Genomic DNA, 72089 nt, shown 5'->3' on the forward strand with positions numbered 1-72089 from the left:
CACAGGCCTAAACACAGGCTGCTGTAGGATGGAGTCCTTTGCTGCTGGCCTTCCCGCCTCCTACCCCAAAATTGCTAAATAAATACTACATAGGGGCACATTGTAAAGCACATTAACCCTGCGAAGCCTGAAAAGCCCAGGATGATGGAGGATGGAGTCCTTCTCAGGCCTAAACACAGGCTGCTGGCCTGGCTTTCCTGCCCTCACCCCCAAATCACTAAATACTAACTAAATAGGGGCACATTGTAAAGCCCATTAATCCTGGGAAGCAGGAAAAATAAGGACCCCCTCCCCCCCCTTGAGTTTCCTCCCCCAGTGACGTTATCTTCCTGGCGGGGTGGAGAGTGGCCTGGAGGGATCTCAGTCACCTGACCTCACCTGACCTCAGCTCCACAGACAGGAAAGAAAAAGACTGGGGCTACGTGCACTCCGTGACTCAGTCAGGCTTCACGTGCAGTTCGTCACTCAGTCCCTCCCAGAGAAAGAAGGCTGCGTCATCACAGGAAACTGCACATTGATTTTCATAAAATCCCTTTTGCGGTCTCTTTAATTCATTCTGAGTTATGGCATTTCTTTCCTAATTATCTTCATAAAATCCTCCATTTGGCGTACAAAATAAAAGGGTCTGTGTGAGCTCCGTGACGGGTCGACCGGGCCGCCCCGTTCCAAAGAGGATTACGAGGACCGGATGTGTCAGAATTCAATCCCATTTAAAATTAGGGCGGATTTCTCTGACAACCCTAGTTCCTGATAAAACAGAGATGCTACGTGACTCGCTTTTTCAAATAACCAATATGAAGCAACAACTGCAGCCGTCATATGTTCTTTGTACTGCTCTGTAAGCCATTCAGGAATGCCTAGGGATGCATGAAATGGACTCACTGTTTCGTCTGGTGTCATTCGCGGTGGGCGGGAGGCACTCCGTCCCTCCCCCCGGAATCTTCACCGGCCAGCTCGGCTCCACAGCAACTCTGCAGAGCCGCTGGCTGGGGCCACCCGCAGCCAGACATCCGGCCACTAGGCTGCGCAGGGACGCAAATGGCAACCACCATAGCTGCTGCCATTTGCGCCCCTGTCTTTTGCCGTGATAGGCTACGTAAATATATATGTAACCTATACGACAATAGGCAGGGACGCAAATGGCTGTGGCTACAGCGGCCGCTGTTTCCGTTCCTGCCTATTGCCATGATAGTCTACGTATGTATTTATATAGCCTATCACGGCCTCCGCAGGGACGCAAATGGCATCCCTGCATTAGCTATGATAGGTTACATAAATACTTAAGTAGCCTATCATGGCCATTCGAAAGGAGGCGAATGGTGGCCACAGATGCGGCCACCATTCGAGGAGCACCGGAAGGGCCGACAAAGGTAGGCTCTGTTCCAGGCTCATTTTGTGGGGTGGTGGGGCAGGCCACCATTCAACATCACACTAATTCAAGTCTATGCCCCAACCACTGAGGCCGAAGAAGCTGAGGTTGATCAGTTCTATGAAGACCTACAACACCTTCTACAACTAACACCAAAAAAAGATGTCCTCATCATCATAGGGGATTGGAATGCTAAAGCAGGAAGAAATCACCAGGATAACAGGCAAGCATGGACTTGGTGTAAAAAATGTAGCAGGACAAAGGCTAAGAGAGTTTTGCCAAGAGAAAACGCTGATCATAGCAAACACGCTTTTCCAACAGCACCAGAGGCGACTCTACACATAGACTTCACCAGATGGTCAATATCGAAATCAGATTGATTATGTCCTTTGCAGCCAAAGATGGAGAAGCTCCGTACAGTCAGTAAAAACAAGACCTGGAGCTGACTGTGGCTCAGATCATGAGCTACTTATCGCAAAATTTTGGCTGAAATTGAAGTACGTAGGGAAAACCACTAAACCATTCAGGTATGACCTCAATCATATCCCTTATGAATATACAGTGGTGGTGAGGAATAGATTTCAGGGATTAGACCTGATAGACAGAGTGCCTGAGGAACTATGGATGGAGGTCCTTAACATTGTTCAGGAGGCAGCAACTCAATCCATCCCAAAGAAAAAGAAATGCAAGAAAGCCAAGTGGCTGTCTGATGAGGCTTTACAAGTAGCTGAAGAAAGAAGGGAAGCAAAAAGCAAGGAAGAAAGGGGAAGGTATATCCAACTGAATGCAGAGTTCCAGAGAATAGCAAGGAGAGACAAGAAGGCCTTCTTAAATGAACAATGCAAAGAAATTGAGGAAAACAACAGAATGGGAAAGACTAAAGATCTTTTCAAGAAAATCGGAGATCTCAAGGGAACATTTTGTGCAAAGACGGGCATGATAAAGGACAAAGAAGGCAGGGACCTAACAGAAGCAGATGAGATGAAGAAGAGGTGGAAAGAATACACAGAAGAACTAAACAGGAAAGATCTGAATGTCCCTGATAGCCATGCTAGTGCGGTCACTGAACTTGAGCTGGACATCCTCGAGAGTGAAGTCAAATGGGCCTTAGGAAGCATTACTAACAACAGAGCTAGCGGAGATGACAGTATTCCAGCCGAGCTATTTAAAATCCTAAAAGATGATGCTGTTAAAGTGCTGCACTCAATATGTCAACACATTTGGAACACTCAGCAGTGGCCACAAGATTGGAAAAGGTCAGTTTACATTCCAATTCCAAAGAAGGGCAACGCCAAAGAGTGTTCAAACTACCACGCAATTGCGCTCATTTCACATGCCAGCAAGGTGATGTTCAAAATCCTACAAGCTAAGCTTCAGCAGTATGTGAACAAAGAACTACCGGAAGAACAAGCTGGGTTTCGAAGAGGCAGAGGAACAAGAGATCAAATCGCCAACATTTGCTGGATTATGGAGAAAGCAAGAGAATTCCAGAAAAACCCCTATTTCTGTTTCATTGACTACGCTAAAGCCTTTGATTGTGTGGATCACAACAAACTGTGGCAAATTCAGAAAGAGATGGGGGTACCAGACCACCTGACCTGTCTCCTGAGAAACTGGTACGAGGGTCAAGAAGCAACAGTAAGAACCAGACATGGAACAACCGATTGGTTCCAAATTGGGAAAGGAGTACGACAAGGCTGTATATTGTAGGGATGGCGGAGAATTTCTCCCCGAAACTTCGGAGGGCCGAGCGCCAACGTGTTCGGCCCCCCGAACAAGTTTCGGGGAGAAATCCTCTGCACCCCCCCGCCCCCCCCAGGACGGGACTTACCTTCCCTGAATGTCCCTCCCGGCGGCGGGTCCGGCTGGCGGTTCGTCGGGTGTTCGAGCGGGGCGGGAGCAGCAGCCGGTCTTTCGACCGGCTGCCGCCCCCGCCATTGCAATGAAAGAAAAAAAAAAAAAAGTCCCCTGATAGGCTACGTGACGATTCACGTAGCCTATCACGGCTAGATTTGCAAAGTCAGCCGTGATAGGCTACGTGAATCGTCACGTAGCCTATCCCGGGTGACTTTAAAAAAAAAAAAAAAGTGTGTACGGATAATGGCGGCCCCCATAGGGAGCCGCCAGTCCCATTCCTTATTTGGTGGCTGTCGTCTACGTCAATGTTTACGTAGACTACGGCGAAAATAAGGGCAACGCTATTTGCGTTGCCCTTATTTTCGCCGTAGTCTACGTAAACATTTACGTAGACTACAGCAACTAAATAAGGAACGCGAATGGCGGCTCCCTATGGGGGCCGCCATTCGCGTACGCGCTTTTTTTTTTTTTTTTAAAGTCACCCGGGATAGGCTACGTGACGATTCACGTAGCCTATCACAGCTGACTTTGCAGATCTAGCCATGATAGGCTACGTGAATCGTCACGTAGCCTATCAGGGGACTCTTTTTTTTTTTTTTAACTTTCGTGTTCGCGGCCGGGCGAGGCGGGAAGCCTCCTCCCCGGCCTGAATTTCAGCTGGGCGAGGTGGGAAGCCTCCCCCCCGGCCTGAATTTCGGCCGGGCGAGAAGGGAAGCCTCCCCCCCCGGACTGAACTTCGCGGGGGGAGCAACGAAGCGCTCCCCCCCACCGCGAACAAGCTGCGAGAAAAGGTAAGTGACTTTCATCCACCCCTAGTATATTGTGGCCGTGCTTATTTAACTTATATGCAGAGTACATCATGAGAAACGCTGGGTTGGATGAATCACAGGTCAGAATTAAGATTGCCAGGAGAATTATCAACAACCTCAGATACGCAGACGATACCACCCTAATGGCAGAAAGTGAAGAGGATCTAAAGAGCCGCTTGTTGAGAGTGAAAGAGGAGAGTGCAAAAGCTGGTTTGAAACTCAACATTCAAAAAACGAAGATCATGACATCTGGCCCCATCACCTCCTAGCATATAGAAGGGGAAGAAATGGAAGCAGTGACAGATTTTACTTTCTTGGACTCCAAGACCACCACAGACAGTGACTGTAGCCATGAAATTAAAAGACGCTTGCTCCTTGGGAGGAAAGCTATGGCAAACCTAGACAGCCTAGTAAGAAGCAGAGATATCACCTTGCCAACAAAGATTCGTATAATCAAAGCTATGGTTTTCCCAGTAGCAACATATGGCTGTGAGAGCTGGAGTATAAGGAAGGCTGAGTGTCAAAGAACTGATGCTTTCGAACTGTGGTGCTGGAGAAGACTCTTACGAGTCCCCTGGACTGCAAGGAGGTCCAATAAGTCCATCCTAAAGGAAATCAACCCTGAGTGCTCATTGGAAGGACAGATACTGAAGCTGAAGCTCAAATATTTTGCCACCTAATCCAAAGAGAAAAGTCACTGGAAAAGACCCTGATGATGAGAAAGATTGAAGGCAAAAGGAAAAGGGGACGGCAGAGGATGAGATGGCTAGATAGCATCACCGATGCAACAATTATGAATTTGAGCACACTCCGGGAGAGAGTGGTGGATAGGAAGACCTGTCATGCTATGGTCCATGGCGTCACAAAGAGTCGGACACGACTTAACGACTGAGCAACAACAACAACAAAGGAGCTGGAGTATAAGGAAGGCTGAGTGTCAAAGAACTGATGCTTTCGAACTGTGGTGCTGGAGAAGACTCTTACGAGTCCCCTGGACTGCAAGGAGGTCCAATAAGTCCATCCTAAAGGAAATCAACCCTGAGTGCTCATTGGAAGGACAGATACTGAAGCTGAAGCTCAAATATTTTGCCACCTAATCCAAAGAGAAAAGTCACTGGAAAAGACCCTGATGATGAGAAAGATTGAAGGCAAAAGGAAAAGGGGACGGCAGAGGATGAGATGGCTAGATAGCATCACCGATGCAACAAATATGAATTTGAGCACACTCCGGGAGAGAGTGGTGGATAGGAAGACCTGTCATGCTATGGTCCATGGCGTCACAAAGAGTCGGACACGACTTAACGACTGAGCAACAACAACAACAAAGGAGCTGGAGTATAAGGAAGGCTGAGTGTCAAAGAACTGATGCTTTCGAACTGTGGTGCTGGAGAAGACTCTTACGAGTCCCCTGGACTGCAAGGAGGTCCAATAAGTCCATCCTAAAGGAAATCAACCCTGAGTGCTCATTGGAAGGACAGATACTGAAGCTGAAGCTCAAATATTTTGCCACCTAATCCAAAGAGAAAAGTCACTGGAAAAGACCCTGATGATGAGAAAGATTGAAGGCAAAAGGAAAAGGGGACGGCAGAGGATGAGATGGCTAGATAGCATCACCGATGCAACAAATATGAATTTGAGCACACTCCGGGAGAGAGTGGTGGATAGGAAGACCTGTCATGCTATGGTCCATGGCGTCACAAAGAGTCGGACACGACTTAACGACTGAGCAACAACAACAACAAAGGAGTGGGTGGCTTCATTCCACCATGGATTCCAGGGGGCCGAATGCACTGGAATTTGGCCTCCCTGGAATCCATGGCGAAAATCTCCAACATCCCTAGGAATGCCTGATAGATCTCTGAAGGTGATCTGAAATTTGGTCAACTGAAAAAAAAATCAAAAATATTGATACATCACTCCTGGATGTTCTTTGCCCTGCTCTGAGATCATCTACACAAACCTGTTTGTGTCATGCTCAACCCCCAAGGATCAAAGAACACCACAGACTGTCACATTGACTGCTTGACTTCACTTAGAATCATCACTTCTTTTTCCCCTTTTGAAAAAGAATCCATCCAGAGATAATTGTAATACATGAATGCATTTCTCCAAAAGGAATACTTCTTTGATGTGATTCTGCTCCTGAAAAAGGCAGAGATGCTCCATTTCTTTCTCTTTAAGACAACAAATAACAAGCAACACCTGCGGCCTTCATCCATTCATTGCATTGTGTGGGAGGCCATTGAGGAATTCCATGTAGATCTCCGATCATGATATGAAAAATTCTCAACTAAAAGTAATGTTTAATAAAATCATTCCATGGCCCATTTGGTCCCCCCTCTGAGGTCATCCAGACGCACACTTGTTTTTGTTATGCACATTGCCAAAGCATTAAATAACACCACAGACTGACACATTGACCCCGTGCCCTCACTGAGAAGAAACATTTCACCATTTTTCCTACTTAGAAAATAAGATACAATAAAACCATCAAATGAGTCCATCAATCAACTAAAAAAAAAGCTCACTTGCCTGTACCCCTGAAGGATGCACAAATAAATAGGCCTTTAACAGGCATCTAGGGATGGATGGACTCATCTTCATCCAGGGTGGGGGGAGCTTGATGAGCTGCTGCCCCCAGCTTGTGCGGCCCAAATCTCCCGGTGAGCCTCCCTGCTCGCCCCACCTGCTGAGTTGTGCGAGCCGCCCCTCCTCTCTGCACCAAGGACTCTGGCAGCCGCCAGCCATCAGCCTCAGTGTGGCCAGCCCCCAGCTCTCTCCCCCTGGCCTCCTCAGGAGGAGGTCAGGGCAGAGTGCTGGGTTGCTGCAGAGGCCCTTACTCCCCACATCAGCCACACATCAGCTGTCAAGGGCTTCCTTAACAGCCGATGGAGGCAGGATGGATATTGGAATGGCCGCCCCCAGTGCTCGTGCCCTGGCCTGCTCAAGAGGAGACCAGGGGGAGAGTGCTGGTGAGCTGCGGTGCTCCCAGCCACTCGCCAAGCTTGGGTGTGCTTGGTGGCCAGACCTGTCAGCACTCCAGGACTAGGTGAGTGAGGTCCGGAAGGGTGGACAGGGGGGGTCGGTCGGTCCACCCCCTTTTCAGACACACAAGATATACCTACAGGCATTGAAATGACTGCAGAGTGGGGAATATCCAAAATGCAATTTGCCATTCTTGGACAAGATGTTGGAACATGTTGAGCCCTCACAGCAGCTCTAAGTGCTTTTGGATGACGTGGATTATTTAGATCTGTTACAATTATGGGATAGAAACAGCCCTTGTCACCCTGGTTGATGACTGACTCTGGGGAATTGATGAAAGGAATGCAACCCTGTTGATTCCTCTGGACCTCCCAGTGGCTTCTGACCATGGCATCCTTGTATCCATCTGGGTTGGGCTTGGGAGGCATGGTGTTAAAGTAATTCTGGTCCTTCCTGGAGAAGCGGTCTCAGAATGTGGTGCTGGGGGATTTCTCCTCCACCCCATGGGTATTAGACTGTAGGGTGTCACAAGCTTCCATATTGCTCCCCATATTTTTGATACATCTACATGAAACCGCTGATGGAAGTTATCTGGAGGTTTGGGCGGAAGTGGCATCAGTATGTGGATGATACTCACCTCTACCCCTCATTTCAGTCGACACACTCCACAGGGAGCTTGTGGAATGCTGTGGAGGACTAGAAGATATTTTGGGGTGGAGGAGGGTGAACAAGCCGTGACTGAGCTGCCAGCTGTGGACCTATTTGGAGAAGATGGACCTTGCTCAGGGTTTTCATGCACTCCTGACATCTGGGCTGGTTTCCTCTCACATAGTGTATGTGGAGCAGGAAACCTCAGCTGGTGGCAAAGCCAGGTGCCTGAGCGTTGGTGAGGCTGGGGCAGTCAGATGATAAAATACCAATATCGCACCAGCTGAAGTGGTGACCAGTGAATTTCTGAGCCCAATTTAAGGTGCTGGTTTTGACCTTTAAAGACTGGTTTGCAACCAAACGACTGGTAGGGATGCCTTCACCCATACCAGCTTCTTATATTTGAAGATCAGCAATAGTGGCCTTTCTCACTTGTCCACCTTTGATGACTCAGTAGAAGGAAGTTTCATGTGTTGATATTGGACAATACAAAAGTACTCTGTGTTGTGTGTCTCTTACAATGGTGTTTCTATGGCCAAGGCCTGTCCAAGCCCAATCATCCACTTACTGATCCTCTCACCAGAATTTGTGCAGCTTCAGTGACTGGGCATAAACATGTTTTCCTCCATCCATGCATCTATGCTCGCAGCCAAAAACATAAACATCAGCATGAAGGGCAGCATAAAGTAGTAATGGGATACCAACAAATGGGAATGTATCTCTGTATGCAGAGGTGGTATATGATGTGATGGTGCTTTGGGGATCCATAAAGATCCCAAGGATCCATGCCTCGGATCCATGTCTTTGTGCCATGACACAAAGTACCGGAGATGGTGGTTCCATTTATAGTTCAGTCCATGGGGACGGGTGGAATCTGAGATTAGATGGTGGTTTGTAGGGGAGGGATCTCATGAGGATAAACCCAGGCCGGCTCAAGGTTTGAGGGGTTCCCGGTGTCATGCGCTGGGCTCCCTCCTGTGTCAGTGGGCCCTGGCCGCCTTACCTGGCTGTGGTGACCTCACTCTGAGCACCATGTGGTGGATGGGTCTAGCTGCCGGTTTTAATTACACACAATGCCCCACAGCAGGGGTGTTGAACTTAAGGCCACCAGGCCAAATCCAGCTGACTTGGGGTTCCAATCTGACCCGATGTTGTTCCCCGGACAGCCATGTTCCCTTTTCCAAATAGCTGATCATTTGGAGTTTTTCCAGCTTTTGCGTATTTCCCCCTCTTTCTAAAAGGTTGAAATGCTTCTCCTTTGGCTTAGTTAGTGGCAGTCAGAGATTTAGGCTGGTGGCCACGAGCTGCATTATAGTGAATAATAATATAACATAATATAATAATAATATAATATAATATAATGTCAGGTTTATTCTACTTCTTTCCCAAACAAGATTACGGACAATTTTGATGAGCTCACTGGTAATGCCCATCGGGCCACCTTCACTAACTGGGTGCCTTCCAGGTGTGCATGACTGCAGCTCCCATAATTCTCTGCCAGTGTGGTCACTGAGGATGGTGGGAGTTGTAGTCCAACACAGCTGTAGTTCCCAGGTTGGGCAAGGCTGTCAATAGGGATGGCGGAGACTTTCTCCATGAATCTCGGGGAGGCCGAATGGCAATGCATTCGGCCCCCCGAAATTGTTGGTGAAATTCTCCACCCCCCGCCCCCCCCGGGATGGGACTTACCTCCCTCTAATGTCCCTCTGGGCGGCGGGTCCTGGCGGCGGTTCGGCGGAGGTTCGTCGGGGGCGGCGGCCGGTCTTCCGACTGGTTGCCGCCACCGCCATTACAAAATAAAGTAAAAAACAAAACAAAAAACACCCGTGATAAGCTATGTAACGATTTACGTAGCCTATCAGGGCTAGATTTCCAGTCAGCTGTGATAGGCTACGTAAATCTTTACGTAGCCTATCACGGGTGACTTTGAGAAAAAAACAAAAAAAAGCACGGCGTACGCAAATGGTGGTGCCCATGGGTGCTGCCATTTGCGTTCCTTATTTGGTCCCGGGTAGCCTATGTAAAGATTTACATAGACTATGGCGAAAATAAGGGCAACGCTCTTATAGCGTTGCCCTTATTTTCGCCGTAGTCTACCTAATCTTTACGTAGACTACAGCGACCAAATAAGGAACGTGAATGGCGGCTCCCTATGGGGGCCACCATTAGCCGTACGTGCTTTTTTTTTTTTAACATCATCTGTGATGGGCTACGTGACGATTTACGTAGCCTATCATGGCTGACTTTGCAAATCTAGCCTTGATAGGCTACGTTAATCATCACGTAGCCTATCACGGGGGCGTTTTTTTTTTTTTCAGTTTTATTAGAATGGTGGCGGCGGCAGCCGGTCGAAAGATCGGCTGCCGCCCCCGCCCTTGACGAAGACCCGACGAACCGCCGCCGGGACCCGCCGCCGGGAGGGACATTTGGGAAAGGTAAGTCCCGTCACGGAGGGGTGCGGGGGGTGCGGAGAATTTCTCCCCGAAACTTGTTCGGGGGGCCGAACACGTTGGCGCTCGGCCCCCCGAAGTTTCGGGGAGAAATTCTCCACCAACCCTAGTCACTGTTCAGCCTACAACCTGCTCTCTTGACCCTTACCCATCCTGGCTTATCTGAGCTAGCCAGGAGTAGATCCATGGAGACATGAATATGTCTTTGCTTGATGGAATGGTACCCACCAACTTGAAGGAGGGGGTGTAGTGGCCACTCCTGAAAAAGTCCTCCCTGGGGGTTTATGCAAACCTCTGCCCACTCATGAATACTCCTTCTCAGGGTAAGGTTCTTGAGAAGGCAGCGGTTGGGCAACTGAAGATGTTCTTGGAAGATACTGATTATCTTGACCCATTTCAGACTGGGTTACTTATTTTTCTCATTTATATACCATGAAATATAATAATAACCCAAATAATATTTATCCCGCAATATTCCATGGTTTTTGAAACAATCTTTATGATATTTTTCTGTCTGCTCTGCCACTGAGGAGCAAAAAGTAAGAAATAAAAATAAAATCATACGAAGAGGAGAGGGGCTTTTCTAGTTCTGGTGCCAAGACTATGCAGCTGCATCTCTGAAAAGTTAACATTTAAGAGCAATCACATTCAGACTGACTGCACAAATACGTTTTGAAGATGTAACAAAGAAATCTGCTTTATATGTAATAGAAGGACTACAATCTGACAGTCTCCAGTTTTATGGTTGCAGTTCTATTGGTGCTGTTTGTAATTTTTGTTGTTCTAGGACTGTATGTTCATTTACTTTGATACTGTACCTTAGATCTTTCAGTTCTGAAAAGTGTCTTGTGCACATGTACAGAAAAGGTGGCTATAAATGTTGAAACAAACAGACCAAAGAGACCTCCCTGCCATGCTGCTGTGCATAAGTAGTGTTTCTGTAAGATAAAGACCTGAGGTCACTTGGGGTCACTAAGTAATGCTAGAAAGCTTGTTGGGTCCTTCCCAGACTTTATGATTGATTTCCATAGGCACAAATAACTCTCAGACCTTTCCTTGGTGCTCTTTTTTATTGCTAGACTGTGCCTCGTTCCAGGTGTGTCAAGAGCTGTCACCCTGGATATGCCAAGGAGGTCCAGGACGGAGAGCCAACTTGCTGCTATGCCTGTGCTCCATGTTCAGAAGGGACAATCTCCACTCAGAATGGTAGGTGACCTCACCAGAATGGGCATTCCCTTGAGGAACAGGGCAAATATTTGCATCTGCCCAATGCTCTCCCCTACTCTGTTCGGATTCCCTCTTCTGTTCCTTTCAAACACTCTAGCAAAACTTTCCATGGATGTGTCAGATAAGGAGGCTGTATGAAGGATCCCTTTTGCATGGATGTAACTTAGTGGGAGCTCCCTGGAATTAGCCCCTTGCTACAACTTAGCCTCATATAGCTCACAGGAACGTGGTAAAGACAAAGATACGATAATCACATAGAGACTCCCCTGAACAATGTTCAGCTTAACATGCTTTATAATCCGTATCTGCACAACATAGGAAGCTGTTTTTATATCCAGTCAACCCCCAAATCCATCAAGCCCAGCACTGGCTATTTTACTCTGACCAGCAGGAGCAGCTCCATATGGTCTCCCAGATGCAGCTTTCCCGCTCTGACTGCCTGAGATCCTTCTTTGCTGATGAGGCCTCAGGTTGATCAGAAAGTAGGTCCTCTACCAGGGAATGTTTCTCTCTCCCCTCCCCTGCTACACAATGTTCTTTGATCACCTCTCCCACATCCCCATTTTTCTTCCAAATGGAAGAGAACTCTGAGTGGTCTCCCAGCAGGGGCACAGTCACCCCACCCTCTTCCATAGTCTCCATAATCACAGGAGAAAACGTGTAAGTGCAGCCAGCTTTTCACTGTGCGTCTTCTTTCCCCCAGTCACAGCACTGAGGACTGGTAAGCATATAGACATACAAACTCCAGCTAAGGAACTCCGCCTCCCTCCCTCCCTCCCTGGCTTTCAACTAGGAACACATTCAGCTCTCCCCTTTAGATGTCCTGGCCTTTCAGGGTGCAAGACTTCATGGTTGTCCTTCAGTGGATGTTGCTGGTTGCAGGAAAGTAGCTCTGCAGACCAGGCAGGGGGTGTGTGGCGCACCAGGCCAACCTTTCCTACCGGCATCATCTTATCCCTGCTGCCCAATGAGGAGATTCCATAAGCAAACACCTCCAGGAGAATTCTGGAATGAAAAACGAGACCCCTGGTTAGTCCCTGGTTCTCTGGTGGTCCCTGTGCAATGAAACAGGGTGGGAGATGGCTGCAGTGTACGTGGCATAAGACTTGTTGTAAGGCTGATGGAACACTCGTTAAAATGCATAATTACACCTACAAAATGGCAGTGAGGCAGCAAAGAAAGTCTCTTTGCTGCCACCATTGCATCCTCAAGTATCCATCCAGCACAGCATTTCTGGGTAATTGTTTAATCTTCCCCAGTATTTCCCATGCTAAAGCCCTGGGAGGCCTGCTGTGTTAATTTTGTCGTGTACTTTGGGAATCATTCTCTATGCTCACTTGAATGTTACTTGTAGTACAGTATGTGATGAGGTGTCCAATATGTCTTTTGGTTCAACTGTGTGGGATCACTTTCCGTTTTTGAAAACTGAGGATGCAGAGAAGATGCTTGTCACTGTTCAGCCTACAACCTGCTCTCTCGACCCTTACCCATCCTGGGTTATCTGAGCTAGCCAGGAGTAGATCCATGGAGACATGAATATGTCTTTGCTTGAAGGAATGGTACCCACCAACTTGAAGGAGGGGGTGTAGTGGCCACTCCTGAAAAAGTCCTCCCTGGAGGTTTATGCAAACTTCTGCCCACTCACAAATACTCCTTTTCTGGGTAAGGTTCTTGAGAAGGCAGCGGTTGGGCAACTGCAGATGCTCTTGGAAGATACTGATTATCTCAACCCATTTCAGTCTGGGTTACTTATTTTTCTTATTTATATACCATGAAATATAATAATAACACAAGTAATATTTATCCCGCAATATTCCATGGTTTTTGAAACAATCTTTATGATATTTTTCTGTCTGCTCTGCCACCAAGGAGCAAAAAGTAAGAAATAAAAATAAAATCATACAAAGAGGAGAGGGGCTTTTTCTAGTTCTGGTGCCAAGACTATGCAGCTGCATCTCTGAAAAGTTAACATTTAAGAGCAATCACATTCAGACTGTCTGCACAAATACTGTTTGAAGATGTAACAAAGAAATCTGCTTTATATGCAATATAAGGACTACAGTCTGACAGTCTCCAGTTTTATGGTTGCAGTTCTATTGGTGCTGTTTGTAATTTTTGTTGTTCTAGGACTGTATGCTCGTTTCCTTTGATATTGTAGCTTAGATCTTTCAGTTCTGAAAAGTGTCTTGTGCACATGTACAGAAAAGGTGGCTATAAATGTTGAAACAAACAGACCAAAGAGACCTCCCTGCCATGCTGCTGTGCATAAGTAGTGTTTCTGTAAGATAAAGACCTGAGGTCACTTGGGGTCACTAGGGCTAGAAAGCTTGTTGAGTCCTTCCCAGACTTTATGATTGATTTCCATAGGCACAAATAACTCTCAGACCTTTCCTTGGTGCTCTTTTTTATTGCTAGACTGTGCCTCGTTCCAGGTGTGTCAAGAGCTGTCACCCTGGATATGCCAAGGAGGTCCAGGACGGAGAGCCAACTTGCTGCTATGCCTGTGCTCCATGTTCAGAAGGGACGATCTCCACTCAGAATGGTAATTGACCTCAGAGGAATGGGCGTTCTCCTGAGAAACAGGGCAAGTATTTGCATCTGCCCAATGCTCTCCCCTATTCTGTTTTGATTACCTCTTCTGTTCCTTTCAAACACTCTAGCAAAACTTTCCATGGATGTGTCAGATAAGGAGGCTGTATGAAGGATTCCTTTTGCATGGATGTAACTTAGTGGGAGCTCCCTGGAATTAGCCACTTGCTACAACTTAGCCCCATGTAGCTCACAGGAACGTGGTGAAGACAAAACACGATAATCACATAGAGACTCCCCTGAACAATGTTTGGCTTAACATGCTTCATAATCCATATCTGCACAACACAGGAAGCTGTCTTTCTATCCAGTCAACCCCCAAATCCATCAAGCCCAGCACTGGCTATTTTACTCAGACCGGCAGGAGCAGCTCCATAAGGTCTCCCAGAGCAGCTTTCCTGCTCTGATTGCCTGAGATCCTTCTTTGCTGATGAGGCCTCAGGTTGAACCTCCTGATCAGAAAGCAGGTCCTCTACCAGGGAACATTTCTTTCTCCCTCCCCTGATACATAATGTTCTTTGATCACCTGTCCCACGTCCCCATGTTTCTTCCAAATGGAAGAGGACTCTGAGTGGTGTCCCAGCAGGGGCACAGTCACCCCACCCTCTTCCACAGTCTCCCTAATCACAGGAGCAAACATGTAAGTGCAGCCAGCTTTTCATTGTACGTCTTCTTTCCCCCAGTCACAGCACTGATAAGCATATAGACTTACAACTCCGGGCAAGGAACTCCGCCTCCCTCCCTCCCTCCCTGGATTTTGACTAGGAACACATACAGCTCTCCCCGTTAGATGTCCTGGCCTTCCAGGGGGCAAGACTTCATGGTTGTCCTTCAATGGATGTTGCTGGTTGCAGGGAAGTAGCTCTGCAGACCAGGCAGAGGGTGTGTGGCACACCAGGCCAATCTTTCCTACTGGCATCATCTTATCCCTGCTGCCCAATGAGGAAATTCTAAAATCAATCACCTCCAAGAGAATTCGTGAATGAAAAACGAGCCCCCAATGTGTAAAGCAAGCAAGGTTTGCCTTCTGACCCGGGAGTTGTAAAAGTGTCTCATTGCTGAGACAGTACCAGGCCATTAGAGATAAGTAATTTGCACCCTTTAGTGATTCGGGGTGTGGTGAGGAGCAGCAGCAGGCAGAGGCCACTCTCCCCCGTCTGGCCCCTGGGTGGCGACCGCCAAGCCCGAAGGCAGGCAGGCTCAGTCTGCACAGAAGTGGCAGAGCAGCGGGATGTGGGACCACTCTGAGGTGGGGCAGGTCCCAGCACTGCTGCAGCCACCACCGCAGGGAGACTGGGCACCCAGGTAGACAGTGCTGGACCATCTGCACCAGGCGGAGATGCAGATGGTGCACTTCACCTTGGACACTTGGTCCAGAGAGGATGAACCGCATGCTTACTTGTCCCTGACAGCTCACTGTTGGGCAGCCCCAGGGAAGGTAGCGGCCAGCACTTCTGGGACTGGGAGGGAGGGTATTGCTGGGCTCTCCTTCATGCACAGGTCATAGACCAGTCCCACATGGCAGCAGAGATCACAGACGTCATGAACCGCATGGTGGAGGGGTGGCTGGCCAGGTACCTGCTGACTCGCAGTTACATGGTCACGGATGGGGGAGCCAATGTGGTGAAGGCTGTGTGTGATGGTGGATGGTTTGAGGGCATCTGCCGCATTGCTCACATCTTCGACCTGATAGTGAGGGATGCTCTTGGTATGGGCAGCACCAAGGTGTATCCCAATCCCACCGCCCTGCCTCAGGTCCATAATCTCTTGGGGAATTGCGGGAAGGGGGCTGGGCACTTCCAACACAGCGCCAAGGGCAGTAGGCTGCGGTGGGAGAAGGAGGAAGACTTGGGGCTCCCACAGCACAGGCTGGTGCAGGACGTGGCAACAACCTGGACGTCCACATACCTCACGCTCAAAAACAAACTGAAAACCTTACAAAAGCTTTAAAAAAGAACAAAATAAAAGAGAAATACAACAACATGTTCAAAATCCTCAATTTCTAACATTACAATATTCAAAAAAAGGGGGGGAGGTTACACATAGACTTCAGTAAAAGCTGTCCAAATATCCGGATATAAGCCCATTTGCAAGCTACGCCTATATACCACTCTTTCCCGTGTTGCTACTGTTGTTAAATCTCCAGTCCATTGCACTATAGGGGTTGAGCTTTTATCCTTCCAGTCTCATAGTATCAGTCTTTTAGCAACCAAAAGGGCACGAAAATGCATTTACGCTGACTATGTGTTACATTCCAAGAAGCAGGTAAGTAGTTTAAAGGAACATTTGCACCAGTAAATATTAAAGAGCTTTCCAATACAAAATTTATCCATACAATAACTTCCTCCCATTGGGCGATTCCCAAAAGGAGAAAGGAGGTGGCCATTGGGCATTTCCAAAACATATGAATAAAAGAAACATTGACTGCATTACCCTCCAACAATTAGCCGAATTAGACAAGCCTTTATTAAAAAGATGTTGTGGCATCCAATAGACCAGAAACAAGAGCTTTTGCTGAATAGGGCATAACTGAAGATCCACTGAAATGTCTGATGCCAAAACCGCAGTCCATTGATTAAGCAAAATAGGACATTCCAATTCCCTGTTCCATTCCTGCTATAAACCACTTGTGTCATATTGATTCATTGATAAGAAATGTTTATAAACATGAATCGTCGATACATCTGTTCAGCTTCAATAAGTATTTCCAGTGGCGAAGGAGACTCTGAGGCAGTAATAGCAGCAGGACCAAATCTAGATACCAACGTATGTTTCAGTTGCAAGTACTGCCATTCCACTGAAGCCGGCAAATCAAATTGATCCTGGAAAGTTGAAAATACCAAAAACTCATAATCAACCCCCACTAATTGATCTTAAGTAAAGATCAACTTATCTGTATTAGACATATAAAGATTTAAAGTAGAAAAGCTACAGTATCTTTGGGATTCTTAGACAAGAAAGATAAATTGTAGTGAAGATAGCTTGGATGTATTTTATCGCATCCAAAAAGTATATAAAAGAGACTCAGAACATGCAACAGTGGGTAGTATCCTTAGGATCAGCTTCCGTTGATGTGCTGCCTATAGAATCACCTTGGCATGCTTGATCTGATTATCACAGAGAAAGGGGAAATGTACTTGGCTCTGCTTTAGGGATGGGGGAGAATTTCTCCCCGAAACTTCGGGGGGCCGAGTGCCAACGTATTTGGCCCCCCGAAGTAGTTTTGGGGAGAAATTCTCTGCCTCCCGCCCCCCCCCCCGGATGGGACTTACCTTTCCCGAATGTCCCTCCCGGCGGAGGGTCCCAGCGGCGGTTCGGCAGGTCTTCATCAGGGCCGGGGGCGGCAGCCGGTCTTTTGACCGCCTGCCGCTGCCGCCATACCAATAAAAGTAAAAAAAAAAAAAAAAGCCCCCGTGATCGGCTACGTGATGATTAACGTAGCCTATCACGGCTAGATTTGCAAAGTCAGCGATGATAGGCTATGTAAATCGTCACGTAGCCTATCACGGATGACGTTAAAAAAAAAAAGCGCGTACGGCTAATGGCGGCCCCCATAGGGAGCCGCCATTCGCATTCCTTATTTGGACACTGTAGTCTACGTAAAGATTATGTAGACTACAGCGACCAAATAAGGAACGCGAATGGCGGCTCCCTATGGGGGCCGCCATTTGCGTACGTGCTTTTCTTTTCTTTTAAAGTCACCCGTGATAGGCTACATGACGATTAACGTAGCCTATCATGGCTGACTTTGCAAATTTAGCCGTGATAGGCTACGTTAATCGTCACGTAGCCTATCACGAGGGCGTTTTTTTTTTAACTTTTTATTTCGCGGCCGGGCGAGGCGAGGCGCCTCCTCCCTGGCCTGAATTTTGGCCGGGCGAGGCAGGAAGCCTCCCCCCCGGCCTGAATTTCGGCCGGGCGAGGCGGGAAACCTCTCCCCCCGGCCTGAACTTCGGGGGGAGCAGCGAAGCGCCTCCCCCCCACCGCGAAGCAAGTTGCAAGACCAGGTAAGTGGCTTTCGTGCACCCCTACTCTGCTTACACAGAAGCCTTGCTTAGAAAGATGATGGAGGTTTCATGTGTTTGAATTTATGCATACATGAGTGCTTGAATTTAGTACTGTTATGCTGATACTTTTGTGGTAAAGAAACAAGACAAATCTTGTCTGAGAGAGTGTTGCTTGAGAAATAGAATTCTGTATTACCCATATGGAGAGTGTTGAGATGGTAGCTGGTTTTAGGAGAAATCTGACTATTGGAGAGAATCTCTGAACCAGGGCAATTGCCACAGGTGGGACTCTTCGTGTGCCCCAGAGAGAGATGCTAAGCCCAGGCTGTGATATGCTGAGGTGTTCCTGTACCTGCCAATTGGGAATGTCCAGGTCTCCCAGCAAAGGAGGGCCTGGGTAGTGCTTGCAGGTGAGGCACTCCTGCAGCATCTGCCTTGGCAGTCCTGGTCTGCCCTCTTGCGAGCCACTTTGACCAGCCCACCATCCCTTTCTTTGCTCTCCCCACCATCCTCCCGTTCCTGCTCTATCCCAGTGCCTGATAGTAGCAGCTTGAGGAGTCCCAGCTGTTGCCACTGAGGCGTCACTTTTCTGCCACAGCTGTGGCGTGCTTCCCTCATCAGCTTGGGCCCTCCACAGGCAGTGCTCCATGTTAACTGGATACTCAGACCCAGCTCCCTCCTGCCCCCCTGCCTGGGTGTTTTTAGGAACAGAAGGAGCAGGACTTGACCCAGTGAGTCCTGATGGGCTGTTACAAGAATACAGACAGTTCTGGATGTATGACCAGTGTTAATGATGTTGCAGTCACCCTCTTTCTTTTCAGATGCAGACCACTGCAGCAAATGTCCAGAAAAGCGGCATCCAAACAAGGCCTGTGATGAATGTATCCCCAAGGAGATGACCTTCCTCTCCTATGGAGAACCGTTGGGGATTATCCTGGCTTCATTTGCAGTATTCTTTTCTTTAATCACAGCCTTTGTGTCAGGAACCTTCATTAAATACCTAGACACACCAATAGTCAAAGCCAACAGCCGTGACCACTCCTACGATCTCCTCCTCTCCCTCCTGCTTTCCTCTTGGTCCTCCATTCTGTTCATTGGCCGCCCAAGGAAAGTGACTTGCCTTCTCCGACAAACAGCCTTCAGCATCATCTTCTCAGTGGCCGTCGCATCTGTGTTGGCCAAAACAATCACTGTGGTGCTGGTATTCCTGGCCACAAAGCCAGGGAACAAGGTGAAGAAACGGCTGGGGAAGAGTCTGGCCAACTCCATTGTAATTTCTTGTTCCAGTGTTGAAGTTGTCTTCTGCTCCATCTGGCTGGGGATCTCTCCACCCTTCCCAGAGTCTGACATGCACTCCCAGCTGGACAGATCATCCTGCAATGCAACGAAGGATTTGTCGCCATGTTTTATACTGACCTAGGCTACATGGGCTTCCTGGCTGCCATCTGTTTCACGGTGGCTTTCCTAGCCAGGAAGCTGCCTGGGGCCTTCAATGAGGCCAAGTTAATTACTTTCAGCATCTTAGTCTTTTGCAGTGTCTGGGTGTCCTTTGTGCCCTCCTACCTGAGCACCAAGGGGAAATCCATGGTAGCCATGCAGGACTTCTCTATTTTGACCTCCAATGTTGGGTTCATAGAATCATAGAATCATAGAATAGTAGGGCTGGAAGGGGCCTACAAGGCCATCGAGTCCAACCCCCTGCTCAATGCAGGAATCCAAGTCAGAGCATCCCTGACAAATGGCTGTCCAGCCTCGTCTTGAAGGCCTCCAGTGTGGGAGAGCCCACCACCTCCCCAGGTAATTGGTTCCATTGTCGTATTGCTCTTGCAGTCAGGACGTTTTTCCTGATGTTGAGCCAGAATCTGGCTTCCTGTAACTTGAGCCCATGATTCCGTGTCCTGCACTCTGGGATGATCAAGAAGAGATCCTGGCCTTCTTCTCTGTGACAACCTTTCAAGTACTTGAAGAGTGCTATCATATCTCCCCTCAGTCTTCTCTTCTCAAGGCTAAACATGCCCAGTTCCTTCAGTCTCTCTTCATAGGGCTTTGTTTCCAGTCCCCCGATCATCTTTGTTGCCCTTCTCTGAACCCTCTCCAGTTTGTCTGCATCCTTCTTAAAGTGTGGTGCCCAGAACTGAACACAGTACTCCAGATGAGGCCTAACCACTGCTGAGTAGAGGGGAACTAGTACTTCCCGGGATTTGGAAGCGATGCTTCTATGAATGCAGCCCAAAAGAGCATTTGCCTTTTTTGCAGCCACAGCACATTGTTGGCTCATATTCAGCTTGTGATCTACAACAGTTCCAAGATCCTTCTCGCTTGTAGTGTGGTTGAGCCACGTATCCCCCATCTTGTAACTGTGCATTTGGTTTCTTTTTCCTAGGTGCAGAACTTGGCATTTATCCCTATTAAATGTCATTCTGTTGTTTTCTGCCCAGTACTCCAGTCCATCCAGATCACTTTGAATTTTGTTTCTGTCTTCCAAAGTATTAGCTATCCCTCCCAATTTTGTGTCATCTGCAAATCTGATCAGCATTCCCTGCACCTCCTCCTCCAAGTCATTAATAAAAACATTGAAGAGCACTGGGCCCAGGACTGAGCCCTGCGGTACCCCACTCGTTACCTCTCCCCAGTTTGAGAAGGTCCCATTGAGAAGCACTCTTTGAGTCCAATTCTGTAGCCAACTGTGGATCCACCGGATCGTTGTTTCATCTAGCCCACTTTGAGCTAGTTTGCTCATCAGGAGATCATGGGGCACTTTGTCGAAAGCTTTGCTGAAGTCCAGGTATATGATGTCTACAGCATTCCCACGGTCTACAAGGGAGGTGACTTGATCAAAAAATGAGATCAGATTTGTCTGGCAGGACTTGTTTTTGACAAATCCATGTTGGCTTCGAGTAATCACGGCATTGTTTTCAAGGTGCTTCCAGATGGATTGCTTTATGATCTGCTCCAGAATTTTCCCAGGGACTGATGTCAGACTGACTGGTCTGTAGTTCCCAGGTTCCTCCTTTTTACCCTTTTTGAAGATAGGGACAACGTTAGCCCTCCTCCAGTCATCTGGCACTTCCCCCGTCCTCCATGATTTCTCAAAGAGAATAGACTGAGAGTTCTGAGAGTTCTTCTGCCAGTTCCTTTATTACTCTAGGATGCAGTTCACCTGGCCCTGGAGATTTGAACTCATTCAAAGTAATGAGGTGTTCCTTGACCATATGCCTATCAATCTCAAGCTGTGATCCTGCCCCTTCAGCCTGTACTTCACCTTTGCCAGGGGGGTCATAGACCCTCTTTTGGGAGAAGACTGAGCCAAAGTAGGAATTGAGCACCTCTGCCTTTTCTTTGTCATCTGTTATCATTTTGCCATCCTTATTTAATAGCTGAACCACCATTTCTTTCCTCTGCCTTTTACTATGCATGTAGCTGAAGAAAGCCTTTTTGTTGTTTTTAACATCCCTGTTGTTTTTAACATCCCTAAAATGTTGCTGTGCTGCATCTTTCTTCCCAAGTGCTACATTATTGTACTGAGGCCTGATCTGAATAAAAAGGAGCATCTCATGATGAGAACTAAAGATGGGATGTTATCATAGCTAGAAATGAAAAAAAATCTATCCCCATTTCAGTCTGGATTAGAATCACATGTTCTGATAGAGGCAAAAGTACTATGGAACAGATCCAGGGCCTGTTACTTTGCCGTGGGTTGCAGTTAGATCCAGGAATATAGGGAGGCCTTCAATGAAAGGACGGGGAGCCCTGGGAATTTTTTTTGAAACCCTCTCTTCATGGCGTCACATCACTCTAGCAATGTTTCTCATACATTTCTTAGACAAGGACTGATATTGTGACCGGTCCAGTGGGTACCCTTAGAATTTTCCATGAAAGCTATAGATTAGGCCATGGGTGGTTTACATCTCCCATCATCCCGCACCAGTGGCGATGCCAGTCAATGCATTTAAGGGCAGGGAATTGGTGGTCTAGTGTCTCCTGTGTTGCAGCATCACCAACACCGCAGAGGGCCAGAGAGCATCACTCCAGCCTCCAGCCCAGCAGGGGTCAGGTGGCACATGGAGGCCACAGGGTCTCTCTGCTGCCTCATCATGCCTGGCTCATGAGGCTGAGCAGTTTTGTCGTTTCTGATCCTTCTGCATGATCACTTGAGGGATCAGCCCTTCTTTTCAGACCCTGACTTAATACAGTTCCCGCACCTTTTTGTGATGATCGGATGCATTACTCAAATGCAGTTCTTCATTTGGAGACAGGGAGGAAGGTGGGCAAAGATCCTCTTCGGGCATTGATCCAGCTGAACTGTCCATCCCTTCCTCCACAGGACTCCCTTGCCATCAAGTGCCCTGTGAGACTTATGAGTTCTTTTTCATATAGTTTTATAATTGTTTCTATGAATGTATTGTTGTCTTACTTGTAGACCACTTTGCTCGGTGTTTACACTGGAAGGTGTTATATAGATAATTGTTAAGCATAAATACATATCTCCAAAAGGAACAACCCTTTGGTTCAATTTTGTTCCTGATAAAAACAGTGATGTTACATTTCTTGCTCTTTCAGACAGCAAATACCAAGCAACAACTGCAGCCTTCATATGTTCTTTGTACTGTGCTGTAGGCCATTCAGGAATGCCTGATAGATCTCTGAAGGTGATTTGAAAAAGGGTCCACTGAAAAAAATCCAGCAAAGGTGATTGTTATTTTTGTTACCTTGTTGTGGAGCTGGAGCTGGAGCTGGAGCACCTCAATGACGCCATGAACTAACTCGTGAAGGGACACCCCCTGGGAAGGTAATGGCAACCCACCCCAGTATTCTTGCCATGGAAACTAAATGGATCCATATAACCAGAGATATGTTGGTATACCTTTGGAAGATGGGACTCCCAGGTTGGAAGATGGTCAAATGCTACTGGGAAGGAACAGAGGATAAGTTCAACTAGCCCCAGATGTGATGACGCAGCTAGCTCAAAGCTGAAAGGATGCCTAGCGGCCGATGGTGCTGGTGGTGAATGACGAATCCGATGTTCTAAAGATCAATACACCATAGGAACCTGGAATGTAAAAACTAGTAGCCAGGGCAAATTGGATGTGGTTACTGGGAGATGTCAAGATTAAATATAGACATTTTGGGTGTCAGTGAACTGAAATGGACTGGCAGGGGCCACTTCACATCAGATGACCACCAGATCTACTACTGTGGACAAGAGGACCACAGAAGAAATGGAGTAGCCTTCATAATTAGTAATAAAGTGGCTAAAGCAGTGCTTGAATACAATCCAAAAAATGATATTATGATCTCAATTTGAATTCAGGGTAAGCCATTTAACATCACAGTGATCCAAATATACGCCCCAACCACAGATGCTGAAGAAGCAGAAGTAGATAGGTTCTATGAGGATCTGCAGCACCTACTGGATAGTATGCCCAAAAGAGATGTTATTTTCATTACAGGAGACTGGAATGCTAAAGTGGGTAGTCAAACGACACCCGGAATTATAGGCAAGCATGGTCTGGAAGAACAAAATGAAGCTGGACATAGGCTGATAGAATTTTGTCAAGGCATAACAAACACTCTCTTCCAACAACCTAAAAGACAACTTTATACATGGACTTCACCAGATGGTCGACACTGAAATCAGATTGACTACATCCTTTGTAGCCAAAGGTGGCGGACATCTATGCAGACGGTAGAAACAAGACCTGGAGCTGACTGTAGTTCAGATCACGAACTTCTTATTGCACAATTTAGAATCAGACTCAAGAGAATAGGGAAGACCCACAGATCAGTTAGATATGAACTCACTAATATTCCTCATGAATATGCAGGGGAGGTGAAGAATAGATTTAAGGGACTCGATTTCGTAGATAGGGTCCCAGAAGAACTGTGGACAGAAGTTCTCAACATTGTTCAGGAGGCAGCAACAAAAAACGTCCCAAAGAAAAAGAAAACGAAGAAGGCAAGATGGCTGTCTGCTGAGACACTGGAAGCAGCCCAAGAAAGAAGGAAAGCAAAAGGCAACAGTGATCGGGGGAGATATGCCCAATTAAATGCAAAATTGCAGAGGTTAGCCAGAAGAGATAAGGAATTATTTGTAAACAAGCAATGCACGGAAGTGGAAGAAGATAATAGACTAGGAAGGACAAGAGACCTCTTCCAGAAAATTAGAAACATCGGAGGTAAATTCCAGGCAAAAATGGGTATGATCAAAAACAAAGATGGCAAGGACCTAACAGAAGCAGAAGAGATCAAGAAAAGGTGGCAAGAATATACGGAAGATCTGTATAGGAAGGATAATAATATCGGGGATAGATTTGACAATGTGGTCAGTGATTTAGAGCCAGACCTCCTGAAGAGTGAGGTTGAATGGGCCTTAAGAAGCATTGCTAATAACAAGGCAACAGGAGATGATGGTATCCCAGCTGAACTTTTTAAAATCTTGCAAGATGATGCTGTCAAGGTGATGCATGCCATGTGCCAGCGAATTTGGGAAATGCAAGAATGGCCAACAGATTGGAAAAAAATGACTTTATATCCCCATACCAAAAAAGGGAAACACTAAAGAATGTTCAAACTATTGAACAGTGGCACTTCTTTCACATGCCAGTAAGGTAATGCTCAAGATCTTGTAAGGTAGACTCCAGCAATTCATGGAACGAGAATTGCCAGATGTACAAGCTGGGTTTAGAAAAGGCAGAGGAACTAGAGACCAAATTGCCAATATCCGCTGGAGAATGGAGAAAGCCAGGGAGTTTCAGAAAAACATCTATTTCTGTTTTATTGACTATTCTAAAGCCCTTGACTATGTGGATCATAGCAAATTGTGGCAAGTTCTTGGTGGGATGGGGATACCAAGTCATCTTGTCTGCTTCCTCAGGAATCTGTATAATGACCAAGTAGCAATGGTAAGAACGGACCACGGATCAACGGACTGGTTTAAGATTGGGAAAGGAGTACGGCAGGGTTGTATACTCTCACCCTACCTATTCAACCTGTACGCAGAACACATCATGCGACGTGCTGGGCTTGATGAATCCACGGCTGTAGTTAAAATTGCTGGAAGAAACATTAACCATCTCAGATATGCAGATGATACCACTTTGATGGCTGAAAGTGAGGAGGAGCTGAGGAACCTTATGATGAAGGTGAAAGAAGAAAGTGCAAAAGCTGGGTTGCAGTTCAACCTCAAAAAAACCAAGATTATGTTAACCAGCTTGATTGATAACTGGCAAACAGAGGGAGAAAACCTAGAGGCAGTGACAGACTTCATCTTTCTAGGCGCAAGGATTACTGCAATCACCAACTGCAGCCAGGAAATCAGAAGACGTTGACTTCTTGGGAGGACAGCAATGACAAATCTTGATAAAATAGTGAAGAGCAGAGACATCACAATGACAACAAAGGTCCACATAGTTAAAGCAATGGTCTTCCCCATAGTAACTATGGCTGTGAGAGCTGGACCATAAGGAAGCCTGAGTGAAGGAAGATAGATGCTTTTGAACTGTGGTGTTAGAGGAAAATTCTGAGAGTGCCTTGGGCTGCAAGAAGATCAAACCAGTCCATACTCCAGGAAATCATAACAGCAAATACCAAGCAACATCTTCATCCTTCATCCAATCATTACATTGTGTGGGAGGCCATTGGGGAACATCATGTAGATTCCTCATGATGGTATGAAATCTTGTCAACTAAAAGTAATTTAAAATAAAAACGTTTCATGGCCCATTTGATTCCCCCCTCTGAGATCATCCAGATGCACAATTGTTTCTGTTATGCACAATGCCAAAGTATTAAAGAACACCACAGACTGACACGTTGACCCCGTGCCCTCACTGAGAAGAAACATTTCCCCATTTTTCCTATTTAAAAAATAAGATAAAATGAAACCATCAAATGAGTCAATCAATCAATCAATCAATCAATCAAACAACTAAAAATAAGATAAAATGAAACCATCAAATGAGTCAATCAATCAATCAAACAACTAAAAAAATAGCTCACTTGCCTATACCCCCGAAGCATGCACAAATAAATAGGCCTTTATCAGGCATGTAGATATGGATGGAGTCATGTTCATCCAGGATGGGGGGAGCTTGTCGAGCTGCCCCCCAGCTTGCTTGGCCCAGATATTCTGGTGAACAGCCCCTCCTCTCTGCACCAAGGACTCCAGCAGTCAAGCCCTGGTGCTTCATGTGCACAAGGTCTGGAGTGCGAGTCCTCAGCTCAGCCAGTCCCCAGAGCTCTCACCTCAGCCTTCTTGGGACGAGGCCAGGGCGCAGTGCTGAGTTGCTGCAGAGGCCCTTGCTCCCCACATCAGCTTTCAAGGGCTTCCCTAACAGCTGATGGGGGCAGGATGGACATTGGAATGGGTAGCCCGCAGTGCTCTTGCCCCGGCCTGCTCAAGAAGAGGCCAGGGGGAGAGCGCTGGTGTGCTGTGGTGCTGCCAGCTGCTCACCAAGCTCCAGCGTACACAGCGGCCAGGCCTGTCAGCACCCCAGGGCTCAGCAAGGGGGGTCCAGAAGGCTGGACAGGGGGGAGTCCATCAGACTCCTCCCCTTTTTGGCTCCCAGGATATCCCAACAGGGATCTAAAGGACAGCAGAATGTGGAACATCCAGTTTGAAATCTGTCATTCTTGGACAAGGTGTGGAAGCAGGTTGTGTTCTCACAGCAGCTCTCAGTACGTTTGGATAATGTGGATTATTTAGATCTCTTACATTTACGGGATAGAAACAGCCTTTGTCACCCTGGTTGATGACTGCCTCTGGGGAATTGATGAAGGGAATGCAACCCTGTTGATTCTTCTGGACCGCTCAGTGGCTTCCAACCATGGCATCCTTGTATCCATCTGGGTTGGGCTTAGGAGGCATGGTTTTAAAATAGTTCTGGTCCTTCCTGGAGAAGCAGTCTCAGAATGTGGTGCTAGGAAATTTCTGCTCCACCCTATGGAGCAGAAGCCTAGACTGTAGAGTGTCACAAGCCTTCATATTGTCCCCCGTATTTTTTGATACATCTACATGAAATTGCTGATGGAAGTTACCTGGAGGTGGGGGCAACGTGTCATCAGTATGTGGATGAGACTCATCTCTACCTCTTGTTTCAATCTACACATTCCACAGGGAGCCTGTGGACTGCTGTGGAACACTAGAGGATATTTTGGTGTAGAGGAGGGAGAACACGCTGAGACTGGTATGCCAGCTGTGGCCCTATTTGGAGAAGATGGACCTCACTCAGGGTTTTCATGTGTGACTGACATCTGGGCTGGATTCCTCTCACACACTGTAAGTGGAGCAGGAAACCTCAGCTGGTGGAAAAGCCAGCTGCCTGAGTGTTGGTGAGGCTGAGGCAGTCAGATGATAAAATACCAGTATCACACCAGCTAAACTGGTTACCAGTGAATTTCTGAGCCCAATTTAAAGTGCTGGTTTTTGTCTTTAAAGAATTAGCTGGTTTGCAGCCAAATGACTTGTAAGATTGCCTTCACCCATATCAGCCTCTTTGATTTAGGGAATTTGGCAGAAGGGGACCAAATGAGTCCTTCATACACTGGTTTCATCAATAACTGGGAAATTTATTAAACACACTCATGAATTTCAAATCTACACATTAATGGGGGAAATTAACTTGGCTGAGGATTTAGACATCAAAACAAGCAGACCATACATAAAACATGCCAAAGTCTCAACGGGTGAAGAGAAAATTGGACTGTGAGGATTTGGGGGAAATTAGCTGAATTCTCTTGGTGGATGAACATGAAGGCCCCCCGAAATCGGCGGTGAAATTCTCCGCCCCCCCAGGATGGGACTTACCTTTGACGAATATCCCTCCCAGCGGCGGGTCCTGGTGGCGGTTCGGCGGGTCTTCGTCAGGGGCGGGGGCGGCAGCTGGTCTTTCGACCAGCTGCCGCCACCGCCATTACAAGGAAAGTAAAAAAAAACGCCCCCATGATAGGCTACGTAATGATTAACGTAGCCTATCACGGCTAGATCTCCAAAGTCAGCCATGATAGGCTACGTTAATCGTTACGTAGCCTATCATGGGTGACTTTGAAAAAAAAAAAGTGCGTACGCAAATGGTGGCCCCCATAGGGAGCCGCCATTTGCGTCCTTTATTTGGTCCCTGTAGTCTTGCCCTTATTTTCGCCGTAGTCTACGTAAATCTTTATGTAGACTACAGGGACCAAATAAGGAACGCAAATGGCGGCACCCTATGGGGGCCGCCATTTACATACGCGCTTTTTTTTTTTTTTCAAAGTCACCCGTGATAGGCTACGTGATGATTAACATAGCCTATCATGGCTGACTTTGGAAATCTAGCCATGATAGGCTACGTAAATCGTTATGTGGCCTATCACGGGTGTTTTGTTTTGTTTTTTACTTTTTTTTTGCGGCCGGGTAGACGGGGCGCTTCTACCCGGCCTGAATTTCGCTGGCGAGGGATGGGGCGCCTCCCCCCCAGCCTGAATTTCGGCTGGGCGAGGCGGGGCACCTCCCCCCCCTCGCATGAACTTCGGGGGGAAAACCGAAGCGCCTCCCCCCCAACGCGAAGCAAGCTTCAAGAACAGGTAAGGGACTTTCGTCCATCCCTACTTCCTGGCCACAAAGCCAGGGAACAAAGTTAAGAAATGGCTGGGGAAGGGTCTGGCCAACTCCATTGTAATTTCTTGTTCCAGTGTCCAAGTTGTCCTCTGCTCCATCTGGCGGGGGATCTTTCCACCCTTCCCAGAATACGACATGCACTCCCAGCCTGGACAGATCATCCTGAAATGCAATGAAGGATCTGTCGCCATGTTTTATATTGCCCTAGGCTACATGGGCTTCCTGGCTGCCATCTGTTTCATGGTGGCTTTCCTAGCCAGGAAGCTGCCTGGGGCCTTCAATGAGGCCAAGTTAATCACTTCCAGCATGCTCGTCTTTTGCAGTGTCTGGGTGTCCTTTGTGCCCTCCTACCTGAGCACGAAGGGGAAGTCCATGGTAGCCGTGCAGGTCTTCTCTATTTTGGCCTCCAATGTTGGGTTGCTGTGCTGCATCTTTCTTCCCAAGTGTTACGTTATTGTACTGAGGCCTGGTCTGAACAAAAAGGAGCATCGCATAATGAAAACTAAAGATGGAATCTTATCATAACTAGAAATGCCCTTCTTTTCAGAGCTACTAGACCTTGACCTAATATAATTCCTGCTCCTTTGGGTGATGAACGGATGCATTACTCAAAGGCAGTTCTTCATTTGGAGACAGGGAGGAAGGCAGGCAAAGATCCCCTCCTTCCCTTGATCCAGCTGAACTGTCAGTCCCTTCCCCCACAGGGCTCCTAGGCCATCAAGTTGTCCCTTGAGACTTATACGTTATTTTTCATATACTTTTATAATGGTTTCTATGAATGTATTGTTGTCTTACTTGTAGACCACTTTACTAGGGGTTTACACTGCAAGGTGGTATATCGATAATTGTTAAGCATAAATATATATCTCCAAAAGAAACAACCCTTTGGTTCAATTCTGTTCCTGATAAAAACAGAGATGTTACATTTCTTGCTCTTTCAGACAGCAAATACCAAGCAACAACTGCAGCCTTCATATGTACTTTGTACTGTGCTGTAGGCCTTTCAGGAATGCCTTAAAGATCTCTGGAGATGATTTGAAATTTGGTCAACTGAAAAAATCAAAAACATTGATACGTCACTCCTGGATGTTCTTTGCCCTGCTCTGAGATCATCCACACACACCTGTTGGTGTCATGCTCAACCTCCACGCATCAAAGAACACCACAGACTCACACATTGACTGCCTGCCTTCACTTAGAAGAGTCATCATCTTTTTTCCCCCTTTTGAAGAAAAAAATCCATCCAGAGATAATTGTAATACAGAATTGCATTTCTCCAAAACGAGTGCTCCTTTGATGTAATTCTGCTCCTGATGAAAAAAGAGATGTTACATTTCTGGCTCTTTCAGACAGCAAATACCAAGCAACATCTTCAGCCTTCATACATTCATTCCCTTGTGTGGGCAGCCATTGAGGAACATCATGTAGATTCCTCATGATGGTATGAAAACTTGTCAGCTAGAAATAACTGAAAATAAAAACATGTCATGTCCCATTTGATTCCCCCCTCTAAGATCATCCAGATGCACACTTGTTTTTGTTATGCACAGTGCCAAAGTATGAAAGAACACCATGGACTGACACGTTGACCCCATGCGCTCAATGAGAAGAAGCATTTCCCCATTTTCCCTATTTAAAAAATAAGATAAAATAAAACCATCAAATGAGTCAATCAATCAATCCATCAATCCATCAGTCAAACCATCAAATAACTAAAAAAAAAAAAATAGCTCACTTGCCTATGCCCCCGAAGCAGGCACAAATAAATAGGCCTTCAACAGGCATATAGGGATGGATGGACTCATCTCCGTCCAGGGCGGGGGGAGCTTGATGAGCTGCCCCCCCCAGAACTTCTCGGAGAGCCTTCCAGCTTGCCCCACCTGCCAAGCTGTGCGAGCTGCCCCTCCTTTCTGCCCCAAGGACTCTGGGAGTCAAGCCCTTGTGCTTCCCATGCACAAGGTCTTGAGGAGGAGTCCTCAGCACAGTCAGCCCCCAGTGCTCTCACCTCAGCCTCCTCAGGACGAGGCCAAGGTGAAGTGCTGGGTTGCCGCAGAAGCCCTTGCTCCCCACATCAGCTGTCAAGGGCTTCCCTCACAGCTGATGGAGGCAGGACGGATATCGGCATGGCCACCCCCAGTGCTCTCACAAGAGTGCTGGGGTGCTGCTAAAGCCCTTCTTCCTCGTGCCGGTTCTCATGAAGGCCAGGGGGAGAGCACTGCAGTGCTTGCAGCCATTCGACGACCTACAGCGTATTGACTGCCAGGCCCTCAGCACCCCAGGAATTGGCAAGTGGGGTCCGGAAGACTGGTTGGGGGGGAGTCCATCAGATTCCCCACCTTTTGGGCTCCCAGGATATCCCACAGGGATCTAAAGGACAGCAGAGTGGGGAACATCCTGTATGAAATCTGCCATTCTTGGACAAGGTGCTGGAGCACCTCAAGGTGCCCTTGAAGCAGCTCTCAGTACTTTTGGATGATGCGGATTATTTAGTTTTGTCAGGTTATCCTGGTCCCGGAATGGCCATAGCTGGTGAACCATGAGTTGGGTGAATGATGTAGAGGATAAAGAAATGTTTCATTATAGCTAGGGGTGCAATCCATCCATGCAGGTGCTGCTGTATGTCCAGGAGTAGCATGCTTCGGAAATTGCAGAGCTGTGCAGGGAACGAGTCTGGGATGAGCAGTGATGTCACCTGATGCATCATTTAAGTTCTCCCAAACTCTTCACGAACTCAACAAGATTATGGACCCCTTGGATGAGCTCACTAGTGGTGCTGCTGGGGGGGGGGGAATTAGATTGGCAGCCCCCCTCTTTGTGGCTGGTAGTCAAGACTAACCTATCTAGCAACAGAGGTGCAATTGGTGGGTTTATTTGGTGTTGCTGCCTCTCATTAGAAAGGAAACTTAGTAGACAAAGGAAAGCAGAATGAGCACTCACCAGTCCCACTTTCATGCAAAGAGCGAAGAATAAATAGAGACTATAGTCACCTTTATTTAAGAAAGAAAAAAAAGCTTTACTCAGGAGTATACTTGCATAATATGCAGGTACAGCTTACAATTTCAAATAAGAGCTTGTTTGGTCTATTTCTACAACACTGGAAGGAGAGAGAGCGTAAGCATACCATGTGCTCCTAGCAATGGAGGAAGGAAGAGAGAGAGAGAGAGAGAGAGAGAGAGAGAGAGAGGAAGAAGGAATGGGTGGAGCCGGAAGCTACTGCTGCAGAGTTGCTGAGGCTAGCTATGCCCCCAAATCCCTATGCATTAGCTAGCTAAATGCCAAACTGCCCCCCTTCCTGTAGCTTGCAGATGAAGTTGCGTTATTCCCAACAGCAGTTGGGAGGGTCAGGAAAAGGATCAGAGCTGGCACTCTTCCCAGCTATGATGCTAACATTATTTACTCGTTCCCAGTTTCTCATCTGTATGAAACTTTGAAACAGAGCTCAATAAGTAACTGAACAAGGACCTAACATTTACATGGCCCCGCACCTGACACTAAGCAATAGAATGCACCAATATCATAAATCTCCTCCTGGATGTGTTGCTAGCCCAATACTTATTGTGTAGGGAAGATCCCCAGTTCCTTATTCTTTTCTAACTGTTTGGGGTATAATTGGTTTGGGTGTGCCACCCTTCAGAGTGTCCTGGATTGAGAGAAAAGCTTGGGCCAGACTCAATCCAATGCCATCACATAGAAGACACTCTCCTTGGTCTGTGGGTGTATCATATGAGGGGTCTCAAAGCTTATTGTGGTGTTGATACCTCCATTTTCTTATCGGTCATTCTCATCACACACATCAATCTCTGTTGCACAAACGTGATGGTTTTGATTGGAAGGCATTGTTTACCTTGAAGGGGACAGTCTCCCCATCATGGAAATGTATCATATTGTTGTTGTTGTTCAGTCGTTCAGTCGTGTCCGACTCTTCATGACCCCATGGACCATAACACGCCAGGCCTTCTGTCCTGCGCTCTCTCCCGGAGCGTGCTCAAGTTCATATTCATTGCATCGGTGATGCTATCTAGCCATCTCATCCTCTGCCGTCCCCTTCTCCTTTTGCCTTCAGTCCTTCCCAGCATCCGGGCCTTTTCCAGTGACTTTTCTCTTCGCATTAGGTGGCCAAAATATTTGAGCTTCAGCTTCAGTATCTGTCCTTCCAATGAGCACTCAGGGTTGATTTCCTTTAGGATGGACTGATTTGACCTCCTTGCAGTCCACGGGACTCCTAAGAGTCTTCTCTAGGGATGGCGGAGAATTTCTCCACGAATCTCCAGGAAGCCAAATGCCAACGCATTCGGCCCCCCAAAAATGGTGATGAAAGGGGCTCCGCAGGCCCCCCGCCCCCCCCCGGGATGGGACTTACCTCGTGCGAATGCCCCTCTCGGCGGCGGGTCCTGGCGGCGTTTCGGCGGCGGCAGCGGCAGATGGTCTTCTGACCGGCTGCCGCTGCTGCTGCCATTGCAAAATAAAAAAGGAAAGTAAAACAACAACAACACACACCCGTGATATGCTACGTAATGATTTACGTAGCCTATCACGGCTAGATTTCCAAAGTCAGCCGTGATAGGCTACATAAATCATTACGTAGCCTATCACAGGTGACTTTGGAAAAAAAAAAAGCATGTACGCAAATGGGGCGCCACCATTTGCGTTCCTTAGTTTGACACGTCTAGTCTATGTAAAGATGTACATAGACTACGGCGAAAATAAGGGCAATGCAAATAGCGTTCGCCTGAACTTTGGGGGGAGAACCAAAGCACCTCCCCTCCACCGCGAGGGAAGCTGCGGGACCAGGTAAGTCCCTTTCGTCCGTCTCTAGTCTTCTCCAGCACCACAGTTTGAAAGCATCGAAAGCATTAGACGGACCTTTCTCGGCAAGGTGATGTCTCTGCTTTTTACTATGCTGTCTAGGTTTGCCATAGCCTTCCTCCCATGGAGCAAGCATCTTTTAATTCCATGGCTATAGTCACAGTCTGCGGTGATCTTGGAGCCCAAGAAAATAAAATCTGTCACAGCTTCCATTTCTTCCCCTTCCATATGCCAGAAAGTGATGGGGTCAGATGCCATGATCTTCGTTTTTTTAATGTTGAGTTTCAAACCAGCTTTTGCACTCTCCTCTTTCACCCTCAACAAGAGGCTCTTTAGATCCTCTTCACTTTCTGCCATTAGGGTGGTATCGTCTGCGTATCTGAGGTTGTTGATAATTCTCCCGGCAATCTTAATTCCGACCTGTGATTCATCCAACCCCATGTTTCTCATGATGTACTCTGCATATAAGTTAAATAAGCAGGGCCACAGTATGCAGCCTTATTGTACTCCTTTCCCAATTCGGAACCAATCCGTAGTTCCATGTCCAGTTCTTACTGTTGCTTCTTGACCCTCGTACAAGTTTCTCAGGAGACAGGTAAGGTGTTCTGGTACTCCCATGTCTTTCAGAATTTGCCACAGTTTGTTGTGATCCACACAATCAAAGGGTTTAGTGTAGTCAATGAAGCAGAAATAGACTTTTTTCTGGCATTCTCTTTCTTTCTCCATGATCCAGCGAATGTTGGCGATTTGATCTCTAGTTCCTCTGCCTCTTCGAAAACCAGCTTGTACTTCCAGTAGTTCTCAGTTCACACACTGCTGAAGCCTAGATTGTAGGATTTTGAGCATCACCTTGCTGGCATGTGAAATGAGCGCAATTGTACGGTAGTTTGAACACTCTTTGGCATTGCCCTTCTTTGGAATTGGAATGTAAACTGACCTTTTCCAGTCTTGTGGCCACTGTTCAGTGTTCCAAATTTGTTGGCATATTGCGTGCAGCACTTTAACAGCATCATCTTTTAGGATTTTAAATAGCTCAGCTGGAATACTGTCATCTCTGCTAGCTTTGTTGTTAGTAATGCTTCCGAAGGCCCACTTGACACATTTGCCCTTTCTCAGTGATAATCAAATCAAGCTTGCCAAGTTGATTCTGCAGGCAACACATCAAAGGAAGCTGTTCCTAAGGCATAGTGCCCACTGGTGCATGTTCTGAGTCTCTTTTATATACTTTCTGGATGCTATAAAATACCTCAAAACTATGCTTACTACTAATTACCTTTCTTATCTAAGAATCCCAAAGATACAGTAGCATTTCTACTTTAAATCTTTATGCCTCTAAATAAGATGATTGAATTTTGAAACTTTTTATTGAGATTAATATGCTGACAACATACTTACACAAACATTTTAGCTTTCTTTGACATGTTACAGGTATCTTTTTTGTCTTGTGAGCTTGTTATCTTACACGTATCATATCTTCTTGCCTGGAGCCTCTCTTTAAATGGATGGCATTAGGTTGTCAGCTAGGGGTGTAGGAAACACTGCTTACCTGGCTCCACCGGGTTCTGCCTGTGGGGGGAGGCGATCCGTTCCTCTCCCCAGAATCCTTGATAGGGGGGAGGCGATCCGTTCCTCTCCCCAGAATCCTTGATAGGGGGGAGGCGATCCATTCCTCCCCCCCAGAATCCTGCCTGGCTGGCTCCTTTCCGCAGCCAGGCTGCGGAGCCGCCAGCCAGGCCAACCCACAGCAGGGCCTCTAGCTGCTGCAGGGCTGCTGCAGACGCAAATGGTGTCCTGTGTAGGGGATGCCATTTGCGCGACCAAATAAGGAACGGGAATGGCGGCTCCCTATGGGGGCCGCCATTATCCGTACACAGTTTTGTTTTGTTTTTTAAAGTCACCCGTGATAGGCTATGTGACGATTCACGTAGCCTATCACAGCTGACTTTGCAAATCTAGCCGTGATAGGCTACGTGAATTGTCACGTAGCCTATCAGGGGACTTTTTTTTTTTCTTCTTTGATTGCAATGGCGGGGGCGGCAGCCGGTCGAAAGACCGGCTGCCGCTCCCGCCCCGCTCGAACACCCGACGAACCGCCGGCCGGACCCGCCGCCGGGAGGGACATTCAGGGAAGGTAAGTCCCGTCCCGGGGGGGTGCGGGGGGCGGGGGGTGCGGAGGATTTCTCACCAAAACTTGTTCGGGTGGCCGAACACGTTGGCGCTCGGCCCCCCGAAGTTTCGGGGATAAATTCTTCGCCATCCCTAGGCTAAAGCGGGAACGCAAATGGCATAGGGGATGCCATTTGCATCCCTGTTTTAGCCGTGATAGGCTACGTAAATATATACGTAGCTTATCACTGGCCGGCGTAGGGACGCAAATAGCCGCCACTACGATGGTCACCATTTGCAGCCGCAGCAACCCAGCAGCGGCTGAAGCTGCCGCCGCCGCCGCCACAGCCAGGTAGGCTCCGTTTAGTAGGGCTTTCGCAGGGTGGTGGGGCAGGGTGCTCCATTCTGCCACGGATTCCCGGGGGCTGAATTCTCCCTTTGAGCTCTAATCCTCAATGAACAGGGGCCAAACAACATCCCTTCTGCACTCCGAGATGATGTCAGTCACTGTTTTTTTACAGCACAACTGAGATACCTCTGTAATCTCCTCTTTCTACTTCAGCCTTTTGGAGAGGACCAGAGTCATTAATTTGCACACTAAAGCAGCCTTCTCCAATCTGGTGCCCTCCAGATATATTTTGGACAACAGCTTCCATAATACCTACTTTACCAGAATATTTTGTGATGCACCCATGATTTTTTTTTCCCCCAAGGAGGAAGTGGAGACCTAATGGAGACCACTGCCGACATCCACTCAATAAATATATTTGCAACACACCCAGTTCTTGCATCTTGACAAAATCTGGTATTCCCCAATGGAAAACTGGCCTATTCCTGATTGATTCTGGCTCCGTTTATCAGTGGCATTGTGTAGTCATGACTGGGGAAGGCAATGGCAAACTACCCCACTACAGTCTGCCATGAAAATGCCAGCACAAGCGGTGTCCTTCTAGGGGTCAGTAATGACCTGGTGCTTGCACAGGAGGAACCTTTCTTTTCCTCATATTTTATGCCAAAACATTTCACATTTGAAGCCAATTGCAGCTGTCTAGCTGTGGGAGGATGGAGCAGGGGAGGAGGCTGCTCTATGAAACATTGGATCTGTCATACAGGTATTTCTGCCCTCCCTGCCCTGGAACGCCCCCAGGTAAGCCCCTTTTCAGCCACTCTGTGATCCTTTTTCAAGCATGGAGGACGGGGCTGCTCTGCACTGCCTCCAAGGCTGAGTGGAAGTGGGGCAGTCATTTCTCTGGGAACTGACCTTGGAGTGCAGGCTCCATGCTCAGTCCAGAAAACCAGATATCCTATAGCCACTGTCTCGCAGCCATAGGATTGCTCCCTAAATGTATACATTGGATGCGTTATCATTCATCATTGGGTTGTTGTTTTGGAGTTTTGACAAAATTGGAATCAAAGGGAATTGGGACACACAGTAAGAGTTTCCATTTTTTTGGATTAACTGTGTGTAAAGTGATTTTGGATTAACTGTGCGTAAAGATGAAGACATTCCTAGGCACATCTAGACCTTCAGATGAAGTGGGAAGCTCTTTTGACGTTTGGTATATAGTTGTTCTTGTCTATGTTTATGGTTTGCTTCTGCTATTCCTGTTTATTAATGTCAATACATACCGTTGTTTGGTAATAACTCGTGTGTGTGTGTGTGTGTGTGTGTGTGTGTGAGTGAATGTGAGTGTGTGTATTTGGAGCAGCTACCCAGACATCCAGCTAATTGTCCCAAGTTTTATGGGGTGGGGACTTGAGCCAGAAGTGTATCAGGGAAGGACCGTAACCCAGCACTGTCTTCTGACCCAAGGGTGACATCAGCCAGGAGGAAGAACGGACTGACAGAGCCAGAAAGGGCTTCCCTGCCTGAAAGACCCCTGCATAGATTTGCCCCCCACAAAAGGGGGAAGTCTGTGGAATGTAGGGGTGGACGAAAGTCACTTACCTTTTCTCGCAGCTTGTTCGCGGTGGGAGGGAGCGCTTCGCTGCACCCCCCGCAAAGTTCAGGCCGGGGGGGGGAGGCTTCCCGCCTCGCCCGGCCGAAATTCAGGCTGGGGAGGAGGCGCCTCGCCTCGCCCGACCGCGAACGCGGAAGTAAAAAAAAAAAAAAAAGCCCCCTGATAGGCTACGTGACGATTTACGTAGCCTATCACGGCTAGATCTGCAAAGTCAGCCGTGATAGGCTACGTGAATCGACACGTAGCCTATCACGGGTGACTTTAAAAAAAAAAAAAAAGCGCGTACGTGAATGGCGGCCCCCATAGGGAGCCACCATTCGCGTTCCTTATTTAGTTGCTGTAGTCTCCATAAATGTTTACGTAGACTACGGCGAAAATAAGGGCAACGCAAATAGCGTTGCCCTTATTTTCGCCGTAGTCTACGTAAACATTTACGTAGACTACAGCGACCAAATAAGGAACAGGAATGGCAGCTCCCTATGGGGGCCGCCATTATCCGTACACAGGGTTTGTTTTTTTTTTTTAAGTCACCCGTGATAGGCTACGTGACGATTCACGTAGCCTATCACGGCTGACTTTGCAAATCTAGCCGTGATAGGCTACGTGAATTGTCACGTAGCCTATCAGGGGACGTTTTGTTTTGTTTTTTCTTTTATTGCAATGGCGGGGGCGGCAGCCGGTCGAAAGACCGGCTGCCGCTCCCGCCCCGCTCGAACACCCGCCGAACCGCCGGCCGGACCCGCCGCCGGGAGGGACATTCAGGGAAGGTAAGTCCCGTCCCGGGGGGGGGGTGCGGGGGGCGGGGGGGAGAGGAGGATTTCTCCCCGAAACTTGTTCGGGGGGCCGAACACGTTGGCGCTCGGCCCCCCGAAGTTTCGGGGAGAAATTCTCCACCATCCCTAGTGGAATGCGACCAACAGAGAAAAAAGGTTGATGCAAAGAGTCCAACTCCAGTCAAGAAGTAGGGATGTACGAAAGTTCCGCCACAGATCTCAGGGAGGCTGAATGCCAGCGCATTCGGCCCCCAAAATCGGTGGCAGAATGGCCCTCCCCCCACCCCCCCAGGACAAGACTTACCTTGGGCGGATCTTCCTGGCGGCAGTGGCTCCGGCGGCAGCTCCGGCGGCGGCTCGGTGGCGGCGGCTGCGACAGCCGGGCTTCCGACTGGCTGCTGCTGCCGCCATTTCCAGCTTAAAAAAAAACAACAACCTGATAGGCTACGTAAAGATTTACGTAGCCTATCATGGCTAGATTTTTTAAAAAAAACACCGTCATAGACTATGTAAATGTTTACGTAGCCTATCACGGCTGACTTAAAAACAAAAACACGCACGTACGCAAATGGCGGCGGCCATGGCCGCCGCCATTTGCATTCCTTATTTTGGCACGTCTTAGTCTACGTAAACATTTACATAGACTAAGATGGCAAAAATAAGGGGAACGCAAATAGCGTAGAATTGAACTTATCCTCTGTTCCTCCCCAGGAGCATTTTGACCATCTTCCGACCTGGGAGTCCCATCTTCCGATGGTATACCGACATATCTCTGGTTGTAATGATCCATTTAGTCTTCACGGCAAGAATACTTGGGTGGGTTGCCATTACCTTCCCCAGGGATCGTATTTAGTCTGACCTCTCTGCCATGACATGACCTTCCCATCTCAGGTGTCCCTTCACTGTTTAGTTCATGGCATCATTGAAGTGCTCAAGCTCCAGCACCACGACAAGGTAACGATCTCCTTTGCTGGAGAATACATTCATAGAAACCATTATAAAACTATATGAAAAAGAACTCATAAGTCTCACAGGGCGCTTGAGGGCAGAGGAGCCCTGTGGGGGAAGGGACGGACAGTTCAGCTGGATCAAGGGCCAGAGGGGACCTTTGCCCGCCTTCCTCCCTGTCTCCAAATGAAGAACTGCCTTTGAGTAATGCATCCGATCATCACCCAGTGGTGCGGGAACTATATTAATTCAGGGTCTGAGAAGAATGGCAGATCCCTCAGGTGATCATGCAGAAGGATCAGAAATGACAAAATTGCGCAGCATCGTGAGCCAGGCAAGAGGCAGCAGAGAGACCCTGATGCCTCCATGTGCCACCTGACCCCTGCTGGGCTGGAGGTCAGAGTGATGCTCTCTGGTCCTCTGCAGTGTTGGTGATGCCGCAACATAGGTGAGACTAGACCACCAGTTCCCTCCCCTTAAAGGCATTGAACAGCATAGCCACTGGTGGGGAATGATGGAAGTTGTAAACCACCCATGTCCTAATCTATAGTTTTTTTGGAAAATGTAAAGGGTACCTACCAGTGCTGCCTGTATTGTGTCTGCAGAGCGCTGTTCCAGGAGGCTGTTCAAAGTGGTCCCGAACCTGGTCGGTCCAGTTGTTCCAGAACCAATGGAGCATTCTAAGGCCTCCTGTGAAGAGTTTGCAAAGCACTTTGCGGATAAAATAAGCTGGATCAGGAGTAGGGATGGCAGAGAATTCCGCAACGGATCTCGGTGAGGCCAAATGCCACTGCATTTGGCCCCCTGAAATCTGTGGCGGAACGGCCTGCCACCCCCCGCACACCCGTGGATCCCCCCTGGGACGAGACTTACCTGGGGCGGATCTTCCAGGTGGCGGCGGCTCTGGAGGCAGCTCCGGCGGCGGCGGCTGGTCTTCCGACCGGCTGCTGCCACCTACATTTCCAGTCTTGGTAAAAAAAAAAAAAAGACGTGATAGGCTACGTAAATCTTTACGTAGCCTATCATGGCTGGGTGGGTTTTTCTTTTTTAAAAAAACACCCCGCGTATGCAAATGGCGGCAGCTACGGCCGCCGCCATTTGTGTTCCCATTTCTTTTCGCTGTCGTAGTCTACATAGACATTTACGTAGATTAATACGGCCAAAGAGAAGGAACGCAAATGGCAGCGGCCGTAGCCGCCACCATTTGCGTACGCAGATTGTTTTTTTTTGTATGTTTGTTTACCCAGAGCCCTCTGCGGCCGGAAATCCGGCTGCAGACGGCTCTGGCCTGGCTGGGCCTGGCCGGCTGCTCCGCGGAGCTGCCGCGGAGCACAGCCAGCCATTCGAGGATTCCGGGGGGAGGAATAGAGCGCCTCCCCCCCCGTCGAGGATTCCAGGGGGACGGACGGAATGCCTCCCCCCACCATAAACATAATCCGCGAACAGGTAAGTCACTTTCATACATCCCTAATCAGGAGTGCTATTCCATGCGCTGTGGATACAGTTAGTGAACAAGGGGCAGCCAGTGTCAGACCAGTTGTGTGGGATCAGTTCCAGCTTCTTCCTTCTGAGGAAGAGGATAAGGGCTTTCATCTGTAAGGCCGACCACCTGCTTACTCGATCCTTGCCCATCGTGGCTCATTATGAGCTACAGGGAGAGACTCAGAGGGGGATCAAGGTGGTGGTGAATGCCTCCCTGGAGGAGGCAGTGATGCCATCAACCCTCAAAGAGGCAGTGATAAGACCAGTGTTAAAGAAACCCCCTTGGATCCCCAAGACTTGAACCATTTTTGACCGGTCTCGAATCTGCCATTTGGGGGCAAGGTGATTGAGCGGGTGTGGCGTTGCAGTTGCAGGCACACTTGGAAGAAGCCGATTATCTGGATCCATTTCAATCGGGCTTCAGACCTGGGCATGGGACAGAAATGGCTTTGGTCACCTTGGTAGATGATATGGGGAGGGCTCTGGATAGGGGCAAATGCTCCTTCCTTGTTCTCCTCGATCTCTCAGCAGCTTTTGATACTGTTGACGATATCCTCCTGGACCACCTGGAAGGGTTGGGCATCAGAGACACGTAAATCTTTACGTAGGCTAAAACGGCGACTCAAAAAGGGATGCAAATAGTGCCCACTACACTATTTGCGTTCCCCTTTATTTTCACCATCATAGTCTACATAAATATTTACGTAGACTAAGATGGCGAAAAATAAGGAACGCAAATGGCAGCGGCCGTAGCTGCCGCCATATGCGTACGTGGTTGTTGTTTTTTTTAAAACCCACCCAGTCATGATAGGCTACATAAAGATTTACATAGCCTATCATGTCTTGTGTTTTTTTTTTTAAAAAAAACCTAGCCATGATAGGCTATGTAAATCTTTACGTAGCCTATCACGTCTTTTTTTTTTTTTTTTTTAACAAGACTGGAAACGGCGGTGGCGGCAGCCGGTCAGAAGACCAGCCGCCATAGCTGCCACCGCAGCCGCCACTGTCCGGAAGATCCACCCCAGGTAAGTCTTGTCCCGGGGGGGATCCGTGGAGTGGCGGGGGGCTGGCAGGCCATTCTGCCATGGAGTCCAGGGGGGTGAATGCACTGGCATTTGGCCTCACCGAGATCCGTGGCGGAATTCTCTGCCTTCCCTACAAGGAAGGAGCATTCATCCCTATCCAGAGCCCTCCTCATATCATCCACCAAGGCGACCCAGGCCATTTCTGTTCCATGCCCAAGCCTGAAGCCCGACTGCAATGGGGCTAGATAATTGGCTTCTTCCAAGTGTGCCTTTAACTTTATCGCCACCACCCGCTCAATTAGCTTGCTCAAAAAGGGCAGATACGAGACTGGGCAAGTGTTGTTCACAATTTGGGGATCCAAGGAGGGCTTCTTTAAGAATGGTCTTATCACTGCCTCCTTGAGGGCTGAGGGCATCACTCCCTCCGCAAGGGAGGCATTCACCACTGCCCTGATCCCCTCACCATATTAGAATAGAGCTTCAAACGGGTTTGTGGGGCTGGCTAATTAGCTGAAATGGAGGGAGGTTGTGTCTACTGAGATTCTTCAGTGCTCCTGTTTAGGGTTGGCTGGATCCTGCAGGGAAGAATTGCAGTGTCTGAGACTGTGACATATGGAGGAGTACCCTATAGAAGTCACTGTGTGGATCCAAACTTTTCCTAGAACTCCCCAAAACACAAGCTTCCACCATTGGCTGATTTAGAAAAGAAAGCAGTGGGACTCTACTCTTTATATCCTTAGCCCATGGGGTGAGATACGCCAATCTTCAGATCCACCCAGACCAAGACATAGGTATTTAAAATAATAAACATGTATTAATTCATTCATTCATTCATTCATTCATTCATTCATTCATTGAACAGGTCAACATTCAGAATGACTCTGCAAGTAGGACCGGAATCACTGAAAGAGCCTGCCGTCAATGCCTAACTCACAGAGCCAGTCCAGAACATTGCCATGGTCAATGGTATCGAATGCCGCTAAGATTTTTTTATTGTAACCCCCTTGGGGAGGGGATAAAAACATCACAAAATAAATGGAACCCTTTCCCACCTTCTTTGAGTTAGCACCCGGAATCCACCCCAGACCAAGTCTGCCCTATGCAAGGCACAGCTGCAGCAAGGAGAGGCCCATTTCTAGAGGAAACCTTTCCAGTTCCAGATGGCTCAAGGAAGTGAGCCAAGACACAAACTGCCAGGGAAGAAAGACCAATGAACCCATGGGCCCAGCTGCCCATGCGTTTAGAAGGGCTTGGAAAGACCTGTGTTGGGACAAGGGATGTCAGAGAATTCCACCGTGGACTCAAATGAGGCTGGATTCCAGAGAATCTGACTGCCGGATTCCGCAGCAGAATGGCATCACTTACCTCCAGCTCCGGAGGATTTCCTGAGGAGTGGCTCTCCAGAAGACGAAATGCTAATGGTGGCTGCCGTTATCGCTGGGACAAATACAGACAAATACCTGCCAATTGCGTCTCCTGCCTCTGCATTTCTCAATCGGAGGGAGAAGAGGGTAAAATGCCTCCCTGCAGCGAAGGAGACACATCTGATCCCCCACCCCACCAATTCAGAAGCAACGTCCTCTGTTGTTTCAGAGCACCCTATTAAGTTCACTGGGGCTCACCCGAGGATTGCAGACTTACAGGGTGATCTTATGTCTACTCAGAAGTAAGTCCCATTGAGTTCAATATGGCTAACTCCCAAGTAAGAACGTGCCCAGGATTGGGGCCACTAGAAAACAGTACAGCAGAAGCTAAGCTACCAGGAGAAGGGGGCGCAAGGGAGCATGTGTAAAAAGAGTCAGTTGTGATCCTGCATTTAAAAAGGAAGCAGAAAACCCCATTTTAAATGCAGGAGTTTAGGCTGGTGGAAGATCCATATTTTTTTTACTTCAGTCAGTGGAGATAGATGTGCTCTGTGATTGGATACTGGTTTTGTGGGTCTCCCCTTTAAAAATCATGTGAAATTGTGAGGATCCCCTTTTTGATTTTATGTACCCTTGTTTTACCCAGCACCTCCCAACACATGGGCTCCCTGGGTGGATGGGGGAGTCTTCTTTTTCAGCCAAGGAGGAGAAAGCCTTCAAAGTGTTGATTTCACTGGCTATTTAAGGCACAATCCTATGCATGTTTAGACAGAAAAAAAGTCCTATAAGTCCCAGCATTCCCCAGCCAGTATGATATTTTTTTAAGCAGTTGCTTTAGGCACTAGTGCTTGGGTGGGAAAGCAGTGCCTGTCAGCTCCAAATCAGAAGCCAATTTGCTTTCAATGGGATTTCCCTCCCTCCTTGAACAGAGGCAGACACAGGCCAATCTTGGGAGTTTGGAAATGGCAAACCAGAAAATCTGGACTGGATTCAACACACTTTCTCAAGTGCAGTGATCATCTCAATCACTGCAGATGATGGAATGAAAGATCCCTAACAAGCTATGAAAAAGAAACAGAATGGATTTCATAACATTCATACATCACTAAGTGGAGGTGGAATTCTTCCACCTCTCTAACTCTGATAAGATGCCATCTTTAGTTTTCAGGAGGAGATGCTCCGTTCTATTCAGATCTGGCCTCAATACAATAATGTAGCACTTGGGAAGAAAGATGCAGCACAGCAACCCAGCACTTGAGGCCAAGATAGAGAAGACCTGCACAGCTACCATATATTTCCCCTTCGTGCTCAGGTAGGTGGGCACAAAGGAGACCCAAACACTGCAAAAGATGAGCATACTGAAGGTGATCAACTTCGCTTCATTGAAGGCCCCAGGCAGATTTTTAGCTAGGAAAGCCACCATCAAGCAGGAGGAAGCCAGGAAGCCCATGTAGCCAAGAGCAGTATAAAACATGGCGACAGACCCTTGATTGCATTCCAGGGTAATCTGCCCAGGCTGGGAGTGCATGTCAGAGTCAGGGAAGGGTGGAGAGATGCCCAGCCAGATGGAGCAGATGACAACTTGGACACTGGAACAAGAAATTACAATGGAGTTGGCCAGACTCTTCCCCAGCCATCTCTTCACCTTGTTCCCTGGCGTTGTGGACAGAAAGGCCAGCACTACGGTGATCGTTTTGGCTAACACAGAAGAGATGCAAACTGAGAAGATGATGCTGAAGGCTGTTTGTCGGAGAGGGCAGGTCACTTTCCTTGGGCGGCCAATGAACAGGATGGAGGACCAAAAGGAAAGCAGGAGGGAGACAAGGAGAATGTAGGAGAGGTTCCAGTTGTTGGCTTTGACTATTGTTGTTTCTAAGTATTTAATGAAGATTCCTAACACAGAGGCTATGATTAAAGACAAGAATAGTGCTAAGGAAACCAGGATGATCCCCAAAGGTTCTCCATTGGAGAGGAAAGTTATATCCTTGGGGACACATTGATCATGGGCCTTGTTTGGATATTGATCTTCTGGACACTTGGAGCAATGGTATGCATCTGAGAAGAAGGAATGACATCAGCGTCATTAATATCAGTCATACATCCAAAACCTGCTGTGTTCTATTCCATTAGGAAGAGAGATAGGAGAATGGAAGAGGTCAGGAAACAACAATGTGTAATAGAGGGTGGAGAGAGAGAGAGAGAGAGAGAGAGAGAGAAAAAAACTTCCCTGGTAGAGGACCTGCTTTCTGATCAGTAGGTTCCACCCATGGCCTCATCCCCAAAGAAGGATCTCAAGTCATTGGGGCAGAAAACTTGGATCTGAGAGACATAACTGAGCTGATGCCAGCCTGTGTAAAATAGTCAATACTGAGCTTGAGGGATTTTTGAGTTGACTTGGAATAAAAGTAGCATCCTGTGTTGTTCAAATATGAATTAGCAAGTGTGATAAGCCAAACATTGTTCAGGAGAGTCTCTGTGTTATCCTAATTTTATCTTCACCATATCCCTGTGGGGTATGTTAGGCTAAGTGATAGCAAATTGCTAATTCCAATGAACTCAAGTTTCCTATACAAGGGAGGAATCCTTCATAATGCCTTCTTATCTTACACATTCATGGGAGGTTTTGTTAAATGGTTTTAAATGAATAGAAGAGCAAATTAACAAAGAGTAGGGGAAAGTATTAGGCCGATGTAAACATTTGCCCAAGAGAAGGCCCACACCTCTGAGCTCCCCCACCTTCTTGAATGGAGATTGTCCCTTCCGCACACGGAGCACAAGCATAGCAGCAAGGTGGCTTTCCTTCCTGAATCTCTTTGGCATATCCGGGGCGGCAGCTCTTGACACACCTGGAACGAGGCATGGTCTAGCAAAAAAGAGAAGCAGCACAAAGTAAAAAAGATGCATTTGTCTCTCTGGAAATGAATCATAGAGTTTTGAAAGGACCCAACAGACTCTGTACTCCTAGTAAATCGAAGTGACCTCAGGCCTTTGTTCAATGTCTTCCTAGGGTGTGTGTGTGTGTGTGTGGGGGGGGGGGGTTGTAGTATTTTTGCACAAAACCATGGCAGGGAAAACTGTTTTGTTTGTTTGTTTGTTTGATTGTTTGTTTCAACCGTCATATCCCACCTTTTCTATACATGTGCTGAAGACACTGTACAGAAAGATGCAAGCTATAATATCAAAGTAAACTAAAATACAGTCGGATAACTGTATTGAATAACAGAAATTACAAACAGCAGCAATAAAACAGCAAAGATGAAACTAGTTCCTGTGCCATCGCAATCCTTATATTACATATAAAACTGCTTTGTTTGCTACTGCTTCAAAACATATTTTTTGCAGTCACTCTGAAAGCTATTGAAGTTAACTGTGCAGGTGATATATTAACTTAAATCATTGTTTCTGTTGTTATTGCATCATGTCTTCAGCTCTGGTGTTTGTAATGGCTTCTAGTCATATGCAATAAAATGTTTGTATGAGAGTGAGTGAACAGCCATGAAACAAAGCAATGAAGAGCAGCAGTAAAACATGTCAATACATCCGGACTTTGATTATTCACAATAGGAAGGGCAGAAAGATTATCTGTAGAAATGTTTACGTTCCTCCAGCAGAGCTGTCATTATCGAATAGTCTAGACAGTCTACCGGAAACTATCTTATTATGCTACCCTGGCACTGATTTTCTAATACGTGGAGATTTTAATCCTCATATAGGTGTAGTATTCAAATCTGAAGGCAGTCAGATTTCCACGTACATGGAGGATATTTTTCCACTGAGCTGTTGCTCTTTGGGTGAGACCTGAAACTCTAGTGGTCAGGAACTACTGAAGATTTTCTATAATCATCCGTTAATGGGTGTACGTGGAAGTTAACTTGATAAATCTGATGGATACTTTACATTTTTGAGCTCTAGAGGTGGGAGTGTGGTAAACTAATGCCTACTAAATTATTGCCCCACTTTCATTAGCATTCTATTTGGTAAACAGGAACAGACTATGGCATAAATTGCAAGGCCACCAATATTGACAGGAGACTTCTCATTTAAATTCAACAGTTTTATACCCATACATGTATGCGGGTACGCACAGACTCTCTGGGTACTTTATCTGAAAAGATCACAACTCTCAGAGGGGTGAGACAGTGGTGCTTGTTAGCACCTTTTTTATTCAGTTTCTACAATAATAAGACTGTGGATGAACTCTCGTCCACCTCCTCCCCCCCCCCATCTGTAGGACTATGTAAGAACTCTATCCTAGGGATGTACGAAAGCGACTTACCTTTCCGTGGATTATGTTGATGGTGGGGAGGTGCTATTTGCATAGCGGGCGCTATTTGCGTCCTTTTTTGATTCACCGTTTTAGCCTACGTAAATCTTTATGTAGCCTATCACGTGTTTTTGGGTTTTTTTACACAAGACTGCAAATGGCGGCTGCAACCAGTTGGAAGACCAGCCGCCGCAGCCTCCGCTGTCGCTGAAGCCGCCGCTGGAGCCGCTGCTGCCCAGTAGATCTGCCCCAGGTAAGTCTCGTCCTGGGGGGAATCCGTGGGGGGGGGCGGGGGGGCAGGCCGTTCTGCTATGGAGTTTGGAGGGCGAATGCAATGGCATTCAGCCTCACTGAGATCCGTGGCGGAATTCTCTGACATCCCTACTCTATCGTTTTATATGCAGATGATATGGTCTTGTTATACTTACACAGATAGGGATTTGTATCTTATTGAAAAAGCTGGGAACTTATTGTAGAACTGAATGTCTTAAAATTAATTATGATAAAATTACTATTACGGCGTTTGCCAAAAGACCCCAAAGACATAAATTGTCCCTCAATAATCCCTGTATTGCACAATGCTCATCGTTCAAGTATGTGGGTATACATTTCTCCCAGGATCAGTCCTGGAAGGCACACAAACAGACTATTGTCTTGGCTGCTTCTAGATTGGCAAAAGCTTGCTATACCTTCTGTAACCTGACGGGAGGCCAACTAGGGATGTTGGAGAATTTTGCAATGGGTTCCAGGGAGGCCGGATGCCAGCACATTCAGCTCCCCAGAATCCATGGCGGAATGAAGCCACCCATCCCACCACCCCACGAAATGGGTGCGGAATGGTGCCTACTTTTGTCAGCCGTTCCAGTGCTCCTCGAATGGTGGCCGCAGTGGCGGATGCCATTTGCCTTGTTTCAAATGGCTGTGATAGGCTATGTAAATATATACGTAGCCTATCATGGCAATAGGTAGGAACGCAAATAGCGGCCGCCATAGCTGCTGCCATTTGCGTCCCTGTCTTTTGCCGTGATACGCTATGTAAGTATTTACATAGCGTATCACTGCTCAATGAAGGGTCACAAATGGCAGCTGCTACACCGACCGCTTTTTGCGTCCACAGACCTGCCACTGCGAATGCACCCGGCCGGCGGCTCTGTATAGTCACCATGGAGTGGAGCCAGCCAGGAATAATTTTGGGGGGAGGTACGGAGCACCCTCCCCCCACCACGGATGTCACCCTTCGAAAAGGTAAGTGACTTTCATACATTCCTAAGGCCAACTGATATATCCATAATTGAAAATGTTCAAGCAGATTTTAGAGAGATCTTCGCACAAATTGTGCATGGCACAGAAATTTGGGGGTGGGCAAAACAGGCTATCTGGATATTTTGTTGTTTATTCATTCAGTTGCTTCCAACTCTTTGTGACTGCATGGACCAGCCCACGCCAGAGCTTCCTGTTGGCGATTGCCACCCCCCGCTCCCCCAAGGTTGAGTCCATCACCTCCAGAATATCATCCATCCATCTCGCCCTTGGTCGGCCCCTCTTCCTTTCTAGGGATGTACGAAAGTTCTGCCACGGATCTCGGGGAGGCCGAATGCCAGCGCATTCGGCCCCCCGAAATCGGTGGCGGAAAGACCCCTTGTCCCCCGGCCCCCCCGGGATGGGACTTACCTGGGGCGGATCTTCCTGGCAGCAGTGGCTCCAGCGGCGGCTCCGGCAGTGGTGCGGCGGCTGCAGCTGCAGCGGCCAGTCTTCCGACCGGCTGCCACTGCCACCATTTCCAAGTTTAAAAAACAAAAAACAAAATGTGATAGGCTACGTAAAGATTTACGTATCCTATCATGGCTAAATTTTAAAAAAACCCGTGATAGGCTACGTAAATGTTTACGTAGCTTATCACGGCTGATTAAAACAAAAACAAAAAAAAGCACGTACACAAATGGCAGCGCCCATGGGCACCGCCATTTGCGTTCCTTATTTTGGCACGTCTCAGTCTAGGTAAACATTTACGTAGACTATGGCAAAAATAAGGGGAATGCAAATAGCGTAGCATCTACGCTATTTGCGTTCCCCTTATTTTCGCCGTAGTCTACGTAAATGTTTATGTAGACTAAGACGTGCCAAAATAAGTAACGCCATTTGCGTATTCGCATTTTTTTGTTTTTGTTTTAATCAGCCATGATAGGCTACATAAACATTTACGTAGCCTATCACAGCTGACTGCAGGGACACAAACGGCAGGGCCCCATGGGCGCCGCCATTTACGTACGCGCTTTTTTTTTTTTTCCAAAGTCACCCGTGATAGGCTACATGACGATTTACATAGCCTATCATGGCTGACTTTGGAAATCTAGCCATGATAGGCTACGTAAATCGTTACGTAGCCTATCACGGGTGTGTGTTGTTTTTTTACTTTACTTTTTTTTTCGTGGCCGGGTAGATGGGGCGCTCCTCCCCGGCCTGAATTTCAGTGGCGAGGGATGGGGCGCCTCCCCCCCGGCCTGACTTTCAGCCGGGCGAAGCGGGGCACCTCCCCCCCCCTCGCCTGAACTTCGGGGGGAGAACCGAAGCGCCTCCCCCCACCGCAAAGCAAGCTGCGGGACAAGGTAAGTCCCTTTCGTCCATCCTTACTTTCAGCTAAATAGGTCTAAGGTTGAAATGAGTGATGACCTATCCTCGAAAAATGCTAACAAAGCTGCTGGAACCATTCAGTAAACAGGATTGAGCAGGTGCTACAAATCTTTACAAAGGTGAGTGATCTCTCTCTAATTATCTTAAATCCTTGATTCACCCAGAGCTAGGGAAGTTATTTATGGAATTGGGCTTCCAGACTATGCCTTCAACATATCTGGATGGGAGGTTTACAAATGTTCCTACAACCCAACACCTTTGTATCTGTAAGATTCCACAAATAGAGGATATCATGAGAGAGAGAGAGAGAGAGAGAACTTTATGCCAGTCCTAGCAAAAGATTCCTCACACCTTTGCTGGGAGGAATGTTTGACAGAATTTGGCTGAGCAGGTGTAAAAACTACTGGTACATATGGATCCTTTGGAACTAATAGAGTTGGCTTGTTCGCAGTGGCTGTTAAAAAGATGAGAGCAAGGGTCCAAAAAGCTGTTGCTGTAGACTGTGCACATGATGAACTGACTTGAGTGGCTTGTTCAGTCTTGTTCTTTCTCTGTGATTGTCTCTCCTTTTTTGCGCTTGTGGCAAAATTGTAAGAACCTATGGTCATATACAATAAAATCAGCTGACTGACTGACATATACAATACAATGTTTGGGTGAGAGTGAATGAGTAGCCGTAAAACAAAGCAATGAGTAGAAGCAGTAGATCATGTCACCTGAAAGACCTAAATAATAATAATAATAATAATAATTATTATTATTATTATTATTATTATTATTATTACTGCAACTACTACTACTACTAGTAGTAGTACTACTACAGTTTTAAGTGCAGGTTTAAAATGGGGGTGGGGGATTAGCCTTTTTAGAGAGGCAACGGCATAACCTTGGCACCATAACTAGAAACACCCTTCTCTGTGTGATTCTTTTGCTCCTCAGTAGCAGAGCAGATAGAAAAGAATGTCAAAGAGGGAGAAACTGTAAGGAGGACTGTTTTGGGTGTGTGTTGTGTGATACGCAAGTGAGCTATGCATTACAAAGCTGGTAAAACAATCAAAACCTCATGTAGAGCAGCCCCAGGTGAAACAAAATAAGGAAGAAGAAATGGTTAGGAAAACATGGGGTTGTTTTTAAATAGAAGATGCCATCATCTGGACGGACCCATCCCCCCTTTTCTTTGGGTCAGGCAGGGCAATTGCACAATAAAAGCTTCATCTGGAAGCCCCTTTGAAATCTAGATGTATTGATTTTATTTGTTTAAGGAGCAATCCTATGGCCGCTAATCAGTGGCTAGACAGCCACAGGATATCTGGAATTTGTGGAACCGGCCTTCCGCCCCTTTTGCACTGCCTTACATGGAACAGCCCCATGCTCACAAGAGGAGCATGGAGCGGCCAGAACAAGGCATTCCGGGGAGGGGGAGGGGGAGATGCTGGAACGACACATCCTATGTGTCATCCAGCAGCCTTCTCCCCTGCTCTGCCTTCCCATGGCTAGACAGAAATAGGCTGTCTAGCCACAAATGCAGGACAGGAGACGTGCAGAGGGTATGATCCCCTCGGTGCTTCTCCTGGCCAGCATTGGATAGGCGGTCACCTCCGAGTTCAGAGTTGGCCACCTATCTCCATAGCATTGCACCCTTAATATATTTTGTATCCCCCATTCAAGACAGGAGACTTTCAAAGGCAACTCACAACAATACAAAAGAGTAAAATGAACAAATGAGAAAGCCGCCTTCAATGGCCAGACTCACAAAGCAGTATGGAGTACATATAATTTCACAGGTTCAGGGTAGGAAAACATCCCACTGTGCATCAGATCTGTGTAAATAAGAATGGATGGTTTTCATTTGTGTTTTATATTGTTATCATGCCTTTTTGTCCCAAAATAATTCCCTGACATGGCTCACACAGGTTTAAACCCATATACAAAATCACAGAATACATCAAATTAAACAAATAAATTAAGCAAAAATAAACAAGTCAACACTGAGTTATCACAACATAAAAAATCCCATTGAAATGACCAGAAGGACACTTGGACTTCTTTCTTGATGCTCATGGTGGACCGAACTATCCAAGGACAATGCCTCAGAACAAAATACCTTCCTGCAGATTGTTACCAGCCAGACCCCAGATGGTTGTGCCACTTGGAGGAGGCCTCATCGTTTGTTCTAAGAGAACACATACATGAGTCATACGGAAGATGTCCCTTGTACAACACTCACCCTAGATTGTGCAGTGCTACAATTGTTTCATCACCTTGATCTGCATCATGAAGTTGAGTGGGAGCCAATGAAGCACTTCTAAAATAGATGTGATGCTGCCTTTAGGACCTGACCCAGTGCCCACCTCAATGTCTTCGAAGGAAGCCCCATCTGGCCCCTCCAAGCTTCCAGTCTGATCTCTGGAGTCCTCCAGTTTAGAGTAACTTGAGACCTCCTGTGCTATTGCACTGCAGAGCATGGTGGCAAGGAGAAAGTATGAGAGTCTGAGTGTGGATGGAGACCTGGATGGGTTTGCTCCTAATGCTGCTCCATCTGAACAGGATTATGGCATTCTGGAGATGTGTGTGTAAAGCTACACACATTATCTGCTATATAAATGGCATTGGAGGGACAGACAGGCAAGAGATAGGAAAGAATGAGACATGGAGGTCCAAGTGGCAAAGTCTGAGGAGGACCAAGACTAGCTTTGGGAGATACCAAGCTGTCTCAAGGATGGATGGATGGATGGATGGATGGATGGATTCATTCATTCATTCATTCATTCATTTATTTGATAGATTGAGAACCCACTACTTTCTGGAACTCTCCATGCAAGTAAGAGCATACCAACTGTAAAACAATGCACACAGTTCCCAGCTCATGGCGACGATCCAGAAGACTATTGTGGTCAAGGGTATCAAAAGCCACTGAGAGTTCAAGCAAGTTCAACAGGGCTGTACTAACTCTGCCACATTCCCACAAGAGGTCAGCCACCAGGCCCATCCGGTGGATGAAAGGGAACTGACTTCTATCATTAAGAACATGACTAGCAACACCATAACTGATCTAGTGAGGGAAGGAAGAAACTGGTACTTTGCACTCATTTGTTTTCAGGATGAGATCATATTTTTATTAACCTGAAATCATTCATCTCTAACAAAAATGGGGGTGGAGTTCTAAAATATCCAAAGGATCCTTTGTGGCTCTTCCATTCTTTGTGTGATTTGCTCAAATGGTACAGTGGGGTCCTTGACAGCGGGAGGACAGGAGACACAAGCAAACATACCCCATAAAAAAAGCCCACCCCAAAGGCAATGCTTTTCTTTTCCCCATAGAAGTGAATGGAAAACTTCCAGTTCTTGCAAGTACCGTAGAGCAGTGCACTTGAGGACACCACTAGAAAAAGGTTAATCCTGCTCCCTGCCATGAGTCCGATCATCAGAAGGGGAAGATGTAAGCCCCCCTCCCATGTTTTTTCCAGATACTGTTTCTGAGGCACACTGGAGCCTTTTTCAGGAATCGCAGAGAAGAAGGGGCAACATGAGCAGAATTGATAGCAGGTCCATGCCTCTAGCTCAGGGGTGGGCAGCTTCATAGGTCTGGTGGGTACAATGCCATCCCCCGAATGGTGGAGTGGCTGTACCCCACCGATACCACGACATATGGCCAAAGGACCCAAATCCCAGAGTGATGGGAACACGTCATGCAGTGAGAGAGCATGTTACTTCCCAGTAGAACGCCAGGGGAGACGTATATGGCCTGCAGGCTGCTTTTTGCCCACCCCAGCTTAGGAACACCTGTGTCCTCATGTGGCTTGTACGATTTCCCTCTGTTCAAGTGCTGGCTTTGCTTCACCTGCTTTCAATCACAGCCAACAGGAGAGAAGCAGGAATGGACAGGGTTGGGGGCTGGGCCCCTCTGAGCCCATGAGGTCTTGGCAAGCACCCCCCCCAATGCTGATACCTGATTATCGTCCTCCTTCAGCCGCACATTCTGCTGCCTAGGCTCCCATTCAACAGTGTCACCACAGTCACTACTCACCTCCAATATACACTCCAGAGGACCTGATTCCCCACTGAGCAGAGATGCTCTGGAATGGAGTCCAAGCTGAGCCAGAGGCCAGCTCCCATTGAAATGCAGCTGGCCTCCCCTCCCCTCCCCTCCCCATGCATACCTGTGGGATCTTGTAGATGCCTGACATGACTGAAATCAGCATGGAGAGGTCAGATTCAACCCCTTCAACAAGGACCAGCGGGTTATTCCTTCTCCCACAGTTGTAATTTGGAAGATTGCTTTTCCCACCTGTAAGCAGGTGTAGCATGGCATAGGAAGTGGTTCTTCCATAATAATGGCTCTCATAGATGTTGTAGCCCAAGGTGATGTTGGGTAAGAGCCTGGGATTCTGATTGATCTCCTGGTTGGCAAACAAGAAAGACAAACTATGCCAGTAGCTCAGACGTACACGGCTGGAAAACAATAAATAAAAATTAACAGATATGTGTCACACCGTCATCCTTCATGCAAAGAAAACAAAATGTCACTTCCTTTCTTTTTTTAAATCTATAGCCCTTTCCATGCTATATAAATATCAGTGTAAGAATTTTCTAGAGCCTTGCAATTCACATTTGGGTACAATATGGGGTATGGGGAGTTTAAAGTTTAAGGGGTAAGAGATGGTTCTTATAGGGGGGTAAATGCTGATGTGTAATGGGGCAAGTAGGGGAGCAAAATCTACTGTAGCAGAACTAAGTCACAAACAACATGATTCAGATATAGGGGAGAGAACGTGGGGAAAAGTTTGGACTTTCTGGGTATAGAATGACCTATAATGTAACAAGGACCAATAGGTATAAAGATTTTAGAATATGTAGTAAGAAGGAAGTCCCCAAGTTTGGAAGATTATTAAAGTCCATGCATAATGGGACAGGGGGTCTTTCTCCAGGTTTCAGGGCCTCTAAGGAAGTCCTGTATTGTAATGAACATTCCAATTCTTTGCCAGAAATAGGAGGATCCGCTTGTTGGTAAAGTACAGGTGTAAGTGGTGGGCATAGAGATGCAGGATGTGTGAGTATGGCCCTGCTTTGCTGAAGGGTTGCACATGTATTAAACTTTATCTTTATTTTTCTTTAATAAATGCATTTTTATGTCTTTGTTTTAGTCCTTATTTGTACAGTTTAAATAAATCTGAGTAAATGTGAACACCCTATCCCAGTCCCCAAAGGAGCATCACCTACAACATCAGGACCAAGCTGAGGCTGTTTCAAGTGTGCCTAGATATCCCATACCAGGAACTAGAGCTGCGCACTGCTTTGGCCCAAGGCCAGAAGCCCAAGTTGAAGCAGGCTGCATCAGGTCACCATGTGCCCCTTCTGAGGTGAAGCGGAGGGGGCATGAAGTGACCCGGAGTAAGTCCGGGGCTCACTGAAGCACTCAGTGCGCTTTGGAGCTTCAGCCACCAGCCCAGCCCCCCCGGCCAAGCCCCCCCCCCCAGACTTCTGTCTAGCTGCTGGAAGTCAGAGAGGGAGGGGGGGTGGAGGCAGAGGCCAGGTGATGCATAGGAAGCATCGTGAAGGCACCTCTGCCCTCCCTGCCAACTGCTCTTCCGAGCGCGACGCGTGGGTACAATCTCCACCGCCTATGAGGTGCGGGGGGAGGTGGTTCTCTGGGAACTGGCCTCAGAGCATGGGCTCCGAAGTCAGTTCCCAGAAACTGACCTATCCTACGCCTGTCAAGCTGCTGTCTAGACTGAGATTGGGCCCTCAGATTCCTGAAATTGGGTGTCTAAGGCAAACTGCAGCAATTGTTACTGAAAGCAGCCTGATGGTGGTGGTGTGGTTTACATTTCACAACCCTCCTTTAGAAACCTTATCATCCCCTTTCCCCAGGAGGGGCAAAGATAAAGAAGAAGAGTAGTTTGTGATGCCACTTACTTCCCAGACTCTACACAGGTTTCTACTTAAGCCAGGCATTGTATTTTTACATATGTTTTACATTTTTAATGTTATATTTTAAGCCGGACTTAACAATGCAATCCCCTATGCATATTTCTGTGGGAGAAGTGTGGATTCCTGAACAGTACTATGAAAAATGGTAGATTTTCTGATCTGCACTTGATGAAAGAGGGTTCTTTAATCTTAGTATAGTAAAAATTACAAATTTCAGCATCACGTTCAGGACTGTATTCTACTGCTTAGAAGGTTAGGAAACAGATGTTTTAGGTAGCACACAAGGTGAGTTTATCGCATTGTTTGTCACGGACTTTAGTGTTCAGCCATAGTTTAAGGTATGTAGTAAGCTATTTTAATACAAAAACCTAAAACCTTTAAAGAACAAACCCAAAAATGCCTGTGTGTGTGTGTGTGTATGCATGTATTTATTGATACTTAATGCCTAAAAATATTATGTCCTTCATAAGGAAAATAATATTATTAACTTGAGGACAGCCAAGGTAACAATGTATATTAGATATGGGATCTTTTTTTTTTTTCTTTTGGTTGAAACTATGCAAGGTAACCCTTATTATCCAATCATGAGCAGTCATACTTGACTAAATGTTGCCTTCATGTTAACGGAGCTCCCAATCCTCCTTAGGATTAGGACAGAAGAGGGAAAAGCAGGGAGAGTGATTTACCAGGGATGGTCCCCCAAAAATGGGGATAATTGGATTGCAGGTGGGGAGCAAAGAAATGGTCATGACTTACCAATCACGCCTGTTTAACGGGGACTCTGAAAAGATGTATGGGTCATGATATTCAAGCATTTGCGAAGATATGACTCCACTAATGAGGATGTCTCCTGGTCGGTAGTAATGCGATGCTCCCTTTTGATGTTCCATCAGATGTGGGGGACACGTTAAACTCTGCATCTCACAGGCTGCAGGAGGCAGCAGCAGCAGCAGCAGCAGGACCAGTGATACCATTTTGGGTTTCCCTGCTGAACTGCCACTGTGACTCTTCCTCTCACCTCCCGAGCCAGCTGGTCAGAAGGAGCCGGGAAACTCATGCCAGGCCGGGGCTGCTGAGTCTCTCCGAATACAGCGAGTGCAGAGCAGAAGGGGAGTTCTGTTCAACTACACCACAAGCACAGTCATCCCAGCCTGCCCGGGATCTCAGCCCAAGCTCTCCGTGGCACATGAGATATTATATGCGCCAGGTTTTTTTCAGGCATAGTGCTAGATGTTACATTATGTTATGTTTGATTCTGATGTTTAGGTCATCGGTCTCAAAGTCAATCTCCAGTAAAAATAAAAAATATCTCTTGAGCTTTCGCAAGAACCAGAATGAATCACTATGTTTTTGATAATCATAAGGGGGTGTGTCATTTCTGCAACTTCACGAAGGCTCCGTGTGGCTCAAGACGCAGGTGCCAAGCTGGAGACAAACATGTTTGCGAGAAGTCCAGATGTGGCTCCATCTTCTGTCAAGGGTCAGCGATGGGGGAAAGGTGAGTTTGGCCTGACCATTCTTAAAGAAATATGTACAAAAGAGCCAGGATCAAGAAAATGATTTTTGATATATACCAATGGTCAGGAACATGTGGGTGTCCAGATATTATTGGGCCCTCGACACCATAGCCAATAATGATGGATGATGGGAGTTGCAGTCCAAGGATACCAGGAAGGCCACACCTTCCCCATCCCTGATGTAAGTGGATGTGCACACAACGTAGGGCACTTTCCCAGCCCTGCTCCCTTCCCTGATGCTCCCAGTTGTACCTCTGTACCTTGATAAAACAGGTTTGCTAGCAATAAAAGACACCTGACAATATAACTAAACTCTCCCCCTCTGACGGCCTTCCCCAACCTGGGACCTCCAGGCATGTTGGACTATAACTCCCATAATTCTCAGTGACCACACTGGCAGGGAATTATGGGAGCTGCAGTCAAACACACCTGGAAGGTACCCAGTTAGGGAAGGCAGTGCCATCAGTATTACCACTGAGCTCATCAAAATGTTTGTAATCTTGTTTAGGGAAGAAGTAAATCAGAGCTGACACAGTCAGAGTAGCACAATTCAGGGCCACCCACCGAAATTTCTTACTGCCAGTAACTCAGCCTTAAGAGAAGCATTTCAAGCTTTTAGAAGGAGAGGGAAATAAGCAAAAGCCAGGAAACCTCCAAATGATCAGCTTGTTAGGGAAAGGCAACATGGCTACCTCATTACGATATAATTCCCATCAGGATTGGGACCCCAGGTTGGCTGGATTTGGTCCATGGCCCTGAAGTTCAACATCCCTCCTATGGGCATTGTGGGAAAGTAAAAAGGGCAGCTGGAGCCAACCAGCAAGTGCTGCAACCACAGCCAGGTAAAGCCACCAGCAGAGGACACTTCAGACCCCTCCAACCTGGACTCTGCCCTGGCCTATCCTGATGAGGTCCCTCCCCCCAAAAACCACCATCAAATCACAGATAATTTCTGTCTCCATGGACTGAACAATAAACTTATCCAGCATATCCAGCACTGCCATGGCACAGAAACATGGATCTCAGGCATGGATCCTTGGAATCATTATAAATCCCCAAACCATCATCAAATCATACATCACCTCTGTGTCCACGTATATGCTTCTGTGATTTGGTGGTGGTTTTGTTAGCATGATTAGTTTTGTTTTTGGACTCAAAGGCAACCTTTGGGGAGATCCCCTTAAACTTTGGCAACAACAAGGATAAGTCACTAAATCTGATCATTCTAAGGGAAGGAAACATCCGCTCTGCAACTTCTTCAATTCCATGTGACTCCAAGTACAGATGTATGGATGGAGGAAAAGATGTTTCTGCAAAGTCACTGGAGCTGCACCATATCCTAGTTAGGGGGCAGCCACTGGACGATTGAGCTTGGCCAGGCCTTTGCCAGGGAAGCACCATCGTAAGAGGCACACAACTCCAAGCACTTGTGGCCTGTCCTGTATCAACACATGAAACGTCCTTCTGCTGACTGGAGTCACCTTGCGCCAATATTGTCAGTTACAAGAGGAAACAGTTCCATAACATCTCAGGCTGAGAAATGATGGAGAACTTGGTTTGTAGTTCCCAGTTCTTTATCTGTGGAAAACTTAGAAAGCGAGCTCAATCAGTAAGCTGAGTAAGGTCCTGAAGTGAAAATGGCCCTGCACCAAAACCTAGCTTAGGACTATCCCATATGATACATTTCCATGATGGGGAGACTGTCCCCTTCAAAGTAAATAGTGCCTTCCAATCAAAACCATCACTTTTGTGCAACAGAGACTAATGTGTGATGATGACAATGACAGATAAGGAAATGGCGGTATCAACCCCACAATAAGCTTTGAGACCCCTCGTATGATACACCCACAGACCAAGGAGAGTGTCTTCTATGTGATGGCATTGGATTGAGTCTGGCCCAAGCTTTTCTCACAATGCAGGACACTCTGAATTGTGGCACACCAGGCCAATTATACCCCAAACAGGCAGAAAAGAATGGGGAACTGGGGATCTTCCCCACACAATAAGTATTGGGCTAGCAACACTTCCAGGAGAAGATTTACCATATTGGTGCATTCCTTTGCTTAGTGTCAGGTTCAGGGCCATGTAAATGTTAGGTCCTTATTCATTTACTCATTGAGCTCTGCTTCAAAGTTTCATACAGATGAGAAAATGGGAACTAGTAAATAATGTTAGCATCATAGCTGGGAAGAGTGCCAGCTCTGATCCTTTTCCTGACCCTCCCAACTGTTGTTGCAAATAACGCAACTTCATCTGCAAGCTACAGGAAGGGGGGCAGTTTGGCATTTAGCTAATTAATGCATAGGGATTTGGGGGCATAGCTAGCCTCAGCAACTCTGCAGCAGTAGCTTCCGGCTCTACCCGTTCCTTCTTCCTCTCTCTCTCTCTCTCTCTCTCTCCCTCCCTTCCTCCCTCCCTCCCTCTCTCTGCCTTCCTCCATTGGTAGGAGCACATAGTGTGCTTACGTTCTCTCTCCTGCCAGTGTTGTAGGAACAGAACGAACACACTCTTATTTCAAACTGTAAGCTGTACCTGCATATTATGCAAGAATACTCATGAGTAAAGCTGTTTTTCTTTCTTAAATATATGTGACTGTGGTCTCCCTTTATTCTTGGCTCTTTGCATGGAAGTGGGACTGGTGAGCTCTCATTCAGATTTGCCTCCACCAATTGCACCTCTGTTGCTAGATAGGTTAGTCTTGCCAACCAGCCACAAAGGGGGGGGGCTGCCAATCTAATGCCCCCCCCCCAGCAGCACCACTAGTGAGCTCATCCAAGGGGTCCATAATCTTGTTGGATTTGTCAAGAGTTTGGGAGAACTTAAACGACGCATCAGGTGACATCACTGCTCATCCCAGACTCATTCCCTGCACAGCTATGCAATTTCCGCAGCATGATACTCCCAGACATACAGCAGCACCTGAGTGGATGGATTGCCCCCCTAGCTATAAAGAAGCATTTCTTTATCCTCTGCATCATTGACCCAACTCATAGTTCACCAGCTATGGCCATTCCTGGACTAGGATCACCTGGCAACACTAGTCCATGCTTTGTTTACCTCCTGATTGAATTACAGGGACTTCCTAAAAGCTTGCCATGATGGGGCGTGACGGATGGTTAGCTGGCTGCCCGATAGAAGGGCAGGCACTGCAGACTTCAGTAAAAGTTGGCAATCATGGACATGGCTCCTTTTAAGAGATCCTTGACTGAGTCAAGGCAGGAAAGTGACAGCAAAGTGATGGTGACCCAATAGGCCTGCAGGTCATGTACACAAGGTCAGATCTAGCCAAACCAATCTAATCAAAACTGCAAAAGTTCAATTGCCTTAGAACAGGAGTCCCAAAGCATGATAAAGTCAATTACCATGTGTAAGACCAGGAAGTTTTCGACATTTCAGAAACAACACTATCTTTGAATAGCTGCAGGCTCATCATATTCTTTGAGCACTTATCCCAAATCACCATCTTTCAGAACTGAGATGGCTCGGGCAATGAATTGTCGCAACCCCACTGATTCAGCCTGTTAGGTTCTTCTCACAGCATAGGCCGAGACCCACTGCAACCTTTTCTTCTTGAACGGACACATTTTTCCTTCACCCACTAAGATGCAGGAATTTCAAGGTGCTCCAAAATTGAACTTCAAGTCTCTCCTATTTTCAGGACGTTCTTGTAGAAATTGTAGCCTAATTCCACCATCCCAGGTTAGGATAAACAGCTCTGAAACTTTTTTTCCTCACCAGTCTGACAAGCTTACCCTGAACCTTTCATCTTCTCACCCAATAATGTTAGGGATGACCCATTAGCTTGTCCCTGACCTCCTTTGGCTCAGAAGTAGGGATGGCGGACAAATCCGCCACTGACTCCAGTGAGGAGGGATTCTTTACAATATGCCTCCCCGGAGTCTGTGGCAGAATGGATTGCTCCCCCTCACTCCCCAACGAAGCCCAGTCGGGGTGGACCCTACCTGTCATATTCATTCTGCAGCCATCCGCTGCCAGGCTGCCGACACAAATGGCATCCCTGCCCTTGGCCATGATAGGCTATGTAAATATCTACATAGCCTATCATGGCCAAGGGCAGGGATGCAAATGGCATCCACTACACTGGATGCCATTTGCATGGCAGGGGATGGAAGTCCGGCTGCAGATGGACCCGTCCGGCAGCTCCGCAGAGTTCCTGTTGAGCAGAACCAGCCAGGGAGGATTCCTGGGGGAGGGACAGATCGCCACCCCCCCCCCCGCAGACCCCTTCAGTGAACTGGTAAGTGGGATTTGTACACCCCTACTCAAAAACCAAAATGAGCCTGGATGATCCCTACAGGTCTGTGGCCTATTTTACAAATTGGAGCCTTCAGGTTCATCCACCAAGGGAATTCAGCTAATTTCCCCCAAATGCCCACAGTCCTGTTTTCTCTTCACCCATTGAGAGTTTGGCATGTTTTATGTATGGTCTTCTTGTTTTGATGTCTACATCCTCGGATAAATTAATTTCCCCCATTAATGTATAGATTTGAAATTCGTGAGTGTGTTTAATAAATTTCCCAGTTATTGAAGAAGCCAGTGTGTGAAGGAGTCATTTGGTCCCCTTCTGCCAAATGCCCTAAATAAAAGAGGCTGATAGGGGGTAAGGCAGTCCTACAAGTCATTTGGTTGCAAATCCAGGAGGCTACTTCTCCAGAAAGGACCAGAACTATTTTAACACCATGCCTCCTAAGCCCAACCCAGATGGATACAAGGATGCCATGGTCGGAAGCTACTGAGAGGTCCAGAAGAATCAACAAGGTTGCATTCCCTTCATCAGTTCCCCAGAGGCAGTCATCAACCAGGGTGACAAAGGCTGTTTCTATCCCGTAAATGTAAGGGATCTAAATAATCCACATCATCCAAAGGTACTGAGAGCTGCTGCTGCGAGGGCACAACCTGTTTCAGCACCTTGTCCAAGAATGGCAGATTTCAAACTGGATGTTCCACATTCTGCTGTCCTTTAGATCCCTTTAGGGATATCCTGGGAGCCAAAAAGGGGGAGGACTCTGATGGGCTCCCCCCTGTCCAGCCTTCTGCACCCTGCTTGCTGAGCTCTGGGGTGCTGATGGGCCTGACCGCTGAGCAGGCCGGAGCTTGGTCAGCGGCTGGGTGCACCGCAGCACACCAGAGCGCTCCCCTTGGCCTCCTCTTGAGCAGGCCAGGGCAAGAGCACTGGGGGCTGGGCATTCCGATATCTGTCCTGCTTCCATCGGCTGTTAGGGAAGCCCTTGAATGCTGATGTGGGGAGCAAGGGCCTCTGCAGCAACACAGCAGTGCGCCCTGGCCTCCTCCCGAGGAGGCTGAGGTGAGAGCACTGGGGACTTGCCTGCTGGAGTCCTTGGTGCAGAGTGGAGGGGCGCCTCATAGAATCATAGAATCATAGAATCATAGAATAGTAGGGTTGGAAGGGGCCTACAAGGCCATCGAGTCCAGCCCCCTGCTCAGCGCAGGAATCCAAGTAACAGCATCCCTGACAGATGGCTGTCCAGCCTCATCTTGAATGCCTCCAGTGTGGGAGAGCCCACTACCTCCCTGGGTCATTGGTTCCATTGTCGTATTGCTCTAACAGTCAGGACATTTTTCCTGATGTTCAGCGGAATCTGGCTTCCTGTAACTTGAGTCCATTATTCCGTGTGCTGCACTCTGGGATGATCAAGAAGAGATCCTGACCTTCTTCACTGTGACAACCTTTCAAGGACTTGAAGAGTGCTATCATATCTCCCCTCAGTCTTCTCTTCTCAAAGCTAAACATGCCCAGTTCCTTCAGTCTCTCATCATAGGGCTTTGTTTCCAGTCCTCTGATCATCTTTGTTGCCCTCCTCTGAACCCTCTCCAGCTTGTCTGCATCCTTCCTAAAGTGTGGTGCCCAGAACTGGACACAGTACTCCAGATGAGGCCTAACCAGTGCTGAGTAGACGGGAACTAGTACTTCCTGGGATTTGGAAGCTATGCTTCTATTAATGCAGCCCAAAAGAGCATTTGCCTTTTTTTGCAGCCACATCACATTGTTGGCTCATATTCAGCTTGTGATCGACAACAATTCCTAGATCTTTCTCGCTTGTAGTGTTGTTGAGCTACATACCCCCCATCTTGTAACTGTGCATTTGGTTTCTTTTTTCCTAGGTGCAGAACTGGGCATTTCTCCCTATTAAATGTCATTCTGTTGTTTTCTGCCCAGCGCTCCAATCTATCAAGATCATTTTGAATTTTGTTTCTGTCTTCCAAAGTATTAGCTATTCCGCCCAGTTTTGTGTCATCTGCATATTTGATCAGCATACATAGTGGCAGCCATTTTGTTAGATATTAATAATTTCAGGTTAATAAAAATCTGATCTTATCCTGAATACAAATCAGTGCAATGTACCGCTTTCTTCCATTCCTTGGTAGATCAGTTATGGTGCTGTTGATCATGTTCTGAATTATAGAACTCAGTTCCCTTTTGTGCACCGGATGGGCCCAAGGGAAGAAACCCAGTACCCGGGGATCGTGCAACTAGGGATGGGGGAGAATTTCTCCCCGAAACTTCGGGGGGCCGAGTGCCAACGCATTCGGTCCTCCGATGGTTGTTCGGGGAGAAATTCGCTATTTGCGTTCCCCTTATTTTTGCCGTAGTCTATGTAAATCTTTACGTAGACTACAGGGACCAAATAAGGAACGCGAATGGCGGCTCCCTATGGGGGCCGCCATTTGTGTATGTGCTTTTTTTTTTTTAAGTCACCTGTGATAGGCTACGTGACGATTAACGTAGCCTATCACGGCTGACTTTGCAGATCTAGCCGTGATAGGCTATGTAAATCGATACGTAGCCTATCACGGGGCTTTTTCTTCTTTTTTTTACTTTTCTTTTGAAGTTCTCAGCCGGGGAGACGGGGCGCTTCTCCCCGGCCTGAATTTCGGCCGGGCGAGGCGGGAAGCCTCCCCCCCCCCCGGCCTGAACTTTGGGGGGAGAAGCAAAGCGCCTCCCCCCCACCACGAAGCAAGCTGCGAGACCAGGTAAGTGACTTTCGTACATCCCTACTTGCAACTGCTCCTGTTTCTTGGATGGACGTGGATCGGTCTCTTTGCACCAGGCAATGACAATGGAGACAGGTTCATGAGAGCCATGACACCCCTGTTGATCAGGAGTGGAATTTGCGTTGCCTTCTCACTAAGACTACACATAAGAAACAGACATGAGACTGAACTATCTGTTGTGTGGGGACAAGTCAATGTAGTCATATTCTATGCAGATGTTCAATATGTATTTCTTCCAGTCATCAATCTGCAAAGCATGCTTGAAAAGAAAGAAACTGGGGCAAAAGTCTGGATCACAACAACCTTTCCAGATATCAACTACAAATTGGTTATTGCACCTACTGCCTTCAGGTTCATCCATGGTTCTTTGACCTTCAAAGTGAATACACAAAAGAAGACCAAATATGACTATTATAAACCATTTTCCTCTTTTCTATATGTGTTTTGGAATGAGTCCTTCCATTGTTTGTCTTCAAACCACATGTTGTCCAAGAGAAGCTGGAAAAGTTGCACAGAGAAAGAGAAACTGGGGGAGCTGCCCCTGGAGGAGCTTGAGAGAGCCCTGTCTCAAGACAGCTTCAGGACCTACAGCAGTGTCCAAGCTGTGGCCCATGCTTTAAATGCTGCGTATTTATCCTGATCCAAGCAGATAATGATGGTGGGTGGACATAGCAGGTTGGAACACCAGTGGCCGTAGGCATGGCAAGTATCCCATTTTTGTTTTGGAGTACCACCACAAATGGTGAAAGACTCGATGTAGAGATGTCATAACATTTCCTAAGCATTGACAAGTATTATGTGAAAATCAGCTCTTCTGAGATTTATATTGCATGGAAATGGCTTTAGATTGTGACATTTTGTTTTCCTTGAATGGAGGATGACAGTGCGACGCATCTCCTCTAACTTGGACTTCTTGTTTTGCAGTTGCATACGTCTGAGCTACTGGCACAGCTTGTCCTTCTTGTTCACCATCCAGGAGGTCAGTCGGAATCCCCGGCTCTTGCCCAACGTCAGCCTGGGCTACAACCTCTATGAGAGCCATTATTATGGAAGGACGACATCCTATGCCATGCTGCAGGTCCATGGGGTCATGAAGAGTCTGACACAACTCTCAGGATCCCCCTGGGGACTTGTTTGGCATTTTTAATTTGATACCATCTACTCTGGTATCCTTCTGGACAGTCTCCTCGGGTTGGGTATTGGAGTGTCTGTACATAAGTGCTTCCATCTTCTACCTACAGGTCCAGTTTCAGTATGTAACACTGGAGGATCATTCTTCAACCCCTTAGCTCTTGTGCTGTGGGATTCCCCAGTTTGCATTCTGGTCTGCAATGTGACTTAGCATCTGTATGAATTCCTATTCATTGCCTGGATTCAGTAACATGCTGGATGAGAGCAAATAAAAAAAGTACAAATAAATTGACCCTGGTCAGATAGAGACTGTTCTAGACACGGTTGTGCTCCCAGTGTAGGAAGAACAGGTTCATAGTCTGGCGTACGCCGAGATCCATTTTTGTTGCTGCAGTTTTCACTGACCTCAGTAATTTGGCCTGCCATTTTACAGCTTTGTCTAGTATGACAGCTACATGCTCAATGAGGATAGCTTGGCCCCAGTGGTAGAGGTGTTGGTTACTTCAAATCTGGATTACCGCAGTGTACTCTGTGCAGTGCTGCCCTGGAGACTATTCTGGAAAGAACAGCTAGTGCAGAGTGCAGCTGCCTGACTGTTGTCATGTGACACTTAATATCAGCATGTAACACTTCTGCTGAAAGCATTGCACTTACTGCCCATCAGCTTCCAGGCCAGCTTGAAGGATCTATAAAGGTCTATAAAGCCAATAATATCTTGGGACCAGGATACTTGAGGTCATGCCTTCTCCCTCATCATTCTGCAGGATCACTGAGGTCTTCTCAAGCAGCAAACCTGGTGCCCCACATGGGTTGGAGATCTGCTTGGAAACCACCAGGAGTAAGGCCTTTAGCGTGATGTCTTCCAACCAAAGATTTGCCCTTCCAACTGCGATTATGTATACACTGACACCGCTTTTCCTTTTAGGCATGCATTTCTTGACTGAGTTTCTGCTCAGACCAGACCAGGACAGATCCAGCCTTCTTAGCTGAAGTTGGACTCTTTGCATCAACCGTTTGTCTCTGTTGGTCCCATTCCATAGGCTTCCCCCATTGTTTGTGTGTGTGGGGAATCTATGCAGGGGTCTTTCAGACAGGGGAGCTCTCTCTGGCTCTGTCGGTCCCTTCTTCCTCCTGGCTCATGTCACCCTTGGGTCAGAAGACAGTGCTGGGTTGCCTTCCTTCCCTGATACACTTCTGGGTCAAGTCCCCACTCTGTAAAACCAAATACACACACTCACACACACACATACACACAAGTTATTACCAAACAACAGTATGTATTGACATTAATAAACAGGAATAGCAGAAGCAAACGATAAACATAGACAAAAGAACAATGACTACATCCCCAACTTCAAAAAAGCTCTGCTGATAAACAGAGCCAGAAACTATCAGGAATAGGCCAATTTTCCATTGGGGAATACCAGATTTTGTCAAGATGCAAAAATTAAGATGCAAATTTAAATTATTCAAATTTGACATTTTCTCATTGACTTGTATTGGAAAACAGAAACAAAATTGGAAACAGAAACAAATTTCATGGTAAATACATGAAAATTGGCAACCTGTCAGCCCCCACTGAACTGATTCCACCTGTCAAATCTAAGATAGTTTGGCATGGTGGGTTTTGTGTGAGGCAGAATAAAAATTGGATTTTGTCACCCAAAACTCTCAAAGCAAAGAGCTATAAATTTTCACTGTTCCCACAGACGTGCATGACATTTGGGCCCCCATTAGCCCTCATGGAGGTGATCCCACCTGCCAAATATCAGAAAGTTTGGCCAAGTAGTTTTTGTGCTAGGCACAGATAAATTGTGCTGTTCTCAGAAATTCAAACCAAAGGTCAAAAAGGGATAATCAGAGAAGTTGTGTGTGTAAGCAGTGATTAGGAGGAGGTCACTATCCCTAATCTCTGCTATAGGTTTCTTGGAAGGCCAAATAACCCCTCTCTGCTAGTACTCCCTGTCTTTTTGAATTCTATGTCTTTTACTTATTTTATTTCCATAAAATAAGTAAAAATAAGAATCTTTTTCTTTGCTTGTAAGTAGTTCTGTATTTGCTTTTCTTTGGCTCGTGTGTGTGCGCGCGCGCATGCTTGTGTTGTGGTCAAGCAAATAGTGTCTTGCAAAGCACTACCCACAACTCCACATTTCAAAATACAGTGGGCAAAGCACTACACACATTAAAATATACAATTTAAATTTAATACTACACTGTGTAGCAAAGCAGGCTCAATATGAGGCATCTTCGGGGTGTTGGCATTGGGGCTGCCCATTGCCCAGATTTCATGCACTTCTTTGCAACCAGTAAGAAGTTATAGCTCTTTGCTCTATGCCCTAATTTGGCAACTAGACTTCCCATTTGCCAGAGCTCACTCCCTTGCTCCTCCTCCTCTCCTTTCCCCTCCTCCATCCTCCTCCTCTCTCCTTCCCTGATCTTTCACAAGTTGATACATTTAGAGACATGCTGTCTGGGCTTCAGAAGGCATCAAAATAACTCCGAATCTCAGAGGTGGACTGAGGCACTTTGGCGGTGACCTGCTTGCCTTCGGACTGCCTCGGTAATGTTCTGATGTGCTTTGGATCTCACTGAGGCAGCCCTGAAGCACCCCAATTACCTTTGGAATTCAGATTTGGCACGGAAGCGAGACACAGCTCTACTGTGAAGCCTGACATAGTCCTTGGATCTCTGGTGGGCCCTCGGCAATGAAACAGGGTGGGAGATGGCTACAGGATAAGTGGCATAAGGCGCATTGTCAGGCCGATGGTACTCTCGTAAAAACATATAATTGCACCTACAGAACTGCAGTGAGGGCAGCAAAGAAGGTCTCCTTCCTGCCTCCATTGCATCCTCAAGTAGCCATCCAGCAGAGCATTTCTGGGTAGTTGTTGTCACATTTCCATGCTGAGGCTGCTGTATCTGGGGCGGCTCAGGACTTCATGGCCACCATGACAACCATGGGGCTGTCCCAACATGTCATCGGCCCAACGCATATACAAGGACACACGCTTGATCTGGTTTTCTTGACTGGGCAGGAGGATGGTGATCCGAAAGTGGAGGAATTAACTTCTGTCCCTTTGTCATGGTCAGATCACTTCCTGTTGAGGTTTAGACTCCTGGCAGCCTTTCCCCCCTTTAAGGGTGGGGGACCTATTAAAATGGTCTGCCCCTGGATGCTAATGGATTCTGACGGATTCCAGAGGGCTCTGGGGATTTTCCTGCTGGGATGGCTGGTGCTCCTGTCGAAGCCCGGGTCGCTCTGTGGAATGCAGAGATGACTCAGGCGCTTGACACGATCACGCCCAAATGCCCTCTCCCTCTGAGCAGAGCCCGGCCAGCTCCTTGGTATACACCTGAGCTGAAGGCAAGGCAGCAAGAGGGGAGACGGCTAGAACGCAGGTGGAGGAAAACACGTGCTGAGTCTGACTGAACACAGGTAAGAGCCCACAATCAAGCCTATTCTGTGGCAGTGAGGGTGGAAAAGAGACAGTTCTTTTCCACCAGCATTGCATCTTCTCAATGCTGTCCAGCAGAGATTTTCTGAGTGGTTCACGGCCTGTTACATTCTGGGTCAGGGAAAGAGACGGTGGAACCCTCGTTGGCACACTGTGATAAGTTTGCAAGGCACTTTGAAGATAAAGTCTCTCAGATTCGTCATGAATTGGACACCATGATTAATGCAGTTCCATTGGTAGAGCTGTTCAGACCACCGTCTGGTCCAGTTTGATTGGATGAGTTTCAGTTACTGAGGCCTGAGGATGCAGACAAGGTGCTTGTCCAAGTCCGATCGACCACTTGTGGGCTCGACCTTTGCCCTTCATGGCTTATTAAATCAAACAAGGAGGGGATGTCCGGCTGGGTCCAGGAGGCTGTAAATTCCTCCTTGAGAGAGGGAGTGGTAACTGCCATTTTAAAAGTGGTGGTAATTAGACCACCCCTGAAAAAGCCTAACCTGGACCCAGAGGATGTTAACAATTATAGGCCAGTGGCCAACATCCCCTTCCAGGGCAAGATGCTTGAGCGGGTGGTTGTAGGACAGCTCCAGGCACTGTTGAATGAAACGCATTATCCAGATCTATTTCAATCAGGCTTCGGGCCTGGTTTTGGAATGGAAATTGCCTTGGTCGTAGGAATGTCAGAGAATTTCACCACGAATCTCAGGGAGGCTGAATGCCAGTGCATTCGGCCCCCCGAAATCAGTGGTGAAACGGTCTGCCCCCCCCCCCGCCCCCCTGGGACAGGACTTAACTTTGGCGAATCTCCCTGGCGGCGGCGGTTCGGCGGCGGTTCGGCGGCGGCGGCCGGTCTTCCGACTGGCTGCCGCCTCCATTTCCAGTAAAAAAACAAACAAACAAAAAAACGTGATAGGCTACGTAAAGATTTACGTAGCCTATCATGGCTAGATTTTTAAAAAAATACCGTGATAGGCTACGTAAATGTTTATGTAGCCTATCACGGCTGAGTAAACAAACAAACAAACAACCATGCGTACACAAATGGCAGTGCCCATGGGCACCACCATTTGCGTTACTTATTTTGGAACATCTAGCCTACGTAAACATTTACGTAGACTACGGAGAAAATAAGGGGAACGCAAATAGCGTAGATGCTACGCTATTTGCGTTCCACTTATTTTCGCCGTAGTCTACGTAAATGTTTACGTAGACTAGACATGCTAAAATAAGGAACGCAAATGGTGGCGCCCATGGGCACCGCCATTTGCGTACACGCGGTTGTTGTTTTTTTTCACTCAGCCATGATAGGCTACGTAAACATTTACGTAGCCTATCACGGCTGACTGCAGGGATGCAAGTGGCGGCGGCTACAGCCGCCGCCATTTGTGTTCCCGGCCAGCCAGGATTCACAGCGGGATGGTCAGAGCGCCTCCCCCCTGGCCAGAATTTCGGGGGGAGGGACGGAGCGCCTCCCCCCCACCGCAAATAAAATTTCGTTACAGGTAAGTGACTTCGTACATCCCTACTTGGTCGCCCTGTGGGATGACCTCTGCTGGGAGATAGACAGGGGGAGTGTGACCCTGTGATTCCTGGACCTCTCAGTGGCTTTCGATACCATCAACCATGGTATCCTTCTGGATAGGTTGTCTGGGTTTTGAGTTGGAGGCACTGGACTGCAGTGGTTCTGCTCCTACTTGGATGGCTGATTCCAGAAGGTGGTGCTGGGAGATTATTGCTCTGTGCCATGGCAATTGTGCCATGGGGTTCCACAGGGCTCTGTTTTATCCCCATGTGTTGTTTAACATCTACATGACACCGCTGGGGGAGGTGTCAGCCCGGAGGTGTGGGCTGAGGTGCCATCAATTTGCGGATGACACCCAGCTCTACCTCTTTTTCATCAAACCCAGGTGAGGCAGTGGCTGTTCTGAATCAGGGCCTGGGCACGGTAATGGACTGGATGAGGGCCAATAAACTGAAACTCCATCCAGATAAGATGGAGGTACTGTTAGTGGGTGGTTCGTCTGCCTGGCTAGGTGATATTCAACCTGTTCTGGAGGGGGTTGCACTCCCCCTAAAGGATCATGTTCGTAGTTTGGGGTGCTCTTGGATCCAGAACTGTCACTTGAGGCACAGGTGAACTAGGTGGCAGGGAGCACTTTTTATCAGCTTAGGCTGGTATACTAACTACACACTTATCTGGACAGAGAGAGCCTAGCTACAGTTATCCATGCTCTGATAACTTCTCGTCTGGATTACTGCAATGCGATATACGTGCGGTTGCCTTTGAAAATGGTCTGGAAACTTCAGCTGGTCCAAAATAGGGCAGCAAGATTGTTAACAGGGACTGGCCTGCGAGCTCATATTACGCCAGTACTTTTTCAACTGCACTGGCTGCCAGTCCATTTCCGGGCCCGATTCAAAGTGCTGGGATTAACATTTAAAGCCCTTAATGGCTTGGGGTCAGTTTATTTGAAGGATCGTCTCCTCCCATATGTGCCTGCCCAGAGCTTAAGATCATCCTCAGCAGCCCTTCTCCATGAGCCCCTGCCAAAGGAAGTGAGGTGGGTGGCTACTAGGAGGAGACCTTTTTCTGCCTTTTTAAAAATAAATAAATAAATAAATAAATAAATAAATAAATAAATTCCCAGTATTTCCCAGGCTAAAGCCCTGGGAGGCCTGCTGTGTTAATTTTGTGGTGTACTTTGGGGATCAATCTCTATGCTCACTTCAATTTTCCTTGTAGTACGGTATCTGGGGAGGTGTTCAACACATCTTTTGGTTCAACTGTATGGGATCACTTTCTGTTTTGGAACACTGAGGATGCAGAGAAGATGCTTGTCGCTGTTCAGCCTGGAACCTGCTCTCTCGACCCTTACCCATCCTGGCACATCTGAGCTAGCCAGGAGTAGATCCATGGAGTCATGAATGTGTCTTTGCTTGATGGAATGGTACCCACCATCTTGAAGGAGGGGGTGGTGTGGCTACTCCTGAAAAAGTCCTCCCTGGAGTTTTATGCAAACTTCTTCCCACTCACGAATCCTAGGGATGTACGAAAGTCTTACCTGGCTCCATGCTGGGCAATCCACAGTGGGCGGGAGGCACTCTGTCCCTCCCCCCGGAATCCT

The 72089-nt window shown here is 47.4% G+C and overlaps 1 long non-coding RNA gene across 1 annotated transcript; it reads right to left on the reverse strand.

The window, feature by feature from the left end:
- Positions 1-15865: 15865 nt before the first annotated feature.
- LOC146356352 (uncharacterized) lies at positions 15866-37535 on the reverse strand. Its single transcript, XR_014787454.1, has 3 exons — positions 37396-37535; positions 28887-29006; positions 15866-16756 (listed from the first exon to the last, which is right to left on the reverse strand). It is a non-coding gene; the product is annotated as an uncharacterized LOC146356352 (long non-coding RNA).
- Between the last annotated feature and the right edge of the window lie 34554 nt (positions 37536-72089).

The sequence above is a fragment of the Heloderma suspectum genome, chromosome 2 (genome assembly GCF_057233095.1).
Source record: "Heloderma suspectum isolate Gila_16-S chromosome 2, 16-S_ref, whole genome shotgun sequence".
Classification (NCBI taxonomy): Eukaryota; Metazoa; Chordata; class Lepidosauria; order Squamata; family Helodermatidae; genus Heloderma; species Heloderma suspectum.